This window comes from Eucalyptus grandis, chromosome 8 (assembly GCF_016545825.1).
Source record: "Eucalyptus grandis isolate ANBG69807.140 chromosome 8, ASM1654582v1, whole genome shotgun sequence".
Lineage (NCBI taxonomy): Eukaryota > Viridiplantae > Streptophyta > Magnoliopsida > Myrtales > Myrtaceae > Eucalyptus > Eucalyptus grandis.
The window spans coordinates 14276393-14347308 of record NC_052619.1 but is presented as its reverse complement, the minus strand read 5'-3'; the positions used below and the strand labels follow the sequence as shown (position 1 = coordinate 14347308).

Below are 70916 nucleotides of genomic sequence, written 5' to 3'. Positions count from 1 at the left end.
TTATTGTTTAAAAGAGATCAAGAGAGATATAAATGTGATCAATCGATCTAGAGTACTACATACTAAATCTACTCACAGTGTGATGCCCATTATGAGCTGCTATATATTCCTAATAGATGTATAGCAACAAGCTCTCAAAGTATACTGGTTGCACGGATTATTCACCGGTATGAACGTTGCAGAGAGGTAAAGAGGATCCTGTTTGGCCCACCATGTGCGAGTGGGAGATGATGGGCTTAAGGCCCGTCCACCCATGTTGGGCCTAAAAGCCCGACCTGCTAGATAAGGGCCCATATATGAAGAGGTGTTATGACTTTTGGGGGAACGTATTACGTTGAAGAGTTATTTCTCTTGGAGGAGACATATTTACGAGAGAAAAGAAAAGAGAGGAATGTACCTTTTCAACGGACGTCAGTCTCTCTCTCTCTCCCTAAAAAAAAAAGAAGAAAACAGAAAGAAACAGTACGCTTTGTTTTTTTCTCTCCCTAATAGCAACAGCACGCTCCTTGGTAGACCGGGATCAAATTCTTCCTCGAACTTCAACGTTGGTGTTTAATCTGTGGATAATAAGGTACGCTCGATTTCATGGTGTGTCTTTGATCGGTGATACATGTTTGTTTCTGGGCTCATCTTTCGCATTCGTTTTAGGGGTTTGATTTAGTGTCGAATCCATTTTAGGGAATCAGTAATTCCCAACAGGTCAAATGCAAGTTTCCATGAAAGTGTTCCTCAGCTATGTCGGAAATGGAATACCAATTTCCCTTGCATATGTACTCCATACGCCATACATTTTACCCACATACATACACAAATAGATCTATTATCCGCGTGTTCCTTATTGCATCTAATCCAATCACCACAGAATCATTTCAGTCCTTTCAAAAGCGAGATCATAAGTGCATTCCCATGCATAACATGACAAGAAATTGACGGTTCTGCCAACTTGAATCAAGCCAGACCTGCCTTAGAGCTTTTTGGCAAATTCAAAAACGGCTCATTTTTTCTCAAGGAAAGTACAAAGTGAACTCGAATAGGAGCGCTTGAGGGTTTTGAGTCTTGACAGTATTGCACTTAGATTTGGCTTAATGAGTCTATAGCAATGATATTACGTAATTTACATAGAAAATAATGTAATCGCTGAAAAAATCGTTTTACTCTAAAGCACCACTATTAATTTAGTAATCACACTATCTATTAATAATCCAAAATTGAAATTCTATTGACAATTTCTAAATCGTATCTTGACTAAAATAGTCATAAGTTAAATTCTACGACACTCCATCCATTTTTTCCATCTAATCTTGTTCAAAGTGGTCAGAGATGAAGTTATCACCTTCAGGAATGTTGATTATAATTTTAGGAACATAAGGTTGCAGTGGAGCTAGGGCCTTGACCCAATTATTTTTTCTAGGGATCCCTAACCCTGCCGTGCCGTTGCTCGGGGTGTTTCTCTAAGCTACGGTGGTTGTTTTTTTGTAGCGGTGGTCTCCCTCCTCCTTTGAGGAGTTTGTGGTCTGGTCGCCGGTTGTTCATGCTGTGCTTGTCTCTTGTTAGCTTGGCTTCCTTATCCCGGGTGCCTTGTGTTGTTGTTTTTACATCTCGGCATCTATCCACTCATTATGTTCTCTCATCTTGAGTGTATGTTTCGATATTGTGATCTTTTGTACATTGGCCGTTCCCCTATATATTTATTACCTTTTACCAAAAAAAAAACACACACACATTTTTATTCAAATTTCTATAAGGTTGTATCATTTGGGATATAATGCGTGTCAATTCTAAAGTTCATGGTTCTATCTCGCTCCCTCCATTTTTCTTCATATAGAAATTTGAAGAAACGAACGTTCCTATGCCAAGGTAGAGAGGGGTGTGTTATGTGAAAGTTTGGAATCTAGAGTATATTACAAATACTGATTTTTACGTTTGACACGTCATGTGTAGTGTGCATAATAAAAGAAATTTGGACGGATTTGGATAATTATAATACAATCAAAGTTCAAAGAGTATGGTGTAATAGTAAAAAGTTCTGGTCTAAAAGAATATTAACCCCAAAATTGCACGTTTTGTATCTCTTAAACTTGGTAAAAAAAGTTCCTTCAATAATGTGACTAGTTAGCTTGCTTTGTCTGAGATAGTTGAGTGCATCGCTGTCAATCATGATCATTCTTTTCTTCTTTTCCCCTCCTTGGTATTACTTCAATGTCACACTACATGATTAAAGAAGGTTTGCTTCTATTTTTTGCTCCAATTGTTGTACAAGTAAGAGCATTTTTTTTTCTTTTTTAGTTAAATGGTCAAGTGATGTTTTGGTCAACTTTCGCACATCTCGACTAGTCTACCATCTTAAGACGTTTGAGAGGCGCACGTCTCCACAGTAACCTAACCCATTTAGGATTTTACTCATGGAATGGAATGCCAGCAAGAGCATTTCTGGCATACATAGAGAATGCAAACAAAATGTGAATCTTTGATGGGAAAAAAAGAACGTAAAGGAAAAAAAAAAAACACGTCTCGAGCACGAATTATAGACAAGCTGGGTTGCAAAACATCCAAAACAAATCCACGAAATCATAGGTTGGCATGAAAGCTCGACAAGTCTGCCTAGGTGATCGACTTAAAGGTGATGAACAGCTAGCAAACTAGCAACGCGAAACCTTTCCTCTGACATGATTGGATCTAATCTGTGTTGATGGCGCCCATGAACTCACGTGAGATTGGGCCAAACCGGAAATTTTGGTTTGTTCAAACTTGGTTTGTCTAGGAAATTCAGAAAACGAAAAAGAATTTTGCAATCTAATGGGAATTCATGTCAATGTAAATATCATTTCCTTTTTGGTTGGGTTATTATTTTCATGATTTAAGGAACTAAAGGAAGGACTTTCTATCGCTCTATAGCTATATCGCCTTGACTACAATAAATCCACAATTTGAAACCTAAAATTTCACAGAGAGTAGATACTTCATTCCTACATCGATTTAGGTCAAGCTACTTCCTTTTCTATGACTTGACTCTAATAAAGTACTTTATTTGTTTGAATTTTTAGTCCTTCACGGGGAACCAAGTCTTTTTTCGTGCATAATGTATCTTAGACATAATAAAGTGGCTGGGTTTCGTGCATTTATCTCCCGATTTGGGGTTGTCAACGCTCTCACGTTTTAATCTTTTTGCTGGATGGCAACACAGTTTTCAGCCACGTGAAGATAGGTTATTTCTAGATACTTTGGTTTTGAATTTAAAATTAAGTCAGTCTGAAAAAGGAAACATCCTATCAATGAGTTTGACTCCTTACACGGTATAGAAGAATCCGTGCAACGATCCAACCCACGAGCAAGACCTTAACTTAAATAATTCTTCCTATAAAATAATTATTTTTTGCAAGCAACATGCGTCTACTTCAGCAAATTCCTCAACTTTCGTTTAAGTGGCTTATTATTCAAAGTCTAGAACGATTTTTTCAATGGACCCAATTCATGAGATCATCCTCGTCGATTGAACTTCCTTTCAGGACCCAATGGTGGTCCCAAAAGGAGGAACCAGTAGAAGTCGTTGCCCCTTCATCCCTTGACACTCAAGATGATGATGACGACATCATCATCATCATTATTCTTATTGTTGTCATTATTATTACAAATGTCTTACTATTTAGAGGTCATAAAACACTCTATGAACCTTATGAACAGTTTGCATGCGGTTTGGGAAATTCAAATATGTGATCTTTGATTCATGAGTTGAAAATTCTCTGAAATTGTTTCTTTAAGGGCACACAGGCCTGGTTATTAAGATCCTATAGAACACCCAAGAAACCCTATGAATTGATTTAATTCAGTCTTTGGCTTGTGCAGGATGCCATGAAATAAAGCAACTTGCATGTCATTGTTTGTATTTGAATAGGTGACTTCATATTTCTATGCCAAATATGTTACGTACGAAAAAAATTTCAGAAAAACCATTAAGCCAAGTTATGGAATAAATTTATATCTTAAGGTCACCCCATTGATACATTACCGTGATACAATTTAGGAGTATTCGGATCAAAACGGCCCGTTTCTTTTCATTTCCTTCCTTTCTACGCCTGATTTTCCTTATCTGCCCCTTCCCCTTCCTTCTCCGGTCACTGTTGAAACTCAAGGCAGTGATTGTTCTCCTGGACAGGGAGGCGGCCGGAGACACAAGGCGAGGGTGACTATCGGGGCAAGGGCGATGACCGTGTCGGGAGACAATGGCGCCATGGTTCGAGTGGCAACAGAGGAGCGCTTTCATCCGCGGTAGATCACGGGCTGATGATCATGTCGACAAAGCAGGGGTATTTTGGTCTTTTCGCGCCTCCTAACGGCATCACTAAATTTTATTTTCTTGGTTAAGACCAATGAACGACTCTATTGCGGCTCTTAAGCAGAAAGGAACCAAACTAAACACGACAAAGATCCAGTAGATCTATCAAAGTCCGCGGACAACCGTGTTACTCACCAGTTCACACCACCCTTATTCATTTCCGTACCCACATCAACCAACTCTCATTCTGTCCTCTTTCTCTACCGCCGCGTTATCGTGCAACATTTCGCGTCCATCCAGCATATAAACTCTCCAAACTCTGCTCATTCTCTCTCAGATCATACAACGCACAACAGCTTTTTGATCACTTTGCACGCATCCACACCTTCATCGCTCGCTCATACCTCTATCTGAGTATCAACTGAGGAAGCCCCGAAAAATGCCAAAGGCGAAAGAGTCAAGCGTCTCTCACCGGGCGTGGAAATTCCTGCGCCTCACCCTGTTCTGGGCGAGGCAAGGCAGGGCGTTCAAGCTGCAGCTCCGCCTGCTCGTGCCCAAGTTCCTCAAGACCATCGGCCACGCGGTGACCCCTCACAGCCATATCTGGTACGGCAAGCGGGAGCTCTCCTTTGAGAAGACTCCAGTTGTCCACGTGAAGATGCACCGCCCTGGGTCGATGCGGTTCATGTTCCCGTGCATCAAACCTAAAGTGGACTTTGATATGGAGTTCGATGATGAGGACAGTTATAGAGTTTATAATGGATATGATAGTACGAAGAAGAGCTTCTTCCTCGAAAATGCGGACGAGGAAGAGTCCTCCTATGATGACAACGGGAGGATCGAATTTGAGGAGGAAGAGCGTGGGATCGACTCAAGAGCGGAGGAGTTCATAGCCAAATTCTGTTGGAGTCAACACCTAATGCGTCTGAAGGAACTGAACAAGGAGTTGGAGAAATTCAAGGAGAAGACTCCAGTCAAAGCTCATCAAATCTCTTCTTCAAAAAGAAAAGGAAAGTAGCCCTTGGTTGCTTCAAAACCAAAAAGGAGAGCTCTTATTGTAGAAGATGAAGACGATGATGACCTTACCATTTCGGCCATAGCCTTGAAGAAGCTAAGTCGTATTGTTCCAGAGTCAATGGAACAACATGAGACAGAAGGAAAGGAAAGAGAAGGCCAAGAGGAAAGAGAAGGCCAAGAAAAAGAGAAAGAAGAAGAAGAAAGAGAAGAACAAGAGAAAGAAGCAGAAAGAGCAGTTGGCGAAAAAGAAGCAGAGGAGGAAAGACCTGAAGAAGAAAGAAGAAAAGAAGGAGAAACTGAGGAACACTCTTCTCCACCTGTAGGCATGGAAACAGGGGGAGATCAAGAGAAAGGAGGGAAGTCCTCATATCTCGATGCAAGTGAAGGAGTCAGTCACTCACCTGCAGACTCAGAGGATGTTTATGCCTCTCAATTTCCAGAAGAAGGTCATGAAGTTTCATCGCCAAACCTGCGAGATTATTCTGATATGCCATCATCTGCAGAACATGCTGAAGCTAGTACGCAGACTGATAGCTCAGCCGATTTTCACAGAATCATGGATATTCTCTTGGAAATGCGAGGTCAAATTTATGCCTTGGGATGCGAGGTTCAAAACCTACAAACTGCGGGTCAAGTTTCTTCATGCTCATTGAATGATAAAATCCAAGCCCTCTCTGTTCAGATTCAGGCCAATGCCAAGGGTGAGGAGATTGCACAACTGAAGGAAGACTCGAAAAGGCTGGAAGGCATCGTTCAGTCTATGGGAGATTTCCAGCTTGTCCGCGTTCCCAAGCCATCTTGACTTCATTCCATTTTCATCTCAACCTTTTTTTTTAATGCTGACAAAAAGGGGGAGAGATGCAAGATTTGAACAATTTGACTTTTAAATCGTGTGGTTTGACTGTGTGGTTATAGTTTGTTGGATTGTTTTGATCTGTTTGACTTTGTTTTTGTGTCTGGATGAGAACTGAACTAGACTTGGACTTGACTGCTTTTATTAACTATCATTGGTATCTTATGGATGGCTTTATCACTTATTAGACTAACCTATTTTCTGTGGTTGCAGATTCTAGTGTTATTCATTTAGCCATTTATCTCTATAAGATATGCATATGCGTTTGAGAAATGTTTTGCAGGTCAAAGTTGTCCAAATCTACAGGAAGGTTTTGTCACCATCAAAAAGGGGGAGATTGTTGGAGAAATCTTCTAGAAGTGTTTTGAAGCTGACAAAACGTTTCCATCAGTCTAGTTTGAAGGTTTGCAGACTCTACTATTTAAAGTCTGAAGACCTCCGGATAGCCGGACTCAAGACTCAAAGTCTATCCTCATTAACAGTCTCTAATTCGTTGAAGAAATGTTATCTAGAACTGGATGTTCCGTTAAGGATTCAACCTTATCAACTGGAGAAGATCTCGTGGCTGGAAAAGACATAACGGAATCCTTTAATTGATCGAGATTGACTCGATGATTGAATATTCGAATATTGCCTTAATATTCTTGGAAGGTTCTACTTATGGAAACCGAGATCCTGATTGTATAGGCGAACAGGATTGATGGGCTATCGACACGTTCCTTTAATAGCTCGAATAATCTTCCTAATTGATTCCGTCTAACGGGTAGATTGGAGGAATTCCTTTGGTAAGTGCCAACGGGTATGATGGCATAAAGAAGTATATAAGGAAGACGTTCTAAGGTGTTCGAGGTGTGCGCGATAGAAGAATTCCAAAGTCTGAATCTCCTTATTGTTTAGATAATTCCTTTGAGCGAAAAACATTGTATTCAAAAGAGAGTTTATATTTGTGAGAAACCTTGAGGAAGTGTGGTAGAACATCTACACTATGGAATCAAGGAAAAGCTGTGCTGTAACTACTCTTTTGTTCATAGTGAAATCCAGCCGGTAGGCTGTCAGTGCGGAAGAGTGGACGTAGGCTTGGAATAAGCCAAACCACTATAAACCCTGTGTTCAATTTTCTCTTCCTTACTTTCTTTACCTTGATCGTACTTCATCAATAGTGATCTTCCTTTCTATCATTTGCCAAGAATTGCTTCCGTATTTCGATAAATTGTCTGTGCACCTATTCACCCCCCTCTAGGTGCTTATACTAGCTATCTCAATTACAACAACTAGTCCGTCCAGATGAAGGTTCTTTTCAAATCCCAAAATTTGTGGAACCTGGTGGAGAACGGCTACATCGAAGTGGTCGATGCCGAAGCATTCGATGCTTTAAGAAAGACGGAGAAAGATTTATTGGTAGAAACTCGGAAGAAAGATCAGAAAGCATTATTTATGATCTTTCAAGCCGTGGAGGAGATGATATTTGAGAAAATATCGAGCGCGGAGACTGCGAAAGAAGTGTGGGATATATTGCAAAAATCCTACAAAGGCGATGATCGTGTTAGGCGGGTGCGGCTCCAAACACTTCGAGGAGATTTTGAGTCTTTACGCATGAATGACTCTGAATCTATCTCGGCTTACTTTGATCGTGTACAAACCATTGTTAACCAACTGAGGGTTAATGGTGAAGAACTCCAAGATGTACGGGTCGTAGAAAAAATCTTGAGGTCTTTGACTGAAAGGTTTGACTACGTGGTTGTGGCGATCGAAGAAGGCCAAGATATATCAACCATGACGTTGGAGCGGTTGATGGGTTCATTATGTTCGCATGAGCAAAGAATGAATCAGAAGTCCATCGGTTCGTATCTCAAGCAAGTTTTGCAGAGTCGGGTTGTTCAATCAAATCAAGGAGATTATCAAGGTGGACAAGGTCGTGGAGGTACCCAAGGTAGAGGTGAAAATTCAAATTTCACCAGAAGACATAAAACACATGACAAATCAAAAGTCAGGTGTTTCAAGTGCAATAAATTCGGACATTACAAATCCGAATGTCAAGAAGAGGTGACGGAACATGCACATATCGTCAATGATGACGAAGATGTGGTGCTAGCATGTACCGTGGATGATGCACGTACCCTCTCTAGAAATAAAAGAGGTTTCAAGAGCCAACGGAGAAATGATGTTGGCATTAGGAATGGCAAACGGTGGAAAAGTCATAGTGAATGGCAAAGGCGACCAATAGCGAGAAGCACTCAACCAAGGAGAGCAGACCGAGATTGTGACAAAGATAACAAAAGGTATAGCAAACGGTGCTACATTTGTGGCAAAGTAGGTCACTTTGCAGAGTTTTTTGGTTCAAGCAGGTAAAAGGAGATGCTACCACTTTTACCAAGAAGAAGAACCATAGTAATAAAGAATGGAGTCTCCAAGCGATTGTTGCAGCAAAGGAGCAAGAAGAGCCCGTAGCCACCGGTATCATCAAGGCAGATGATGTGATAGCCATTGAGACATCCCCAAAGAAGAGCAAGCCATGGGCAAGCTCGAAGAAGCAAGTAGCAGCTTCAACAAGCAGTCGTGAGAAGGAACTACAAGAGATGTTGAAAGAGAAGGATGAAATTCTGAAGCAAAAGGACAAGGAGCTCAAGCTCAAAGAAAGGGAGCAGGAGAAGCTCCGGTACGAGCTCAAGGAATTGCAAAGGCTCAAGAAATGTTGCCCAGAGAAAAAGATCCCCAGGGACAAAAACAAATGGAAGATTGTAGAGAAGAAGTTCCATGAGAAGGAAAAAGAGACTGATACGCAATCTGAAATGGCATTGATGAAATCCGAGCCTCGCAAAGCTCAGTTGGACGTCACAGTTGCCGAAGCAACTGAAGAAGATGAATATCAAATGCTATAAGAAGAAGAGTATTAGGTGTTGAGGGAGAGTGTTGGAGTCAACACCTAATATATAAAAAAAAAAGAAAAAAAAAAAAGAAGTCCATTATGCATGAAGTCTGGACGTGGGCAGCAAGTGTTCGCATGAAGAAACTACAAGCATCTTGGGCACACAATAAAATATTATTATACTTGCTGCCGGAGATCTCAAGAAGCACGAAGGAAGGTGAACTTGCGGCTGGCAACTTGTACGTGAAGGAAACGCAGCCCACAATTTTTGACTGCCAAGAAGAAAAGTTCAACTTCAACTCTTGCACGTTGAAGATAATGGCGGTGAAGTCCAGGCGGTGAAGATGCTTATAAATATAGGGTTACGTAAGTTTATTTAGAGTGAGAGAGAGAGAGAGTGAGATAGCTTTAGAGGCATATAGAAAGCTAGAAAGAGTGTTAAGCTTAGCAAAGCTTATGTGTGTACTCCATTAGGCCTTTACAAGGCATATTATATAATATAATCTCTCTTTGTGTGTGTACTCTCTCCCTCCAAGTCCTTTTGGTTCCTACAAATTCTACGAGCAAATGAAGCTCCAGAGGCAGACATCGTACCTTCAGTACAACGAGATGCTAAACCGAAGCACGAGTTAAATAGATAGTCATCCGGCATTGATAACGTTCAAACCACATTCCAATTTTCGTCAGTGAGTTCCTTTTGTGACGCAGAGTCACGGCACTTATGTATACAGTACGAGCTCTCCAGAGTTTCATTGATTCTTTTTTCAGTGCTTTTGTTTTGCGGTTAAAAATTGCAGTCACAACTGATACACAACTCATAAGTTGGTAAGAAGAGAGACCGAAGAAATTCTTGTCAAGTCATTGGCACATTCAGTCAGAGAACTAAATACTTGCTTCATCCAGCAGACTATGACCTGGACATTAGTGTTTCTATTCCAACAGTTGAAATTAATCATGGGAGAGGCAGATCCTTAAATTTGAAATATCGGAAAACAAGAATGAGGCATCAAATATATGTGTCCAGTAAAGTGTTCCTCAGCAATGTCGGAAAACTATTTTCCATAGCATATGTACTACATATGTCATACATTTTACCCACGTTTATATACAAATTGATTTATTATCCGTGTGTTCCTCATTGCATCCAATCCAATCACCACAAACTCAACTCAGTTCTATCAAAAGTGAGATCAGAAGTGCATTCCCATGCGTGGCATGACCAAGTATAGTAGGTTGGTTCAACCCGAATCAAGCCAGACCTGCCTTGGGCCTCTTTTGCAAAGTCAAGCACAGCACAATTTTCTGAAGGAAAGTACAAAGTGAACTCGCATAGAAGGGCCTGAGGGTTTTGAGTCTTCACAGTGTTGGACTAAGGTTTGGCTTAATGAGTCTATAGAGACGATGTTACATTTATACATAAAAAAAAAAAAAAAAGTAATTGGTGTGAGAATACTCAAAGTAGAAGTTATAATGAATAAATTTTTTAAAACAATTGGATTTCTAGATCCCCTAATCTTTCGAGTATTGGACTCTTAAATGTACATGCTTTCTATCATTCATTAACGAATTAAATACAAAAATAAAAAGTCCCAGGTCATCTTTTCCATATCAATGATCATGTGCACAGTAACGTCAGTTTCCCACCTGGCAGTAGAGTTGTGACTGAGTTTGGATTTAGGAATTGCGAGACTTGTTTGAGTTTCTTTTTAGAAAATTAAATAGGGTTTGGATTTTTTTATTCGTACAATGAAACTCGAAAGTAGCTGGTTACATCGCTCTAAAAAAATTAGTATTATTTTATTTCGCTGAAAAGTATCGACATAGCATGTTTTAAAGGATGAAAAGATAAACCAATTGACGAAGGATATGATGAGTCCTTTGCTGATTATTTGATAGGAAATGCGAACTAGCAAGAAAATTAAAAGTACGAAGACCAGAGGCAATCGCTACCAATCAAAGAAAGAGGTATTGGAATGTAAATATAACGGGAAGATGAAATCGAACAACTAGTGTTCATTGATTGATTGGGCATTTCTTTCTTCAAATTACAATCATCCCTTCTTCAAATTTCAATCCTAATATTTATAGCTACAAGGCGACGGTTAACAACAGTTACAAAGAAGACAAATAATATTCTACACCACTTCTAAAATTTAGCAAAATGTCTTAATAAAAGAATACTAAAACACTCACAACTTGACCGTCATGACCTCATCAATTGCCCCACGTCAACGAGTACTTTCACAACTTGCCACTCCTCCTCTTCATAGTTAAAACAGCTCATATTTCTCGGCCATTATCATTCATGGCTTTTGAGAATTATGGCTTCACAATTTGATGATCGTGCTGGCTTCACAGTTGAATGGGTGATTATGGTTGTACTCAAGACTGTTCGCTTCGTGTCTTGAACACTTTTCTAGTCCTCAACGTATCGATCTTTACTTCAGCTTCAATTCCTTCATCAACTAAACCAAATCTTGTTCCTTGACACTCGTGGCTCAAGACTCCGTATATTTTTTTGGCATCACCTATCGGTGACTTCTCATCACTTTTGTTGATTTCCCATAATTGCCAACCCAAAGGATTAAGTGAATTTTTCCTCATATTACTAGGTAAAGGTTAACGCATCATTAGGTTCTGAAAAGATATTTTGGAGTCTCTTAATGAAGAGTGACAAGTTTGAGACACCATCTAAAACTTGATCTTGAATTTCAATCGGACTTGGTTATATTCAGACTATTTAGGTTTGAGTTTAGGGCACGGTTATATAGCTATATCAAACTATTCCTACTATCATCCTTACTCCTCGACCAGCTGCCGCTATCGCCAGTTGCCACTATGTCACCAAAAGAAGTGATAGTTTTTCCACAAAGGCAAAGTTATAATAGTTGAAATTTGAAAGAAAAATAAAATTTTAATCTCTATGACAAAAAAATCCAAAAATGAAATTCTGTTTACAATCTCTAAATAGTATCTTCAATAAAATAGGCATAAGTTAGCTCCACGGCACTCCATCCATTTTTTCCATCTAATATGAAAAAATAAACACATTTCTATTCAAGGTTCAATAAGGTTGTATCATTTGAAATCTTTGGGATCTAATGCGAGTCAATTCTAAAGTTCAGGGCTTTCTCTCCCTCCACTTTTCTTCATATAAAAATTTGAAGAAACGGACGTTTCTATGTAAAGTTAAAGAGAGGTGTGTCATGCGAAAGTTTAGAGTCTAGAGAATATCAGTACCACTTCAGAATTTTGGCAGATTTGTGCTACTTATCCATAGTTTCTTTTTCATAATAAATCTTTATCTTTTACCTTTGAAAAGTCATGCGTATTGTACATGTTAAAAGAATGGACAGATTTGGACAACTATAATACAGTGAAATTTCAGTGAGCATGGTGTAGTAGAAAAAATTCTGGGCTATCCAGTATTTGTATTTGGCTTTGGCCCTTTTTCATGCCCCCCCAAAAAAAAAAAAAGCTGGGCTAAAGAATATTACCCCAAAATTTGGGGTGATTTAATCTAATTCTCCCAAAAAAAAAAAAAGATCCACGTTTTGTACCTCTTAAAACTTAGAGTGAAAATAACCTTCAATAATGTGATTAGTTAGCCTCGTATCCGTGGGATAGTTGAATGTATCAATATCAATCATGATATGTCTTCTCTTCTTTTTCCCCTCCTTGGTGTTACTTCATTTTCATTATACATGATTAAAGAAAGATTTGCTTCTATTTCTTCCTCCAATCATGGTTCAAGTATGAGCGCATCTTTTTCTTTTTTGTTCAAGTGGTCAAGTGATGTTTGGGCCAACTTTTACGTACTTTAATTTGTCCACATTCTCAAGACATTCTAGGGGCACGCCACCCCATGTCAGCTTGACCATTTAGGATTTTACTCCAGGAGTACCGTAAAAGCATTTTTGGCATATATAGATTTAAGGAAAACAAAATGCAAATTTTTGAACCTAGAGAAAAAAACACTTCTCGAGCACGAATTATAAACAGGCTGGCTTGCAAAACATCCAGACAAAATCCAGGAAATCATATGTTGGCATGAAAGTTCGACAAATCAGGCATTTTCTTCTTACGTGTGAATAAGGTGATCGACTTAAGGGTGATGAACAGATAGAAAATCAGCATCGCGAAGCCTTTCTTCTGACACGATTGGATGTAATCTGCGCTGGTGTCGCCCATGAACTCGCATGAGATTGGGCAAAACCGGGAATTTTGATTTTTTTTTTCAAATTTGGTATGTCTAGGAAATTTATAAAACCAAAAAGAACCTTGCAATCTAATGGCAATCCGTTTCTGATGTAAGTCATTTTCTGTGCATAACAGAAATTGGACATAATAAATTGGCCGGTTTCCGCGTATTTGTCTACTGATTTGGGGTTTGCCAATGTTCTCACGTTTTTGTCTTTCCGCTGGATTGCAACGCAGTTTTCGCTACATCAACTTGTAATCATATTCGTCAGAAAAAAGGAAACATCTTATCGATCATTTAAAATCCTCGCACGGTTTAGAAGAATCGATGCAACATTACAACCCACCACCAATCCTCTCTCTCTCTCTCTCTCTCTCTCTAATAATTCTTGGAAAGAGTGCCCAAAAAGTTATAAACATCTTGTATCTGTGTTAAATCGGTAATAAACTCTTTGATTGTGTCAATTTTTTTTGTCCTAAACATTTTAGTGATTTTCCAATAGAGTCCACCGAGCTAATTTTGATAAGAAATCGCTAATATGAACATCGGGCATTTTACGATACATACTAGCACTCACCTGAACAATTTTTATTTGATTTTTTTGGTTTTTTTAATTATCTTTCTGTTTTTTTTCCCCAATGCAAGCTAGCAAGGGTAGCAGGCCCTCACCCAGATCCAAGAGAGGGCTGTGATCCCTCACTTGGCCTGAACTAAGGCCTTGACGCTTCACTAGCCACAAGCCAGGGCCACAAGCCGAGAGAGAGAGAGAGAGAGAGAGAGATGTTTGCATTAGTGCTAATCGTGCCAATTCAGATAGTTGGCATCCATATCATATATTCTGGTCAATATCGATCAAATGAATTATATTGGCAAATCATCAAAATATTTAAGAATCAATTGAAAATTGAAAAATTCATGATTGAAATAACACAAATCAATAGGTTTTGGACTTCTTCTTTTTTTTTGGTAAAAATAGGTTTTGGACTTGTTGGGTACTTTTCCCAATAATTCTTAATCCCTGGTAAAAGATCAATATCATTTACAGCTAACAAGTGTTTCCTTAGGCAAGTCTTCAACTATGGTTTAAGTTTTACGGTTTTTTCTTTAAAAAAGAAAAAGAAACAAAGTTTGAGATAGAATTAAGACTAATTCTAAATTTTTTAAGGGAATTAAGCCTGTTTGGAGTTCATATACGTTCTGTTGTCCGAGACCAACGGTGGACCCAAAAGGTGGAACCGGTAGAAGCTGTCGCCCATTGATCTCTCAATGCTCAAGATTGTTATTACTATTATTATTATTCGTATTCTCATTGCGGCTATTGATGTTGTTAGTTTTGGTAAAACAGGGATACAAGCGCATATGTCTTACTATCCAAAGGTCATGAAGCATTTTGCAAGCCTAATGAAAAGTTTTTACGTGATCGCAGAAATTCAAACGTATGGCTTTCAGTTCATTAGTTGAAAATTCTCTGAAATATCTCCTTTAATAATTTAGGAGCACAAGGGGAACTATCAAAGATCCAGCAGGGGTTTTTTGGTCTTCTTACGCCTCCTAACTGAAACACTAAACGCTATTTTACTAAGATAAGTAAATTACTCTATTCCATTGCGGCTCTTCAGCAGAAAGGAACTTTCAAAGAGCCAGCAGATCTATCGAAGTCCGCGTACAACCGTGTTGCTTACCAGTTCACACCACCCGATTCATTCCCATCCCCACGTCAAACAGCTCTCTCTTTGTCCTCTTTCTCTATTGCCGCGTTATCGTGCGCCATTTCGCATCCAGTATTTAAGCTCTCCAAACTCTGCTCATTCTGTATCAGATCATACAACGCACAACAGCTTTTTTGATCACTTTGCACACAACCACTCCTTCATCGCTCACTCATACCTCTATCTGAGTATCAACTGAGGGAGCCCCAAAAAATGCCAAACGCAAGAGAGTCGAGCGTCTCTCGCTGGGCATGGAAACTTCTGCGCCTCGCGCTGCTCTCGGCGAGGCGAGGCGGGGCTTTCAAGCTGCAGCTCCGCCTGCTCGTGCCCAAGTTCCTCAAGACCATTGGCCATGTGGCGACCCCTCGCAGCCACATCTGGTACGGTGAGCGAGAGCTCTCATTCGAGAAGACTCCGGTTGTCCATGTGAAGATGCACCGCCCTGGGTCAATGCGGTTCATGTTCCCATGCATCAACCCTAAAGTCGATTTTGATATGGAGTTCGACGATGAGGAAGGCGAAAGAGCTCATAATGGAAATGATAGTAAGAAGAAGAGCTTCTTCCTCGAAAATGGAGACGGGGAAGAGTGCTTTTATGACGATGACAACTATGGGAGGATCGAATGTGAGGAAGAAGAGTGGGGGATCGACTCGAGAGCAGACGAGTTCATAGCCAAATTCTACGAGCAAATCAAGCTGCAGAGGCGGATGTCGTACCTTCAGTACAATGAGATGCTCAACCAAAGCCCGAGTTAAATAGATAATCCTCCAGCATCAATAACTTCCAAACCGCATTCCAATTTTCGTCGACGAATTTTCTTTTTTGTGACGCAGAGATGTGGCACTTATGTATAAAGCACGAGATCTCCAGAGTTTCATTGATTTGTTTCTTTCTCAGTTCTTTTGTTTTGCAAAAAATTGCAGTCACACACTGATATACCTCTCATAAGTTGGTAAGAAGAGAGAACGAAGAAAATCTAACCAAGTCATCGGCACATTCAGTCAGAGAACTAATTAGTCATCTGATTTGGCAGACATGACTTCGACATTAATAACTCCGTTTCTGTTCCAACAGTCGAAACTAATCATGCTACGACCGAACATGGAAGAGGCAGATCGTTATATATGAAATATGGGAAAACAAGGATGAGGGATCAAATGTAAGTCTCCAAGAAAGTGTTCCTCAGACGGAATACCATGTTCCCTTGCGTATGTACTTCATACGTCATACATTTTACCCTCATACATACACAAATTGATTTATTATCTGTGTGTTCCTCATTGCATCCAATCTAATCACCACAGACTCAACTCAGCCTTTCAAAAGTGAGATGAGAAGTGCATTTCCATGCACAACGTGACAAAGAATTGATGGTTCGGCCAATTCGAATCAAGCCAGACCTGCCTCGGCCCTTTCTGGCAAATCCATACGCAGCCCATTTTTGCTCGAGGAAAGTACAAAGTGAACTCGAATAGGAGCGCCTGAGGGTTTTGAGTCATAATAGTATTGGACTTAGATTTGGCTGAATGAATCTATGGCAATGATATTACTTAATTTATACATAGAAAAGAATGTAATCGCTGAAAAAAATTGTTTACTCTAAAGCACGCTATTATTTTAGTAATCTACTATCTATTAATAAATGAATGGATTTACTTATTAAAACTAAGAAAAGCCATAAAGTTAGGTTCTAGGAAGATTCTTTCGAGTCCCTCAAACTTGAGTGGACAAGTTTGAGACATCATCTAAAACTTCGTCTTGGATTTGAATTGAATTCGGTTATATTCACACTATTTAAGTTTGAGTTTAGGACAAGTTTATATAGCTATCTCAAACTATTCCTAAAATCATCCTTACTCCTTCAACCGCTGCCATTGCCAGTTGCCACTATGTCACGAAAAAAAAGTGACCATCTTTTTATGAAAGCAAAGTTATTACACTTGATATGCAAAGAAGAAAAAGTATATAATCCTTATAACCAAAAACTCCAAATATGAAATTTTGTTGACAATTTCTAAATCGTATCTTGAATAAAATAGTCATAAGTTAAATTCCACGGCACTCCATCCATTTTTTCCATCTAATATGAAGAAACACATATTTTTATTCAAAGTTCAATAAGATTGTATCATTTGAAATCTTTGGGATATAATGTGTGTCAATTCTAAAGTTCATGGCTCTATCTCCCTCCCTCCATTTTACTTCATATAAAAATTAAAGAAACGAACTTTCCTATGCAAAGGTAGAGAGGGGTGTGTCATGTGAAAGTTCAGAATCTAGAGTATTTACTTCCAAAGTTCAAGAGATTTGTGCTGCTTATGCTTAATTTCTTATCATTGCAAACCCTGATTTTTGCATTTGACAAGTCATGTGTAGTGTGCATAATAAAAGAAATTTTGACAGATTTGGATAATTATAATACAATGAAAGTTCAAAGAGTATGGTGTAATAGTAAAAAATTCTGGTCTAAAGGAATATTAACCCCAAAATTGCATGCTTTGTATCTCTTAAACTTGGTATAAAGTTCCTTCAATCATGTGACTAGTTAGTGTGCTATGTCTGGGATAGCTGAGTGCATCACTGTCAATCATGATAAGTCTTTTCTTCTTTTCCCCTCCTTGGTATTACTTCAATATCACACTACATGATTAAAGAAGGTTTGCTTCTATTTTTCGCTCCGATGGTTGTACAAGTACGAGCATTTTTTTCTTGTCTATTTAAGTGGTCAAGTGATGTTTGGGTCAACTTTTGCACACCTCCATTAGTCTACCATTTTAAAATGTTTGATAGGCATACAATTCCACAGTAACCACAGTAACCTGATCCATTTAGGATTTTACTCATGGAATGTCAGCGAGAGCATTTCTAGCATACATAGACGATGCAAATAAAATGCACATCTTTGATGGAAAAAAAGAACCTAGGGGGAAAAACATGTCTCGAGCACAAATTATAGACAAGCTGCGTTGCATTACATCCGAACGAAATCCAAGAAATCATAGGTTGGCACGAAAACTCGACAAATCAAGCATTTTCTTCTTACGTGTGAATAAGGTGATTGACTTAAGGGTGATGAACAGCTAGCAAACTAGCAACGCGAAGCCTTTCCTCTAACATGATTGGATGTAATCTATGTTGGTGGCGCCCGTGAACTCATATGAGATTGAGCCAAACCGGAAATTGTGGTTTTTTCAAACTTGGTTTATCTAGGAAATTCAGAAAACGAAAAAGGATCTTGCAATCTAATGGGAATCCATGTCAAATGCAAATGTCATTTCGTTTTTGGCTGGGTTCTTGTGGTCATGATTTGAGGGACTAAAGGAAGGACTTTCTATTGCTCTATAAGTGTACTGCCTTGACTATAAGAAATTCACATTTTGAAACCTAAAATTCCTAAAGTAGATACTTCATACCTACGTTGATTAAGGTTGAGCCACGTCCTTCTCTATAACTCATCTCTAATAAAGTACTTTATTTGTTCGATTTTTTAGTCCCTCACGGGGAACTAAGTCATTTTCTGTGCATAATGTATCTTAAGACATAATAAAGTGGCTGGGTTTCGTGCATTTGTCTCCTGATTTGGGCTTGTCAATGTCCTCACGTTTTAATCTTTTTGCTGGATGGCAACGCGGTTTTCAGCTACGCGAAGATAGCTTATTTCTAGGTACTTCGGTTTTGAATTTAAAATTAAGTCAGTCAGAAAAGGAAAGATCCTATCAATGAGTTAAACTCCTTACACGGTTTAGAAGAATCCATGCAACAGCCCAACCCACGACCAACCTCAACTTAAATAATTCTTCCTATAAAATATAAATATGCTTTACAAGCAACAAGCGTTTACTTCAGCGAAGTCGTCAACTTTTGTTTAAGTGGCTTCTTATTCAAAATCTAGAACAATAATTTCAATGTACACAATTCATGAGGTCGTCCTCCACCATTGAACTTCCTTCTAGGACCAATGGGGGACCCAAAAGGTGGAACCAGTAGAAGTCGTTGCTCCTTGATCTTTTGACGCTCAAGATCATCATCATCATCATCATTATAGATGTTTTACTATATTTACTAGAGGTCATGAAACACTCTATAAACCTTATGAACAGTTTGCATACAGTTTGGAAGATTCGAACTTATGACCTTCAATTCAAGAGCTGACAATTCTTTGAAGCCGTTTCTTTTATACGTTGTGGAGCATAAGGACATATAAGCCTGGTTACTAGAAGCTTATAGAACACCAACAAGCTCTATGAATTGATTTAATTCAGCCCTTTGGCTTGTGCAGTATGCCATGAAATAAAGCAACTTGCACGTAATTGTTGGGATTTGAATGAGTGACTTCAAATTTTTACACCAAATATTTTACTTACGAAAAATATTTCAGAAAAACCATAAAGTCTTCGAAGTTATGGAATAAATTTATATCTTAAGGTCACCCCATTGATACATTACCACAATATAATTCGGACTATACGGATCAAAACGGCCTCTTTCTTTCCATTTCCTTCCTTTCCACCTTTCCTCGATTTTCCTAATCTGCCCTCTCCCCTTCCTCTTCGGTCATTGCCAACGCTCAAGGCAGCGATCGTTTTCCTGGACAGGGAGGTGGCCGAAGACATAAGGCGAGGGCGACTATCAGGGCCAGGGCGACGACCGTGTAGGGAGGAAATGGCGGCATGGTTCAAGCAGCGACAGAGGAGCATCTCATCTGCGGTAGATCACAGGTTTATGATTGTGCATGTCGACAAAGCAGGGGTATTTTGGCCTTTTTAAGCTTCCTAACTGGACCACTTAATGCTATTTTCTCGATTAAGATAAACGAATGTCTCTATTGCGGCTCTTGAGCTGAAAAGAACTAAACACGACTAATATCCAGCAGTTTTGTCAAGTCCGCGTACAACGGGGTTGCTTGCCAGTTCAAACCACCCGATTCATTCTCGTTCCCACACGAAACAGCTCTCTCTTTGTCCTCTTTCCCTACCGCCGCGTTATCGTACAACGTTTCCCATCCGTCATCCAGTATATAAACTCTCCAAACTCTGCTCATTCTCTCTCAGATCATACCACGCACAACAGCTTCTTGATCACTCTGCACACATTCACACCTTCATCGCTCACTCATATCTCTATCTAAGAATCAACTAAAGGAACTCCGGAAAATGCCAAAGGCAAAAGAGTTCAAGCTGCAGCTCCGCCTGCTCGTGCCCAAGTTCCTCAAGACCATGGGTCATGCGGTGACCCCTCGCAGCCACATCTGGTATGGCGAGCGGGAGCTCTCATTCAAGAAGACACCGGTTGTTCAAGTGAAGATGTACCGCTCTGGGTTGATGCAGTTCATGTTCCCATGCATCAACCCTAAAGTCGATTTTGATATGGAGCTCGATGATGAGGAAGGCAATAGAGTTCATAATGGATATGATAGTAAGAAGAAGAGCTTCTGCCTCAAAAAAGGAGACAAGGAAGAGTTGTTGGGAAAATATGGCTTTGAATTGAGTAGAACAATGAAGACGGATATTTAAAGTACTCAAGTCAGACTTTGAAACGTGATATCACTTTCTTTAAGGATTTATTTGCCTCATAATGTTACTAATGGTCATCGGCAAATATCTTCCAAAATACAACAAAGTTTCAAAATGAGAATATTATATAGCTATTCTAGTATTTCTCCAGAGTCTCTCTAAGAAACAATTGAAAAAATGGCTGTAGTTTTTTCATAAAGAAGGCTCGAAAATGATCACTCTAGTTCTTCCGAAAATTGACAAGTCTATATATAAAACAATCTTTAAACACATGCAACTCTTCGTGAAAAATTGCCAAAAAATGAACAAACATGTCATTCTGAAAATTGCCTAGTTGAACAAAAGCGTCTGTTTATAAGAAGTTGCCAATTGCAACCCTTTTGGAAAAGTTGCAAACTGAACGAGCATCTTTCCAAAGGTTGTTTTGAAAAGACACAAACAAAAATTCGGAATAATTTATTTTTAAAATAAAATTTCGAATTTTTATTTTAAATAATTTCCTAAAATGCTCAATACAAAAGCAACCTTTGAATTGATTATAATTAATAACATAACAAAAAAAAATAACAAATGGATTAGTGCTAATTAAACCGCAGGTGCCAAATAATTGCTCAATTATTTGCGCACCAACATGCGGGTATGGTGGGGTCTAGCCCCACCCAATCATTTATTTAGATATACAAAGGAAACCCCACACTTATTAATTGACCTACTTCCTCCCACTTTTCTTACGTGGGATAAGGAAAACGCACTTAGTTTATTTTTACAAACAAACCTCTAACAAGAGTGCTTTTGCAACATGACGACTATGGGAGGATTGAATGTGAAGAGGAAGAGCAAGGGATCGACACGAGAGCAGAAGAGTTCATAGCAAAATTCTACGAGCAAATGAAGCTGCAGAGGCAGATGTCGTACCTTCAGTACAGTACAGTGAGATGCTCAACCGCAACGTGAGTTAAATACAAAATCCTCTGGCATCCATAACTTTCAAGCCACATTCCAATTTTCATCGACAATTTTTTTTTTTTTGGGTGACCCATAGCCGGGGCACTTATGTATATAGTGCAAGATCTCCAAAGTTCCATTGATTCTTTCTTCTGTGCTTTTGTTTTACACCTAAAGATTGCGGTCACACGCTGATATACAACTCATAAGTTGGTAAGAAAAGAGAACGAAGAAAATCTCACCAAGTCGTTGGCACATTCAGTCAGAGAACTAAACTGTCACCTGATTTGGTAGACATGACCTGGACATTAGTAACTCCGTTTCAGTTCCAACAGTTGAAACTAGTCATGCTACGACCGAACATGGAAGAGGCAGATCGTCATATTTGAAATATGGGAAAACAAGGACGAGGGATCAAATGCAATTGTCCAAGAAAGTGTTCCTCAGCTATGTCGGAAATGGAATTCCAATTTCCATTGCATGTGTGCTCCATAAGTCATACATTCTGCCCCACATACTTACACGAATAGATATATTATCCGCGTGTTCCTCATTGCATCCAATCCAATCACCATAGACTCAACTCAGTCCTTTTAAAAGTGAGATCAGAAGTGCATTTCCATACATAACATGACGAGGAATTGATGGTTCGGCCAACCCCAATCAAGCCAGACCTGCCTTGGACCTTTCTGGCAAATTCAAACACAGCCCATTTTCTCTCGAGGAAAGTACAAAGTGAACTCGAATAGGAGCGCTTGAGGGCTTTGAGTCTTGACAGTATTGGACTGAGATTTGGCTTAATGAGTCTATAGCAATGATATTACGTAATTTATACATAGAAAATAATGTAATCGCTGAAAAAAATTGTTTTACTCTAAAGCACACTATTGTTTTGGTAATCATAATATCTATTAATAAATGAATGGATTTACTTATTAAAACCAAGAAAAGACATAAATTATTTAGGTTCCAGGAACATTCTTTCAAGTCCCTCAAAATTGAGCGGACAAGTTTGAGACGTCATCTAAAACTTTGTCTTGGATTTGAATCGGATTCGGTTATATTTAGACTATTTAAGTTCAAGTTTAGGATAAGGTTATATAACTATCTATTGACACTTAAATTTTGATGACCCAATCATATATTTATTACACAAAAGTCAGGGATTAACCTTGACCCCTAAACAAAAATATAAGTTAATTGCATGCATGATAGGAGCATTATCATTTAATAACAAAAATATAAGTTTGATTTTCAAGGATCTCGTGCGAAATTCGGCAATGGACATTCGAAATTGCGGGCAAGGAGCCCACTCACGCTTGAATCTTAAAAAATTGGCTTGGGCAAAATCCAAGGGCTGACCAATGTTTCTGCTTGGGCATCTCCATTCTGCTTCTCCTTCCTGAATCGACACCGGCCGACAGTCTTTGCGATAACAAAGCTCTGGTTGGAATTTGATTAGCAATGAGGCTCGATTGTTGGTTGTTCGGCAGGAGTTAATGACAAGAGGAAAGGTCTGTGTTTAGTCAACTTCCCAGGTGAAGCAACGCACGTCTCTTCTCATGCCAGGGGAAGCTGCGTGCTTTTCTCCGTTTATCCTGTAAACCTTTTCTTGAGTTTGAGGCCCATCTGATCCGGAATCCGATCCCCTGGAGGCCGCATGGATCTCCGCCATTAATGTGATGGGCCTTGCATCAGTTGACCATTGTGATTGTAACTGCTCAATCCGAGCCATTCCCCTATAATAAATTGCAAATGATGTGAGATATTTTTTGGAACACCCATTGGTCAAAATTAAAGAATTTTGTCGAACTCTCTATGTCACACTCCAAATTGAACAAAAATAGGGGATGTCACGGCTGTCCTTTTATCTGAAGGATGTAATCTCAAATATAACGATTAACCTGCTATTAAGATATGTTGCGATAAAGCGAGCGATCGACCAATAATATAGACAGAAAAGAAAATAAATCGGACACCAGATTTATGTGGTTCATTCGTAAAGACCTACGTCCACAGGAAAAACAGCGGTGAATTTCACTATAGTTCAAACGATACAAGGAGATTCCACACTCAAGTCACTCAAATACTCTCTCGATGTTTCTCAATCCTCAATTTAACCCCAAACCCAAGTTTTTATAAATAAACAACTCACTTGAAAATAAACTCACGGCACAAAATTACCGCGCGTTCAAGCTTAAAACAAAAACGCTCTACGGTTTCGCATTCTTAATCAAAGCTTCACACGGGCGGCTTATGAATCCTCACGGCTCCGTAGGGTTTCTTCCTTCTCTCGTACGAGTGCAGCAACCGCCCGAAAGAAAACCTCTTTCGCAGCTCCCTTCTGCGATTTTTTTCGGCAATTCAATGCGCGCACGAAAAGAACGATTCTGTTCTTATATATATATATATGTGCCAAGGTCAAGGGCCCACTCGGTTTTGCTTCTTACGTGTGCAGACTCTTCTTTCCTTCTATGTGCACAGGCTTCGACGAATTTGCAGCAGCTTCACGCCACGAAGAAAATTCCTAAATCAATATTATAAGTGTGCCCAGAGTCAACAACTTTGACTCTGGGCCCACGTTCTGATTCCCTTTACAATAAGAATTCGTAACTGCAGGGAAGATGGGAAAAACTTCATTTTCCTTTTATTTCCTCCCTTTGTAATTCCTTTGCGAGTCCACCGAATTTCGCGTTTTAACAAACGCTCAAACTCTAGTCATAATTTCGACCAAAAAAAAAAAAAACTCTAGTCATAATTTAACAATCTCCACCTTGGCTCGATGTTTGAGCCAAGTCACAATCGCTTCACAAAAAAAAATTCAAATTATGCTACTACTTTCTCATATCTCCTGATGGGCTCAACTGTCACTGATATTATCTAAATCCAAGTCTCACTTAAACTTCACCATAACCGAGGACCTCATCAGAATACCAACTCCACATGCACATTTAACTGCTCTGCAAAGATTTTCCGACGGAACCTCCTTAACCGCAAATAAAGCAAAACCATTATTGCATCTATATCTATCAAGAGATCGAATACGTACCTTGTCAATATCAGCAGTTACAGCAACCGTTGGCTTTATAGGCTCTATCTCACTATGAGCACCATCTGTGTCGATTACTTTGCTAGCATTCATACTCACTACCTCAGGAGTTTTTTGTTGCAACTCCACCTCAAGCTGAACATCGTTCAGATCCGTATTAACACTACCACAAACACTCTTAACTAGAAGTATCGGAGACTTATCAAAGGTAACTTCTCTGCTGTCAATAGATGAATTTATATCCGGGCACCACAATTGATCGCCCCACTCACCTTGTGCACCTTGCCCTCCAATCAAGCTTACCATCACTCACTCGAAAATAACACGGGCAACCAAATATTCTAATAATAGAATAACCAGTAATGTTACCTGACCACACTTATTCAGGAGTCCACCATTCAATAGCAGTTGATGGGGATCTATTCATTAGGTAGCACGCCATACTTAGCACATCAATTAGGATTCTTCTAGCAATACCAACACTAGAGATAATTTTTCGGGCCATCTCTAGTAATGTTCTGCTCATCAATTATGCAAATCGTTGTGATTTACTGACACTAGTGCGATATTTCACTATACCATCTTTCATGCAGAATTTATTTACCAACTCTGAGCAGAACTCCATGCTATTGTCAGTCTGCACATGCTTGATCGATTTACCAGTCTCCGTCTCGATCAAAGCTCTTGATTACGAAATCCTGACACCAACATCAAACTTGTGTCTTGGCACAAACCTCCGGGTCTTTTTCGAGTAGTCCATAGACTCTCAAACAGATGTATCCAACGTCTCCAGGGCAAAACCTATCATTATCTCACCTTGAAATTTATACAAGCTATCGTGCTTGATTCATTTCATTATCAGAAAGGCACCTCGAACAACCTTCAGAACTCCACCTTTTGAAGAATACTTGCAACTAGCTGAATCTAGGGCATTCAAGGAAATTAAATTCTTTTTCAATTCTAGAACATGCCTCACTCTAATCAATGTCCTCATGATACCATCATGCATTCTGATTTTAACATCATCAACACCCACAACATTGCACTTAGCATTGTTCCCTAATTGGACTTTACCACTACCCATGCACTAATAAGTGATAAACCAATTTCTATTTGGTGTGACATGAAAAGAACAACCATAATCCATAATCCATTTATCAAACGATGAATAATCAATGACAGATAAGACATAATCAGCATTATCAGCTACAGTTGCAACATTATCTGCAGAATTAACTATAATTCCCTTACCCTTCTCATTCTTCAACTTAAGGCAATCACTTCTAAGATGTCCCATCTTGCCACAGCTCCAACAGACAACATTAGCAGTCCTAAACTGACTACACCTGTTTATATTAGTATTACTGTTACCTACACGTATTATAAATCTTCATCTATTTTCACCTACTAAAGCAGCAGATACAGGTTCGCCAAATTCTCTTCTACGAATGACCTCGCTCAGAATCAAATCTCAAACCCCATCAAACGTCAAACTTGCTAATCTAGAGGAATTACTAACAGCAGTAACAGTAGTATTTCAACTATTAGGCAATGAGGATAACAGAATCAAAGCACGTACCTCATCTTTAAAGTCAATCTCAACTGAACTCAATTGACTAACAATCACATTGAATTCATTGATATGATCTGCAACTGACACACATTCGCTCATCTTCAAATTAAACAAACATCGCATCAAACATACCTTGTTGATAGCAGAGGGCTTCCCGTACATATCTGATAAGGCTTGCATCAAATCAGCATTGGTCTTCTCCTTCAAAATGTTAAACGCGACGTTACGAGCCAACGTTAGCCGAATAACACCCATAGCTCGTCTATCCAGCAAATCCCAATCAGCTTGCTTCATCGTCTCTGGTTTCTCCCTAGATAAGGGCAAGTGCAGTTTCATCTGGTAAAGATAATCTTCAATCTGCATATTCCATAAACTAAAATCCTTCCCATCAAATCTGTTGATTCTCATTTTTACTTCTTATATCGCCATCGATTCGCTTCAATTTAGCCAAGACTGGCTCTGATACCACTTGTTGCGATAAAGCGAGCGATCAAACAATAATATAGATTGAAAAGAAAATAAATCGGACATCAAATTTATGTGGTTCAATCGTAAAGACCTACTCCACGGGAAGAGCAGTAGCGAATTTCACTATAAATCAAACGATACAAGGAGATTACATACTCAAGTCACTCAAACACTCTCTCGGTGTTTCTCAAGCCCCAATTTAACCCCAAACCTAAGTGTTTATAAATAAACAACTCACTTGAATATAAACTTATGGCAAAAAATTACCGCACGTTCAAGCTCGAAACAAAAATGCTCTACGGCTTTGCATTCTTAATTAAAGCTTCACACGGGCGGCTTATGAATCCTCACAGCTCCGTAGGGTTTCTTCCTTCTCTTGTACGAGTGCAGCAACTGCTCGAAAGAAAACCTCTTTCGCGGCTCCCTTCTGCGATTTTTTTCAGCAATTCAATGCGCGCACGAAAAGAACGATTCTGTTCTTATATATATGTGCCAAGGTCAAGGGCCCACCACATCAAGGGCCCACTCGGTTTTGCTTCTTATGCGTGCAAACTCTTCTTTCCTTCTACGTGCACAGGCTTCGACGAATTTGCAGCAGCTTCACGCCAAGGAGAAAATTCCTAAATTAATATTCTAAGTGTGCCCAAAGTCAACAACTTTGACTCTGGGCCCACGTTCTGATCCCCTTTACAATAGGAATTCGCAATTGCAGGGAAGATGGAAAAACTTCAATTTTCTTTTATTTCCTCCTTTTGTAATTCCTTCGCGAGTCCACCGAATTTCGCGTTTTAGCAAACGCTCAAACTCGAGTTATAATTTAACAAGATATATATTTTTCAAAATGTATGATAAACCAACATGTTAGTTACAATATTGGAATTTCTATAATCCATTGTAAAGAATATGTACATAACTCATCTCAATCATATACAACATAGAAATATACAACTAACTAAGCTTATACCCAAAAATCCTATATCAAAATGTCCTCATGATAACGTGAATGTTATCGCTCTATCTATTACTAGCCCAGGAACCTAAAAAACATTGAACACAAATAGCATGAGCAACCGCAACTCAATGAGTAGCATATTTCTTCTAAATAGATTGAGTATCCATTATGCACATATGAAGAGGAATGTTAGAAACTCATAATCCAAACCCAAGATATAATATACATATTAAATCAAATATGAGTTGTTTCACTTCAACAAAACTTTATACAATTTAGAAATGCTTGTTTAATCCACCATCACAATTTAAATATATATATATAGCCAAGTCCATTGATCAATCTCTATCAAATCACATGCCAATGATTTATTCCATTAACTAATTTATTGCTCAATATCTAACCATGGTCACGGCATAATGCCTCCCCATGGCAAAGTCTCCATTTATTATCAGCCAAAGGCTTGACCTTAGAAGGATATCTTAAAACCGAGATTTGAATTGATAAGCTTTGGAATTATATGGAAATGGTAGATTAGGATGTTATGGAGTAGTGGGGTTTGACGAATAAAGTCTGGCCAATTATATGAACTAAGGACTTGAATTCTTATCAAACACTACAAGATCTATTCGACTCGGCGAATTTGAACTTTTCCTCATCTTTTCCTTTCTTCTCTCTACATTTTCATCTTCTTTTTGACTAGATGATAGTCAACACCACAATATTACACCTTAAAAGGGGCAAGTTAACTTCATAAAGGGGGTAAAAATGGTCCTCCAACTAGCCAATAAAAGTTCAGGCAACTGCCTAATGACCTATGAAGCACAAACACGTTACATGTGCTTTCGTGTCGTGTCCGACAACACGCTCGGACACGTGTTGACCGCGTGTTAGATTTGTCGACACATGGTCGACTTTTGTCGACATGTTTCGACACGTGTCCCAAAGACAATGAAGGGTGGAGGCGAGGGCCAGGGAGCAGAGACGAGGCTGTGAGTGACTGCAACCCCGCAACGGCAAGAGATGGTGAGAGAAAGAGAAGAGACTGAGGCGAGGGCCGCCACTCTGTGATGCTGCGATGGATCGGCGACGAGGCTACAGCTGCGAGGAGGAAGGGCTAAAGGCGAGGCGGTGAACGATTGTGATGAGGACAGAGAGCAAGTAGAGATCAAGAGGAATAGGAGAGGAATGGGTCGTGCGGTGAGGAGGAGAAGAAGGATGCTGCTAGGGTTTTGAGAATGAAACTAAAAGAATAAAAAGGGATTTGGCGTGTTGGAGGGAGGCGGAAGTGACGGGTGGTGGGGATGGGAAAGAAAAGTGAAAGAAATTTGGGGGTGGAGGGAAAGATACAAGGGAAAATAGGGGGAAGTGACAGGAGGGAGAGGGAAGTGTCAGGTGGTGGGGGAGGGAAAGAAAAGTGAAAAAAAAAATGGGGGAGGGGGAGGGGGGGGGGGGGGGGGTGAGGTTTAGAGATGAGGGAAAAAAGGAGTTGGGTTAGAGGTGGGCTATTTATTTAAACGAAAAAATAATTAAATGAAATTAAAAAATGATTTAGAAAAATAAAAGTACTAGATGTTGAATGATTAGTATAAATTCAATGTAGATTCTTTTTTTTAATTAATTAATTTATAATTAAATCAATTTAAAAAGAAAAATATTTATTTAATATACGATGTGCCTCAACGCGTTTGAATTTTCTATTTTTAAGAAACATGTCGTGTGTCCGTGTCGTGTGTCTCGTGCTACTAAATTAATGGCAGGAGCTCAATCTCGTTCTTACATCTGTAGCACAAAAGTTAAAAAAAATAGCCCAAATCTTTAAACTTTAATATTTTTTCTCTGCTCTTTTTCGTAAATTTTTACTAATTGATCATGTACTGCTTGGACGTGTGGTATTTAGCTTTGTTCTTCTTTCATAATTTGAATGCATTTTGTCGTGAATTTATTTAAAGATTTAAAGATTTATGTTGCACAAAAAAGATTATGAGATTTTCAATGAATTATGATCGATAATCAATGGAAAGTTGTAATTAGCCTAAGTCAATAGCGAGTCCAATTTTGGGGATTTTTTATGTAGATGTCAGAATTCGCAGTCTTATTGGTGCATTGACTTGGAAATTAGTGGCCTTTTCCGATGGCTTCTCATTAGTTCATGGCAAAAGCCTGGGGCTCCAGATCAGCCTTGAGATTGCAGGGGTCTTCATTCTTCAGTGATCCCTCTTCTCCCTTTCTTCCGTCTTCTTAGCTCCCTCAGCAGATTCGCTGATTTTGTGAACTTGACTGCTAGAAGCAGTATGAAAGCTTTTGTGGTACTTTCCACGTGGCTTGTTCTCTTCTCTTGTAATGCCTTTCTTTCCAATTTACTAGATACCATAGCAACAAATCAGTCGATTCGAGACGGCGAGAACCTACTCTCTGCTGGTGGGACATTTGAGCTGGGGTTCTTCGGTGCGGGCGATCCCAAAAAGCGATATGTGGGAATATGGTACAAGAAAATAGACAATAGTGTGGGTTGCAAATAGAGTAGCACCCCTTCCGGGAGAAAATATTGGGTACGTGTTATGCTCCAGCGTGTCAAACAAGAAGGCGGTCGCAGCGCGACACGTGTCTCGCGGGACCCACGATTTCAGAGGCGCCCATTTTGAAAATTTTCTTGCACTATAGCTTCTGGAGAGAGGGGTTTTCTGTCGCGAGTTCTTTCTCTGCGCCTCTCTCTCTCTACTCTCTCTCCCCGACGAACGCTCTCTCTCTCTGCCCTCGCTTTTTCCAACCGGCGAGCCACCGTGAGCAACCGACGAACCCCCTCGAGCAACCGACGAACCCGGAGGATACCGGCGAGACGACCGCGAGCAACCGACCGGCGTGCGAACTCCCTCTCTCTCTGCCTCCCTCTTTCCGACCGACCGGCGTGCGACCTCCCCCTCTCTCTCTGCCCTCCGGCGTCCGACCTCCCTCTTTCCGACCGACCGGCGTGCGACCTCCCTCTCTTTCTCTCTGCCCTCCCTCTTTCCGACCGGCGAACCACCGCGCCACCCCTCCGGCTCCGGATCTGGCCCCGACTCGTCCGTCCCCTGCTCTTTCTCTCCCCTTGCCTCTCTGTCTGCCCTCCCTCTCTTCGCGGCGAACCAGCGCGTGACCGGCGAACCACCGCGCCCCCCCTTCGACCCTAGATCTGGAACGTTCGCGCCCGACCGCCTCACAGCCACCGGCCTGTTGATCTCCAGTTCCGCCCGCATCACGATCCCGCCAGTCGCTCGCCCGACCTCCTTCGTCGAGTCCCCAGCCCTCCTCTCCAACGTCCAGGTAATTTCGCTTTTCTCTCTTTTTCTCCTCCTTCGTCCACGCTTTGAAGGTTGGCCTAACCAGGAGTTGAAGTAAGCGATTCCGTGCTTGTGAGTTTGACAGCTTTGATGCATTTCCGAGTTCTAACTATCGACAATACTCGGAATTGCATTTTCACGGTGATCTATTGTCATCTTCGGTGTGTTGTTGTCGTTCGTGGCGAGTTGTTAAGCTCTCTCTCTTCTTTGTCTTTTCACTTGTGTTATTTGCTAGCATGCTTAAGTTGCTAAATAACGTAAGCTAGCAATAATGAAAATGTTGGAGGGCTCTGTGAATGTGTTAGCTCAGCAGACATGCCAAAAAATTATTGTGTTACTGCTGTGAATTAGAGTGCTGATAAAACAAGCAATGCTATTTCATTGTATATACACCACTGCTTCTCACCTATTTTACAGTACAAAGAGTCTTTTCATTTCAAGTCGTATGCAAGAACGTTGGTCAAATTTTAAAGGTTGCAATTGCAGAAGCACGTGTATTTATCTGTTTTTCATCATTTCAGGCTTCCTCTAAAGCTTATCTACGTATGCCAATGCGGATTCTACCTTTACAGTATTGCTGCTCTTGTTACCTGGGAAACTCGAAGGAAGGACTTCGCTGTCATGATGTCCCATCATGTAATCACGGTCTTCTTGATTGGCTACTCACACTTGACTAGGTATTTGTCTCATCTATACCCTCAAAGAGAATTACAGGCCGTGTCACATGAAACCAGCCATATCTAAAATGCACTTGCATTTTGTAAATGGCATAGAAACTAGTCATTGAAGATCAACTTTGTCCCATCTATACCTCTACAGTATTGAACTTTCTTTCCCATCTTATTGCTGGCACAATCTATTTTATGAAAACGCGTGTCTTTCTTATCACGAGACACTTTACTTGCTTGTGCAGTTTCTTTCGAGTTGGCGCAATTGTCCTGGCACTTCATGATGCGAGCGACGTGCTCTTAGAAGCTGCCAGAGTTTTCAAGTACTCTGAACATGAGCTTGGAGCGAGCGTTTTCTCCGGATTATTCGCCCTTTCACGGCTCGTGCTACATCTAATATACTTCCCATTCTGGGTCATCAGAACAACAGGGTGCGACCTCATGTAATTGATCTCAATTCATTTACTTCTACAGGTTTTAGGATACCTTGGGCTTACGGGGGATTGCTTTAAATATTCAACTCAATGTTGCTGATGTTCCTTCCACATTTATTGCTGGGTCTATGATCAGAAGGCAGCTAAAGAACCGAGGAGAAGTGGGCGAAGATATCCGGTAAGCCTTCAAGTCAACTTCCTTACATAGTGTGATACACGAAGTCATGGTGTCCAAAGAAACAGGCTGTGCCATATCGGTGTGTTTATAACCTCAATTGTGGAGTGTGAATTCACTACTGATCTCTTATATACTGGTGCAGATTCGGAGGATGACGATTAGATTGCAGATTGTGTCAAGCCAATTCAGTTTGACAAGCTTATTTGTAGATGCAGAGGTTGAGAATGTACCTTCGGTGAGGAACTCATTTTGAAGTACATACACAGTCAAACTAAGGACACTTTTCATGAGTTCTTGTGTATAAAATGAAAAACAGGCATTGTGTAAGTTTCCCTTTTGGCTCCATTGATAAAACTTCAGTTTATTTCTTTCTGGAATTAATGGCATATAGTGCCACCACCGGCATACTATTACGAAAGAAAATAATCATTGTTGAAGCGGCTACAATTTAGTTCTTTCAGGTTTTCTTGGAGCATGTAAGAGGTGACAAGAAAACTGTCAAAACTTTTGCCATGATAATCAAAGGTTATTTGAGCTTTAAAGAGGAGAAACCCAACATAGAAGACGGGAGGGAGAGTAGTTTCTCTGCTCACCATGTTCTGGGATAGATATTAGAGTTCATATTTTAAGCCTGATGCTTTCAGCCAGATGTAGCCCAATTTGAAGAAAACCCCCTGACCCAACCTTCAAAAACAGAGGAATTTTAACTCAGAAACAGAGAAAGCAGGAGATGAGATGTTGCACGGATGAAAAGTGAACAGAAGGAGGAATTTTAAATGGACAACCACTATACTGAAAATTATGATGTTCTAACTCTGTTATGACTGTTTTCATTGCGACATGCCTACAATTTCTACGCTGCAAAGTTGCTCACATTCAAGAAGTTTGTTTGGCACATTCTTCATCTTATTTTGCATCACCAATCTCAGTTCCTTATCCTTGGCTTAGAGCTTTTCTCCTTGGAGTATTCTTCATTTTGCCTTATCTGCTTGGCATTACTACCTTGGAATCTTTGATGCATTGCCTATTGCATAATGCTTCCTTCTTGTTTAATAAGATCAAGAGAAGCACACATGTATTGATTTTTTTCCCCAGTGAGTTTGGGTAGCGGAGAGCTTTGACACAAGTTTTTAATTCTGTTGCCAACATATATGCGGGAACTTTCTTTTGTGGAAGCAGATGATACTTCACTGGCGGGTATGATGTAATACATGATTTGTACTACTACTTTTTTCTATCTTTTGTAAGGCTTAATAGGCAAGACTTCATGCAATGATGTTGCAAATTTCCGTCTGATACAGGCTTCCTAGAAACCAGCATGATATAATATTCTGAATAAATGCTAAGAATCTCGTCCTACTTACTGTTAGGAAAGTGGCTGCCAATGCTCTAAATATAAGCTACTTAATGATGGACACTTTTAACTTGATTTATCATTCTTCATTTGGAAGAGTGAACTAGGCTAATATTTGGTCATTTTCTGTGGGACTCGAATGTAAGACATTTGCTTAACACAATTTCCTTTCTGGCAAGCTTTTGGTATTCAAGTATATAATGCAATAATTACAACATTAGATGTACTAAAGTGAAGCCATATCAAAAGTGCTTCTGATTTTCTGGATCATTTTCTCAGTCGATGACTTCTGATATGATGTGGACAGGTTTTGAAGAGTTATGGACTCATTGATGTGCAACAAGATGAAGCTTACGGTGATAGATTGATTCCTACATTTTCAAAGGCACAAATGTGATGTTAGATGGTTGTGTGCTTTTTGTTATCTTCTTGTACATAGACACAAGGTCATTATGAGTAATGAAGGTGACTCCTCTCAGCAATGATGTTGCACTCTCCACTAATTTCTCTTCCCCCCTTGCATGTTCAAAGGCTAGAGGGTTTTGTAGAATCAACAGCCAGTCGTTGTCTTTATTTATGTGGCACTTCAAAACAAGATGTTTAACCGTGGTTTATCTATGGCTCATGTATAGAAATGGTGTATACAATATTTTCTGCTTCGGATGCATGTGGATAGGCAATTGTTCATCCATGGTAGGAGCTTGCAATTTTCAGCCAAACTGGTTCTTCACTTGCAATTTTCAGCCAAATTGGCTCTTCACCTAGTGCGGATGACCCTTCATCAAGTTAGCATCAATATCCAAATCCTCACGTTTGATTTGCTCAAGCAGACTTATTTGGACATGACATAATTGGATGCATGTTGAATGGGAGTCGTAGTTCTAAATTCTTATTCAAATTGTTGAAGCTTTTTCGATAATGGTCCCTTAAGTGACGCTCGAAAATGGTTAAGCCCAGATAACCCACAAAAACACCAATCTTGTTCTTTAGTGTGCAGTTCATTTGCCCCATAGGCTACTTTTTGCAAAACCTAGCGTATACAGTGTTAGGGATTTTCAATCAAGCGTTCATAATTTGAATTTAAGAATCGCAAGAATTTGGTCAAAATTTTCAAAAGCTTCAACATCTTTTTAGCGGCATCGGACAATATGCAACAGCAAAATAAATTTAATGATATGTCAACATAAAGGTTCATTTTATTCATCCTACAAATAAAATAAACATACATTTACAAACAACCAAAACTCATGAACAACCCAAGCAACATCTTCAAGTTTACCAAATCTCATAACATATCAAGTTTTAAAGCTAAAATAACTATAAACAACACAATCAACATTTTCAATCTACAATTTTCTTTCGTCAGTTTTGCTGCTATGGCGCTGCCCACTTATCATCATGTCTACGTCCCTATCCAACGTGATATGATGGGACAAGAGATATGATGGGACGGAAGCTACAGCAGCAAGGAACGCTGACCTTGCTTCTTTTCCTCCAAACCCACCACCAATTCTCTTGGTTTTACAAACGACTTTTGAGAGTGGCAGACCGAGCACGTGAGCAACAAACAGTCTTCTGATGATCCTGGAATCCATTTTCCGCTTATAAAAGAACAAGGGTAACTAAAAAATGCATATAAATCTCTCATAATCAAACTTAGCAACTGAGTCCAAAGCAACAATTCTGTCCAAAACACTCATCATATAAACAGCCACACTAAGGAATGGCTAAATCCAATCCCACAGCAACCCATTTCAACATAAAGGAGAGCAAAAAGAATGTTGGTCAAAGGCCTCACTCACTTGAGTGGAGGAAAGCATGTGGACTTCATTTCCGCCATCCATTGTCCATATGAGGGTGCAATGTGTCTCCAAGTAAAAATGTTCCTGACCTGCCACTTGAACCTCCCCCTGTATGACTTCGTAACATTTGCCCGATCGAAAGCAGAGATCCACGTCACCTTTTCGCAAAGACCTCTCTGTGTTGGGATGAAAGCTTTTAGCTTTGATGGCATCTTCTATTGAAAAGAGAGCCAGAAGTTCTTCATTCTCCACATGAACCTTTCTCGCGGCTAGTTTCGCATTCTCATGTATCGGCAATAACTACCCCAATAACCTGCAACAAATATATGGAAAGATTGACTGCTATGATATGTACCAAGCCAACGCAAGTGAAAGATTCTGAAGTGAATACCTCCTCATCTGATATAACAACCCCCATCTCGTTTTTTCCTGAGATGTCTTTTGCAAGAAATATGCCGGCAAATCCAGGGGAAGATTTCGCTCCCCAAGCATCTACCGAAATTATACAGGCATGGGGTTTTTTGCTTAGCACTTACACGGCATTCAGACCGTCAGGTGGCAAGGGTGTGTCATCAGCATATTCCGCCTCAACTGTGACCTGAAGAAATAATAGCAGATAAGAATGTGAAACGGTTATTCTCAGCATATGGAAAAAAGCAACTAATAAGAAATAAAAATTTACAGATCACATCATGATGACATCTTCATCACACAACTATATAAAATGTAAGATGAAAAACCTTGTCGCACATTAAAACAATTGACACAAAAGTTTTTAGGCACATCAGTCAGGACCATGTGCAATATTAGCATACTAAATACATCAGAGAATTTGCAGCAGGATAATTCACAAAACAAAGAAACAAAGATGTCCTGCCTAGAAAACAAAAAATAATTGCAAAGGAAATAGAAAAAGGAAATAAGGAAGAGTTACAGATAGTCACTGAAGAATGCAAAACAGAATCCCCTGAGATCAAAAATGGCCATACTTCATGAGCTTGCTTAAACATTATCTGGTGACAAACTAATGTGAAGTTATAAAAAAATAAAAAATAATAATAGTTGGAATTTTGGGTTGAATAAGCATCAAGAACTGTCACCAGTTAAAGATTGGTCACGTCAATATGGGAAGCAAAGACTAACTGAACATTCTGGCTTTATTTAAATTTGTTGTAGCAAGCAAATAGAAGTCTAAAGTTTGTGCACTCAATTTTGGGAAACGGATGCAGCCATTTCATGCATTCTTACATGTGTATATCTCACGAATTCATACTATTGGATGAAAGGAAGGTGCAACCGAATACCTGATTTGATGGCAATCACAGAAACTAAAATTGGTTTTGAGGAAAGTAGCACTAAGTCCCATGATGCAAATGAAAATACACAATGTCAACGACGCAAAAAATGCAAGAGTCTCACTGCGTTAGATTCCCAGATGTAGTACAGATACCTGTAGCCTTGAGGAAAGGTGGATCTCAGGGGATCCCACGAAAGTCCCCTGCTTCACAATTTCGCAATCCTGACTTCCAACAGCAGATGGTCTTTCAAATGGTTTTATGGCAGATATATGTGACAATGGTATCTCTTCCCTGATGGATCTCATCTCATCCATCTCCTGAGAAACCCAGTAGAAAAACTTAAAAAAGAAACTAAGTGTCAGAGACTTTCGAAACTCAACCATCCCACCTGGACCATCTTCCTTGATGATTATGTCACTCCTCGAAACTTCCTGAGCTCCTTGCAAAAGCTCCTGATTCCAAGTCTTTCCAATCAAGTACTCTTTGGTTTGCCTTGCAGCAATAGATAAAGGAGCCACTCCACCATAAACGATTGATGCATCTGCAACAACCAGATCATCATCTTTTTTCTCAAGAAAAACACGCATTCCAGCATTTACAATGGCAATATCATCATCCCTCCTGTGAGTTTGCTTAAACTCTTTTACATACTCACATTAAAGTACTAGATTACAACAGCACTTTGTTAAGCACTCCCAAAGTTTCCATTTCAAGAGGTTCTCTTATTTCTCACCTAAGTAAGTCCTTTGCTAAACCCTAAACTTCTTTCACCAAGTACGGCATGACCTATTGAACACCCCACATAGTAGCAGCTCTCAAAGCTCTCTGGTCACACTAGTCTGTAGCAACAAGTGGTTAGTACTTTCACCTTCTTGCTTGCCCATAAAACGCCAATTAATATACACCTTACCCCCTTCTAAAATTTTCACCAGTTCAAATTGCTCCTGAGAAGCTTCACATGCAAAAATGACAACCTAGGGGTGTTAAGAGTTTAGCTTCCAAATAGGCATGGAAACAAATTATCGCAACTATGCAGAATGATGACCACGAAAAAAAGTAAAAACTTGCAATTTTGGGACCAAGTGAAAGCTTTGCCTAAGGTTAAAATTGGTAACCATGCGATAACAACATAACTAATGACTTTTCAGGCATCGCTGAACTCCTAAAATCCCTTCTGTCGCCCTGTCAAACAGAGAGAAAGAGAGAAAAGAGAAAGCAAGAAATTACTTGGACAAACCGGTGCCGGATTTGGAGTCGGAGGGGGGGCGTGGTGGTTTGCCGGTCACGCACTGGTTCGCCACGAAGAGAGGGAGGGCAGACAGAGAGGCAAGGGGAGAGCAAGAGCAGGGGACGGACGAATTGGGGCCAGATCTGGAGTTGGAGGGGTGGTGCGGTGGTTCGCTGGTTGGAAAGAGGGAGGGTAGAGAGAGAGAGAGGGAGGTCGCACGCCGGTCGGTCGGAAAGAGCCTCAAAGTCATATGAAGGGCACAAATTGAGTAGTGCCATGTCTACACTTCTGCATATATGAGAGAAAAAGCAGTGTTAGAAAGATGAAAGAGCAATGATCCAGGGAAAGACAGTTTACATGTTTGCAAGGGACGCCGAGTTTCTTGAGCTTAAGCATGCAGGAAACAAGTAACCTGTTGAAGTTGCCAATCTCAGACTCAAGCTTGGCAACATGGGCTTCGACCCCTCAGCCAATACCCTGCCAAAAAACTGCGGTATCCCAACCTTCGCTGCACAAAATAATGCAGGAAAAGACATGTCGTTAGGCCTGCAACTCGCGGTTGAATCGGCACGATTACAAACTTTTGCTTTGACAAAATGAAGATTTCTAGAGCACTGGTTGTCATTCACTCCAGCATAAAGTGAAAACAATACCAAGCCTCCTTTGAACCTACAGCTACACAGACATGGCAGGACATCACACCAAAGCCACAGAACCACTCGTCTTGAAGACTAAAAACTAATTGCATCAGAATCGACTCGTTGGACTACTCGCAGCCGCTTTAGCTAACATACACTATACACGGCACGGCAACAATGCACGGCGCAACCACCCCTGTCCATCGCCCAAAACACATTTCTCTCGTCACTGTGATTAAGCTCACTTACCCCTTATCACAAACAGACCCATCATAAGTTACTTAGCTCCAAACACGATATAATGCAAAAACCCATCTCAAAGCACATATTTCTCTACCTCATTCAGCTAACCAACACGAAGAAAAAACAAACCTTTTGCTCTCCAAATGCTTTTCTCAGCAGCTACCCGCACACGGAGCGGATTTGGAGAAGAACCTAGAAAATGCAGGAACCTATCGCAGAACGTCAGCGAGGAACCTATCGCAGAGCGCCTGGCTTGAATCAGCCCTCATCCCGCCACCAACAACTCCGCCGTCCTCGTCGTCCTTCATCAAGATGTTCTCGATCTCGTCGAACCACGAGAGCCCCGAGTTTGGAGACGACGACGACGTGTTCGTCGAGGAGCAAGCGCCGATGACGTCGCCCAATGAGGTCGCCGGCCTCAGGGAGGTCGCCGAAGAAGCCGTCGAGGTTGATGTAAGACATCACATCGTCCTCCATATGCAACTCCAGATCCACCATCAGAACACTAGGGAAAAAAAGGGAGGCCAGAGAGAGAGGGAGGTCGCGGTTCTCTCGCCAGTCCCGTGCAGTGGTTCGTCGATTGCTCGCGGTCCTCTCGCCGGTCCCGTGCGGTGGTTCGTTGGTCTGAAAGAGGGAAGGCAGAGAGAGAGGAAGGTCGCGGTCCTCTCGCCGGTCCCGTGCAGTGGTTCGCCGGTCAGAAAGAGGGAGGGCAGAGGGAGGGAGCTAGGTCTCGCGGTCCTCTCGCCGGTCCGGTGCGGCGGTTCGCCGGTCGGAAAGAGGGAGGGTGGAGAGAGAGGAGAGTTCGTCGGACAGAGAGAGCGAAGGTAGAGAGAGAGAGGCATGAAGAAAGAAAACCACGACTGAAACTTTTCAAATTGGCGCCTCTTTTTCTTTCCAAAACGTGGGTCCCACGAGGACACGTGTCGCGCTGCGACCGCCTTCTTGTTTGACACGCTGGAGCATAATACGTACCCAATATTTTCTCCCCCTTCCGGACGCATCAGGCACTTTGAGGGTTACTACCCGCGGAAGTCTCGTCCTTCTCGACGGAAATGGAAGTGATATCTGGTCGTTGAACTTGCCAATACCGGCACGTAGTCCAGTTGCGCAGCTCTTGGATTCAGGAAATCTGGTTGTGAGAGATGCAGAAGGCAGTGATCCCAATCATTTCCTGTGGCAGAGTTTTGACTATCCTACAGATACATTTCTAGCCGGTATGAAGATAGGATGGAATAGAAAATCAGGCTTCAATCGTTATATAACATCATGGAAGAGCAATGATGATCCTTCTCCGGGTAACTTCACGTTTCAACTTGATCCGAATGGCTACCCACAACTCCTATTGAAGCAGGGTTCTGACATCAAGTTCAGGACAGGATCATGGAATGGTCTTCGATGGAGTGGCACACCTAATTTAAAGCCAAACCCTACCTACAGGTATGAATTTGTGTTAAATGAGGAAGAGATGTACTACCACTACGAGCTCCTCGACAGTTCGGTCATTTTCAGGATGATAATGACGACCAATGGCATTGTACAGCGATCCACTTGGATTGACCGAACGCAGGTTTGGAAGCTTTACCTTACCGAGCCAATAGACCAATGTGACAACTATGCAACATGTGGTGCCTATGGTAGTTGTAGGGTCGATAATTCCCCAGTGTGTAGGTGCTTGAAAGGCTTTGTGCCCCGATTTTCTCAAGAATGGGATATTTTGGATTGGTCAAATGGGTGTGTGAGGAGAAATCCTTTGGATTGTGAAAAGGACATATTTGTGAAGTATTCTGGGTTAAAATTGCCGGATACTCGGTCTTCCTGGTTTAACAAGAGCATGAATCTTCAAGAATGCAAAGTAGTTTGCACGAAAAATTGTTCCTGTATGGCTTATTCGAACTTAGACATCCGAGATGGAGGAAGTGGCTGCTTGCTGTGGTTTGGCGAGCTGATTGACATAAGAGACTACAGCGACTACGGGCAGGACATCTACATCCGGATGGCTGCGTCAGAATCAGGTATTCATTTATTATAGACATGAATTTGCTAGATACTGAAGAGAAAAATGGACACACATCTTTGAGGGAGAGCTTAGAGAAGTGCAATATGAGTGATACCTAGTTCTTACTCCTGATCCTGTGTGCTCCTGCTTCTTCTCTTAGCTTTACTACCGTCACACCAAAAGAAGCATAAGCTGGTCATGGGCTTGGGAGTCTCTTTCGGGTCTGTTTTCCTCATTCTGGTTTTCACCATCTGTGTTCTACAATGCAAGAAGAAGAAAATGAAACTTCCCGAAGGTAAACCGTACTTTATGACACAGTGCTGTCAAATTTTGTATTCTGGTTCTCATCATTCCCAGTTTTTACATTAGTCATTTCGTCACATACAAGTAGGTATTTTACAAGACCTCCCATTACTTATTCTATTACTGAGCACAAGAATTTCTTGTCCCGTGTTCATGACATTAGTTCCCCCCTGTAGAAGTGAAGGTTTTTTTTTCAATTAGACTATCATTAGAGGGGATTCTGCATTCATGTCCCATTCAGCATTCATCCTCACCAAGCCCAACAGTTATAAGATTTTCTATTTATTTTATCTTACTATTCCACGTCACCAGTGAGAGGTCACTAAAAGATTCCATGATGAACTGACAAAGTCAGTCAGTCTCAACCAAATTGTTCAAGGCATTTGTGTGTCAGTGTCAGATGTGCGAAACAATGACAAACCACTAGCAATCGCGATCATATTATCCTACTATGTTCGCAATCCAATGCTTTCATATTTAGCAATTAGCATGCCTTTGTAGCATCATGATTGAAGGAAATCTGAATTAATGCAGAAGCCACTCAAGAGATATTTGCTAATCGATTTCCTATAATTTGTGCTCCAGCTAAAAGGGACAGTTTTGAATCAGGAGACAACTGTGAAAACCACAAGGAAGATCTTGAGTTGCCACTATTTGGCTTGTCTACAGTAGCTATTGCTACCAATTACTTTTCGACCGGCAATAAGATTGGAGAAGGCGGTTTTGGACCTGTCTATAAGGTACTAAAATTGTGCATGCTATTCTTGAGAAGGACATTGTTGCTATTTGAGGATTGTAAAGTACTGCCTCGCTGTTGCATTTGCAAAATTTGTTTAAGAAAATATTCCTGAATATGTTGATGAGAGGCTGAATAACTTGATCCCAAAATGTTTAGTTACTGTGAGTGGAATTGTACGGAGAAAAGATTAGGCAAGGAATTATTTTTCGCTAAACAAGTTTGACCATATGCAGGGTGTGTTGAGGAGTGGTCAAGAAATTGCGGTGAAGATGCTGTCAAGAAACTCAACACAAGGGCTGCATGAGTTTAAAAATGAAGTTCTATATGTTTCCAAGCTGCAGCACCGGAACCTAGTGAAGCTTCTAGGATGTTGCATTGAGGAAGAAAATCTTTTGATCTATGAATTCATGCCCAACGGGAGCTTGGACTTATTTCTCTTTGGTTTGGTTACTTTCTCAATTCCTTAGAAGCATGAATTTTGTCAAAGCTCCAAAATACTGTCACTAAAGTAGCAAATGACTAAATTGATGCCTTACTCCTTGTAAGTTAAAAAACCGTGCAGAGTTTACTAATGTGAAATGAACTTTTGACAGATCCAACGCAGAGGAAGCGACTGGACTGGTCAACTCGTTTCAACATCATCAATGGAATTGCTAGGGGGCTTCTTTACCTTCATCAAGATTCCAGACTCAGGATCATTCACAGAGATGTGAAAGCTAGCAATGTATTGTTAGATAATGAGATGAACCCTAAGATCTCTGATTTTGGCTTGGCTAAAAGCTTCACAGGGAATGAGACACGGGCAAACACTAACAGAGTGGTTGGAACATAGTAAGTACTTTTAATGCAGAAAGTGATCCTCTGTGCTCAATTCGCTTTCAAACTGATGGTTTCAATACATCAATTTCTGTAGTGGTTACATGTCTCCAGAGTATGCTCTTGATGGAGTTTTCTCAACAAAATCTGATGTCTTTAGCTATGGTGTATTGGTGCTCGAGATCATAAGCGGGAAGAGAAACAGAGGGTTTCGTCATCCAGACCACCATCATAATCTTCTAGGACACGTAAGTTCATAATACCATTCACCTTCACGCCGCAAGAATTGCTCCTAATGGTTGGTTTCAATGTGGTCAGGCTTGGAGACTATTCACAGAAGGCAGGTCCACGCAGTTGCTTGACAAGTTGGTTGAGAACTCATGCAGTACTTCTGAAGCATTGCGCTCTATTCATATTGGCCTATTGTGCGTGCAGCGATGCCCTGATGATAGGCCAAGTATGTCCACTGTGGTTATGATGCTGGGAAGCGACATCGAATTGCCTCTTCCAAAAGAGCCAGGCTTTTTCAATGAAAGGAATCTACTCCAAGAAAACACTTCACAAAGTCAACCAAACGAAATGACCATGACAGTGTTATCTGCTCGATAAAGAGTCATGGCCACGACTTGCATTGTTTCTCTTTCTGTGAACCTTACACTCCATGTGGAAAATCGAAGTAAAAGTTCTTCAATGTCCTCTAGCTATACTTCCGAAAATACCGCATCTCTCATTTGGCTGCAGCTTGAATGTACATGGAATGTCTTTTCTACAGATTCCGACATCCTCTTTTACAAATTTGTATTCGAAAGCCAAGAGTTCCCGTTCAAGGGCATCTTCCCCCGAAAACTCCGCATCGTTGGCCCAGAAAAGAAAATCTCGTCAACTCTATATCTTCCATAAGTTCAGCACTTAATCTCTACTTCAGAGAGCAGGTTTCTATCGGATTGAGTTACCTATCACCATGAAAATCACTTTCCTTCAAGAATGATGGCATGCACTCGGCACATAACCTCGTCTATGTCGATTTCATACCGAAATTTGGGTCACGGTGATCTTTGAACTAAACAGGGTCCTAGTTCACTCTAAATAGAAATAAGGGAATAGTCACCCGTTTCTTGGAAAGATAGGAAGTAGTTTGGGCTGGGGGCGTGCACGGCCAAGTTGGTCGTCTGCATGGCTAGAATCTTGAACTATGCCTGATTTTAAACTTGGAATTGGGAGCTCAGACACCTTGGCCCTAAAACTGGCGACCTCCAAGACCTGCCAAACTCACCAGTAGTGTGGGCTGGGGGCGTGCACGGCCAAGTTGGTCGTCTGCATGGCTAGAATATTGAACTATGCCTGATTTTAAACTTGGAATTGGGAGCTCAGACACCTTGGCCCTAAAACTGGCGACCTCAAAGACCTGCCAAACTCACCAGTAGTTTGGGCTGGGGGCGTGCACTGCCAAAGTTCAATAAGGTTGTATCATTTGAAATCTTTGGGATATAATGCATGTCAATTCTAAAGTTCATGGCTCTATTTTCCTCCCTCCATTTTTCTTCATATAAAAATTTGAAGAAACGAATATTCCGAGATACAGACACTTGGAGTGCCAAAACTTGGCACAAAGGGATACTTAGGTTGCACATGGTAACATTTCTGTTTTTTAGAATTTCTGTTCTTTTGTTCCCCAGAACAAAAAAAGAATAGAAACCCATTTGGTAATGCCAAGTTGTTTTTCTATTTGGGGGAATAGAAAGTTAGCCCAGGAATATATTTGGAGCAGAAACGAGAAACAAAAAAAAATTGCTTCTGTTCCCAGGAACAATTTCTAGAATTAAGTCAATTTTTTTTCTTTTATTCTTCTCTCTTGCCGTGGCCACCTTCAACCGCTCGGAGCTACCGCGACTACCGGCCGGTGCCACGTCGCCGCCGCCGCTGCCGTCGCCGCCGTTGATCGGTCGCCAGCCACCGATCGCCAGCCGGTCGCCGACCGCCGACAATTCATGAACAAGAATAAAAAAACTAATAAATACAAAAAAGAAACTATTGCGTTACCAAACGTATTTCTATTCTTTTTCTATTCCAAGAGTAAAAATTTTGTATAGTTACCAAACGGGTTCTTTTACTCGAAATTGTTCCCCGAAATAGAAATAGAAAAGAACTATTTCTTAAAAAAAAAAAAAAACTCTTCTCCAGTTAAGAAACGTTGTCATATGCACCCTTAAATGTCAAAAGTTTCGAAAAGGACACTTAGACTCTGCATGGTGACATTTATGTTCCTTAGGATTTTTGTTCTTTTGTTCCCCTGAACAAAAAAAGATCAGAAATCGGTTTGGTAAAACTTTTGTTCCTAGGAACAATTTCTCTATTTTTTTGTTCCCGGGAATAGATTTAGAACAGAAACGAGAAACAAAAAAAAAAGTTGCTTCTTGTTCATGAGAACAATTTCTAGAAATAAGTCAATTTTCATTTTTATTTTTCTTGTGTTCCTCTCTCTTCCGCGCCACCTCCAACTGCCTGGAACCACCGCCGCCGGCAGCCAACTGCCACCAATCATCAACACCGCCATCGACCGCCGGCTGTCGCTACCACCGACGGCCGACTACCGCCGCCACCAACCACCCTTGCCGATGGGCTATGCAGTGGCAGTCAGTGATGACGGTCGGCAGCTAGCGGTCGTGCAGTGACGGCAGTGGGCAACAGGCGGCGGTCGGTGATCTATAAGTAAGAATTAAAAACAAATAAATACAAAAAAAAAAAAAACCATTTCGTACCAAACGCATTTATATTCTTTTTCTATTTCAAGAATAGAAATTTTGTGTAGTTGCCAAACACCTTATTTTACTCAAAAATTGTTCCCCGGAGTAGAAATAAAAAAGAACTATTTCTAAAAGGAAACTGTTCCCCAGTCAAGAAACGTTACCATGCACACCCTTAAGTGCCAAAATCGGAGCAAAATTGATCACTTAAGTGCTAATTCGGCCAAAATCCGATCAAATTGTTAATGTGGCAATTTTCCGATGAGGTAAGTGCAAAACGGTGTCATTTTGCACGTTGATATAGCTAGAAAATGCAAAAACGATGACGTTTTGTCTCTGATGTAGTAAATAATTAATATAAAAATTAATTAAATTAAATTTATTTAAAATATTTTAAAAAATAAAAACGTAAATTTAAAAACTTAATTGAAAAAAAGGGTGCTGAAGGGAGGCTAAGGGTTGAGCCCTCGCCGCCATCGCTCCCTGTCACCGCTGGGAAGGGCGGCAACAGAGTGGGGAGGGTTGGCCGAGGTCGCGGCCCTTGGCCGACCGGCAGCAGGACCTACGAGCCTTCGCAGATCCGGGCGGCAAGGGTCGGCGACCCTCACTACAAGTCGGCCGGGGCCGGCGATCCGGCAAGGGTCACGGCTCTCGCCGCCGATCGGCCGAGGCGCCGACCCCAGCCAACCCTCCCCCTCCGTCACCAACCCTTCCCGACGGCGGCAACCGCCTCCCTTCGCCCCCCTTTTTTTATTAAGTTTTTTTAATTTTTAGTTTTAAAATTTTTGAATAAATTTAGTTTTAAATTTAATTTGATTAATTTTTATATTAATTTTTACCACATAGAGACAAAATGACGTCTTTTTTGCATTTTTCAGCCACGTTAGCGTGCAAAACAACGTCGTTTACACTCATCTCGTCAGAAAATTGCCACGTCAACAATTTGGCCGAATTTTGGCCGGATTGGCACTTAAATGATTCATTTTGCTTCGATTTTGGCATTCAAGTGTTCCTTTCGAAAATTTTGGCACTTAAGTATCTCTCTGTACCAAATTTTGGCACTTGAGCTATACTTTTGCCGAATATTCCTATGCAAAGGTAGAGAGGGTATGTCATGTCAAAGTTCGGAATCTAGAGTATATCACTTCCAAAGTTCAAGAGATTTGTGCTCCTTATTTTGAATTTCTTATCATTACAAATCCTGATTTTTACGTTTGACAAGTCATGTGTAGTGTGCATACAAAAGAAATTTGGACGGATTTGGATAGTTATAATACAATGAAAGTTCAAAGAGTACGGCGGAATAGTAAAAAATTCTGGTCTAAAAGAATATTAACCCCAAAATTGCATGTTTTGTATCTCTTAAACTTGGTATAAAGTTCCTTCAATCATTGACTAGTTAGCGTGCTATATCTGGGATAGCTGAGTGCATTATTGTCAATCATGATGAGTCTTTTCTTCTTTTCCCCTCCTTGGTATGACTTCAATGTCGCACTATATGATTAAAGAAGGTTTGCTTCTATTTTTTGCTCCAATCATTGTACAAGTAAGAGGATTTTTGTTCTTTTTTTTATTTAAGTGATCAAGTGATGTTAGGGTTAACTTTCCCGCACCTCAATTAGTCTACCATCTTAAGACATTTGAGAAGCGGACTCCTCCATAGTTACTTGACCTATTTAGGATTTTACTCATGGAATGCCAATAAGGGCATTTCTGGCATACATAGATGGTGCAAATAAAATGCACATCTTTGATGGCAAAAAAGAACCTAGGGATAAAAAAAAACACGTCTCGAGCGCGAATTATAGACAAGCTGGGTTGCAAAACATCCAAACAAAATCCAAGAAATCATAGGTTGGCATGAAAGCTCGACAAATCAGGCATTTTCTTCTTACGTGTGAATAAGTCGATCGACTTAAGGGTGATCAACATCTGGCAAACTAGCAACGCGAAGCCTTTTTTCTGACATGATTGGATGCAATCTGTGTTGGTGGCGCCCATGAACTCACACGAGATTGGGCCAAACCGGAAATTTTGCGTCTTTCAAACTCGGTTTGTCCAGGAAATTCAGAAAACGTCTTGCAATCTAATGGGAAGCCATGTCAGATGTAAATACCATTTCATTTTTGGTTGGGCTATAATGTTCATGATTGGAGGGACTAAAGAAAGGACTTTCTAAGAATCCTATACCTAAGAACCGAATTCCAGCTCTCTTTTCGCTGGAAGATTGGAGACGGGCAATCAACTTCCCTTTGGTTTGATCACTGACACATGAGAGGTCTACTTCATCTTATTTACTCGAATCTGATGATGATGAATTCGGGTTTATCCCAACATACAACGGTGGCTGATCTTTTCTCACCGGCAGGACAATCCTTCAGAGCAGTGGTTGAATCCTGGGAGTAGCCTCTCCCTATCCTCTCGAGGGCACCGGATCATTTTACTTGGATTGATAGCACTTCTAGTCTTTTCTCTGTAGCCTCAGCGTGGCATACTCTTAGAAGAAAGAAGGATAAGGTCAGCTGGGCATCTTTCATCTAGAACAAGGCTATCACCCCAAGATATCAATTTAATCTCTGGCTCATTATCAAGAATCGTCTTCCCACCCAAACCTTGCTTATGTTGCATGGCAAAATTGGGAATGAAGTTTGTGCTTTTTGAAAGCTAACGCCGAACTCCATCGACCATCTCTACTTTGGGTGTTGTATTACGGCCAGCATGGCTTTCTTTTGGGCAGCCAGATGCAATCTCCCAGCGGAATAGGACCTGGTCGGAGAACCTTCAATGGGCTATGAAGTTTATCTTTGCTAAGAACTTTTATCACTCCATTGCCCGCTTTTCTTTTGGTGCTCTTTACCACATTATCTGGAGATACATGAATGACGTCTTGTTCAGAAACCACCCTGTCACGGTCACCACCGTCAAAAATCATCTCATCAAAGTGGTCAAGGATAAAACTTTAACGTTCAGAAACGTCGATGATAATCATAGGAACAGAAGACTCCAGCATAGTTGGGGGTTAGACCATTACATTTTCTCTCCTTATTAAGAGCAGCCTTAGACGTCCGTGGAGTGGTTTGTAGACTACTTTTGGAAAGAGTCGGGTGCTGAACGGCAACACGTCTGCTGGTCATCTTCGGCGTTGGACCTATTTTGTGGTCTTTGTTTGTTCTTTCTGTTCTTCTTTGCTGGTTTGGTTAGTTTAGGATTTTTTTTTTACCCAATGTGGCTTTCTCCTTTCTCCTGTGTTCCTTTGCCTTATTTTGGCTATTCTTTGCTTTGTTCCCCGCTGTGGCGGTGCTTCTCTTGCTTCCGGTTCCCTTTCACTCACGCTGACTTATTGTCTTGCTGAGTGTAAATTTTGTGGCGCCAGATTTTGTAATATTGGTTCAAAGCTCTATATTTTATATATTCTTACCAAAAAAAAAAAAAAAAAAAAAAAAAGAAAGGACTTTCTATCGCTTTATAGCTATATCACCTTCAGATTTTGAAACCTAAAATTTCATAAAGAGTAGATACTTCATGCCTCCATCGATTAAGGTCAAGCTACTTCCTTCTCTATAACTTAACTCTAATAAAGTACTTTATTTGTTCGATTTTTTAGTCCCTCACGGGGAACCAAGTCATTTTTTGTGCATAATGTATCTTAGACATAATAAAGTGGCTGGGTTTCGTGCATTTGTCTCCGGATTTGGGGTTGTCAATGCTCTCACGTTTTAATCTTTTTGCTGGATGGCAACACAGTTTTCAGTACGTGATGATAGGTTATTTCTAGGTACTTTGGTTTTGAATTTAAAATTAAGTCCGTCAGAAAAAGGAAACATCCTATCAATGAGTTAAACTCCTTAGACGGTTTAGAAGAATCCATGCAACAATCCAACCCACGACCAACACCTCAACTTAAATAATTTTTCCTATAAAATATAATTATGCTTTACAAGCAACTCGCGTTTACTTCAGCAAAGTCCTCAACTTTCGTTTAAGTGGCTTATTATTCAAAGTCTAGAACGATTTTTCAATGGACCCAATTCATGAGGTTGTCCTCGTCGATCGAACTTCCTTCTAGGACCAATGGTGGGAGAATTACCAAAAAAGTCCTAAACCTATTGCAATTATGCCAATTCAGTCCTAAACTTTTTTTTGTCCAATTTAGTCCTAAACCTTTTATAATTGTGCCAATTCAGTCCATCCGACCAAAATTGGCAGGCCGGCGTTGACGTGGATACCGGTGGGTGACAGCCGGCCAGCAAGGTAATTTTTTAATATTTTTTAATATATATTTTTATTTTTTCGAACTTTTAAATATTTTTAATTCTTTTTTTTTTTTTGGCCTTCTTCTCCTTCTTTTGGCCGGCGTCCAACTAGAGGTGAGGGCCGGTGAGGCCGACCTCGCCGACCACCGGCGAGGCTCGCCCGCCGCCACCGGCGAGGCGGCCGTCGCTAGATCCGGCGAGGCTCGACCTCGCCATGGCCGGGCGAGACCGAGCCTCACTAGATCTGGCGAGGCCGAGCCTCGCCCGCCACCGGCGAGGGTGAGGCCCCGCGCGCTGCGTGGTGTAGTCGAGGAACCCGCGGAGGAGCTCGATCTCGTCCTCGTCGGTCCGCAGGCGTTGGAATAGGGTTTTGGCGACGGTCACGGCCGGGAGGGCCACTTGAGCTCGGAGGGGGAGATCGTGCCGACGATCGGGGACGGGGGAGGCGGCGAAGGTGGCGATGGCGACGGCAGCCTTGCTGACCACTGGGCAAGGTCGACCCTCGCCCTCGCCGCCAAAGGCGGCGAGGCGACCGTCGCCAGATCTCGGCGAGGCTCGGCCTCGCCCGCCATGGCGAGGTCAATCGTCGCTAGATCTAGGGACGATTGCCTTGTTGCCGGCCGGGCGAGGCTCGCCTCCACCGGTGGCCGGCGGGGTGAGCCTCGCCAGCCCTCACCTCGGCCGGCGTCCGGCCGAGGAAGGAGAAGAAGGAAAAAAATATTTAAAAATATTTAAAAATTTGAAAAATATTAAAAATTACCTCGCCGCCATTGTCCCCCGCCGGCGTCCCACGTCATAGGCCGGCCAATTTTGGCCGGATGGACTGAATTAACACAATTATAAAAGGTTTAGGACTAAATTGGACAAAAAAAAAAAGTTTAGGACTGAATTGGGACAATTGCAATAGGTTTAAGACTTTTTTGGTAATTCTCCCAACCAATGGTGGTCCCAAAAAGAGGAACCGGTAGAAGTCGTTGCCCCTCGTCGATCTCTTGACACTCAAGATGATGATGATGATGATTATTATTATTCTTATTATTATTATAGATGTCTTACTATTTAGAGGTCATGAAACACTTTGCAAACCTTTTTAACACTTTGCATACGATTTGGGAGATTCGAACATGTGACCTTCAATTCATGAGTTGAAAATTCTCTAAAGTTGTTTCTTTTATTCATCTAGGAGCATAAGGGCATATAGGTCTAGTCATTAAGATCCTATAGAACACCCAATAAACTCTATGAATGATTTAATTCAGTCCTTTGGCTTATGCTGATGCTGTGAAATAAAGTAGCTTGCACGTAATTTTTAGTATTTGAATAGTTGACTTCAAATTTCTACGCGAAATATGTTACGTACGAGAAAAATTTCAGAAAAACCATTAAGCCAAGTTATGGAATAAATTTATATCTTGAGGTCACCCTATTGATACATTACCGCGATACAATTTGGACACTTTGTGATCCATCTTTGCCTGATTTTCGTAATCTGCCCTTTCACCTTCCTCTTCAGTCATTGTCGACGCTCAAGGCAGCGATTGTTCTCCTGGACAGGGAGGCGGCTGGAGACATAAGGCGAGGGCAACTATCAGGGCAAGGGCGACGATCGTGTCGAGAGCCAATGGCGGCACGGTTCGAGCGGCAACAGAGGAGTGTCGCATCTGCGGTGGATCACAGGCTTATGACGGTGCATGCCAACAAAGCAGGGGTATTTTGGTCTTTTTCCACCTCCTAACCGGAACACTAAACGCTATTCCCTTTCTTGATTAAGATAAACGAATGGCTCTATTGCGGCTGTCAAGTAGAAAGGAACTAAACTAAACACGACAAATATCCAGCAGATCTATTAAAGTCCGCGTACAACCGTGTTGCTCACCAGTTCACACCACCCTTATTCATTCCCGTACCCACATCAAGCAGCTCTCTTTCTGTCCTCCTTCTCTACTGCCGCGCTATCGTGCGACATTTCGCATCCAGTATATAAACCCTCCTAACTCTGCTCATTCTCTCTCACATCATACAACGCACAACAGCTTTTTTGATCACTTTGCACGCATCCACACCTTCATCGCTCATCATACCTCTATCTGAGTATCAACTGAGGGAGCCACGAAAAATGCCTGAGGCAAAAGAGTCGAGCGTCTCTCACTGGGTGGCCCCCAGCGGGCGGCGGCCCTTGGCCCGGCCGGGCGAGGGCCGCCGACCCTCACCGGATCTGGGCGAGGGCCACGAGCCCCCCCAGATCCAGCGGCGAGGGCTTGCGGCCCTCACCCAGATCCGGCGAGGGCTGCGACCCTCCCCCCGCCGCCGTCGACCCTTCCTCGGAAGCAGCGGCGGCTGAGGGCTGTTCCCTCAACTGCCTCCCCCGTTCCCTTTTTTTTTTTTTTTAATTATTATTTTTTTAATATTTTAAAAAATTTTAGTTTTAAAATTATTATTTTTTTAATATTTCAACTAAATTTAATTTAAATTTTTTTTTTACCACGTCAGCCCAAAACGACGCCGTTTTTGTATTATTTGGCCACGTCGGCGTGCAAAACGGCATCATTTTGGGCTCAATTCGCCAGAAAAATGCAACGTCGACGTTTTTGCCGGATTTTGGCCGGATTATCACTCAAATGATCCCTTTTACTCCAATTTTGGCACTTAAGTGTACCTTTCGTAAGTTATGGCACTTAAGTATCCATTTGGACAAAGTTAAGGCACTCTAGGGGTCCGCACGTCAATAATCCTCCAGCATTGACAACTTTCATACCACATTCCAATTTCCACCGATGGGTTATTTTCGTGACGCAGAGTCATGGCACTAATGTATACAGCATGAGATCTCTAGAGTTCCATTGATTTTTTTTTTCCAGTGCTCTGGCATTGCAGTTAAAAATTTGTAGTCACGCACGAATTAGTTCCCTGATATACAACTCCTAACTTAGTAAAGGAGACAGAGCGAGCCATTAATAATCACCTGACTTGGCAGACATGACTTGGAATTTAATAAATCTGTTGCTGTTCCAACACTAGAAATTAATCATGCTGCGATCTAACACGGAAGAGCCAGATCATTGAATTCGAAACATGGAAAAATAAGAATGAGGTCCAAACGTACGTGTCCATTAAAGTGTTCCTCAGCCATGTCGGAGCGTATATATTCCATGTATCATCCATTTTACCCTAACACAGAAACAGATTGAATTATTATCCGTGTGTTCCTCATTGCATCCAATCCGATCCCCACAACTTAGTCCTCTCAAAAGTGAGGCCAGAAATGCATTTTCATGCATTACATGACAAAGTTTTGATGGTTGGGCCAACCCCAATAAAGCCAGACCTGCCTTGGGCCTTTTTTTTTTTTTTTTTTTCCAAAATTAGGGCTTGAGGGTTTTGAGGCATTCGTAGGTTTGCGTTCTGGCAAGGTTAATAGGTCTCTTCATACGAAAAATGCGATTGATAAGTTCCTTTTTCTCTATGTTTGGTTTAGCTCTCTTGATAAAAATTAATGAAAGATTTGCTCTTCCATTGGTTGTATTGGCTGACTTAGACAACGAGCCAATGCAATTTGTAAACAGATTACTGTGCCACGACAATGAAGAAGGGTAGCCCAGACGATCTCCTTGTCCGGGTTTCTCACTTGGTTTGCTTATGTATAATTCATTATTAATTGATATTAAAGAAAAAGGTAAACGCATTGCCTGTGATGAAAGTGAGAGGAAACATTAGTGGGTCAAAGAAGAAGATGAATGGCTGAAAATTTGACATATTATAAAGACTCGAGTAAGTCAAATGATATTCAAATTGAATTTGGAAAGTACTGGAGATTTACCAAGTGTATGTAGGGGTGATTAGGGAGGGAAAAAGTAATCACTTGTCCAGATGGATCAAGAGAAAGGAAATGAAATGACTAGGAGGGATTAATGCCCCCCCTCCCCCCTCTCAAAAGCAATCCATCTATATAATGAAAATTTTGGAGATTGATTTGGATGGATAGTATATAGAGTTTTTGTACTTTCATTTATGCTCATATATCATCTCCTTTTCTATTCACATAAAAGGATATTAAGGTTGTAGCAGATTCATGAAAGTAAACAAATCCGAAAACGGCATATGGTATGGTCGTGTGACCTACATAGGATGCAGGGATTGTAGCAAAAGATTCTACAAGAAACAAGTAACCCAATGAATATTATAATCACACCAAGATTATTTTCCTCGTATTAAGGGATGTGAAGCTGCTTAGTATCGTTGGCGGAAACTAATCGCTTTAAGGAGATTTGGTTAACCGCACCTCACCTACTGTCTAATTTCCTATAAATTTTATTACAATCAAACAGTTTTGTACTTTGGGTTGTGATTCAACATCTTTATATGTAAAGATTATACGACAAAAAATGTTTTTTTTACGAACAGCTACATAAACACATATTACATTTTGACCTTGTTGATTGAGAATAATATCTGTGGCTACTGCTGTTTTACCGGTCTGTCTGTCCCCAATAATTAATTCTTGTTGACCACGTCCTACAGGGATCATCGAATCAATAGCAATAAGTCCAATTTGAAGAGGTTCATATACGGAACATCTCAATTACCTGGAGCAAGAGATTCAATTAATCAAGATTCAAAAGCATAAATGTCACCTCAACCATCAATAGGTTTGGCTAGGGCATTTATAACTTGACCCAAATGAGCTAGCTTATTCGAAAAAAGCCTTGTTCTTTGGAAGATCTATCTTATTTCTGGTACTGCATGGTTCCACTCTACAACATTGGCTCGATCATTGCTATATTATTGTTATCATTTTCTCATATTTAATTTTTCAATTCCAACAGATAGAGTTATGTATTTTTTTCTATTTTCACTACGCGAATATTTTTTTCTTACAATATGTGAATTATTTCTCAACAATCTTAAGGCGATTAGTCGCATATTTTTTTACTGTTTGTTGTGTTTATCAGAAAATAGAGATGGCAGATAACAATCAAGTACCAAATGATGTCCGGAACATTTGTGGAGACATTCATATGATCGTTTCGACCACTGATGGTGGAGAGGTTCATACCTCAGGGCCTGGTGTTGTGGTAGTAAATGTTGTGGGCCTTCAGGCCGAGACTATTTGTGGAGGTACGGGTACAAGTCGCCTAACTGACATACCCGGGACTGTTTTTCAAAACAGTACATGTCAAATGGCATATGGTCTAATTTTTGGAGGGATGATTCAACAAGCTTTGTTTGGTTTGATGTTACCGCATTCAATAACACCAAATGAGAAACTACAAAAATTCACCAATGTGGGCTTTAAATAGTGGTAGCAAAAGATGTTCTTCTATTTGACCACGCTAAATCTGATCAAGTATTTATCGGACATGTGCCTGATAATTAGTCCAAATGAGCAAGATGTCACTACCCTTGGGCATTGGAGGCTTGGAAGCACAAGGACTTTCTATGCTGAAATTATATCCCTAATTGTTTGGTAAATTCCTTTTATAATGTTTATTGTAACATTGGAACTGCTAAACAATTATGGGAGTGCATGTAAAACTAAGGATGTAGGCACCAAGAAATTCATGGTTGCCAAATTTCCAGATTTCAAAATGGTGGATTCTAAATATGTTATGAATCAGGTTCAAGAATTGCAAACAATTTTAAATGACATCTTTGCTGAGGAATGTTACTTAGTGAGTCATTCCAAGTGGCAATTATGATTGAGAAGCTACATTCAAGCTGGTCAAACTTCAAAAATTAGTTGAAGTACAAATGGAAAGAAATGAGCCTTCAAGATCTCATTCCACATCTCAGAATTGAAGCGGACAACGGAAGGAATGCAAACCCTTCTATTGAACCAAAGGCCAACATTATTGTGCAGTCCTCAATTTCCAAGCAAAATAGGAAGAGAAAGATATCTTTTTTTAAAAAGAGACAAGCAGAGGAACGGTCCACAAAATTCCAAGGAATGTGTTTTATTTGCAATAAATCTGGCCATCGTACTAAGGATTGCAAGAAGCACCCAAATAAAGGTAAGGCGGTGGTGCAGCCAAGTAGCTGAATTTGAAACTACATGAAGATAATGAGAAACTAACTACTATGGTGGTGTCTGAGGTATTACTAGTGTCGAATAATAATGATTGGTGGAAGGACACGGGTGTCACAAGTCACATTTGTGTGGATAAAAACATGTTTTCCTTTTACGAGAAGGCTAAAGAAGAAGAAGAGAAGTTTTACATAGCTAACTCTACATTGGCAAAGATTGTTGGAAAAGGAAAAGTAACTTTGAAGTTCACCTCTAGCAAAGAAATTGCCCTGTTGAATGTGCTGCATTTACTGAAAATCTAGATGAATCTCATTTCCGGCCCTATACTTGTCAAGAAGGGTTTCAAAATTATTTTTGAATATGACAAATTTGTACTTGCTAAAGAGGGGATGTATGTGGAGAAAGGGTACTTATATAATGATCTATTCAAAGCCAACGTAGCTGTCATTGATATAAATTCGAAATTCGTGTACCTAAAGACTATTAATAAAGAGAAGTCTTCAGTAAAAACTGTTGTGTCTCTTTTTCTATGGCACGGTAGATTAGGACACGTAAACTACGGTACAATAAAAATGATAGCAAACTTAAGACTAATTCCAAGGTTTGACTTGGATGCCTATTACAAGTGTAAGACTTATGTTGAGGCTAAGTTTGCTAAGAAACCTTTCAAATCGGTCCAAAGAACAAGTAAACCATTACAACTAATCCATAGTGATTTATGTGATCTAAAGTTTCTAGAAAATAAAGGAGGAAAGAAGTACTTCATCACCTTTATGGATGATTGTACTGGATTTCGCTATGTTTATTTGTTAAATAGCAAAGATGAGGCTATGAGCATGTTTATCAAGTATAAAAATGACATCGATCATCAAGTTGATAAACAAATCAAAGTGCTTAGGTCTGACAGAGGAGGAGAATACAATTCTACCAATTTAAAGGAGTTATGTGCTAGTTTGGATATAATTCTTCAAACAACTGCACCTTATACTCCATAACAAAATGGAATTGCTAAATGGAAAAAAAAAAAAATTTAAAGGAAATGGCTAATGCCATGCTCATAAGTTCAGGTTTATCTCAAAACCTATGGGGGAGACAGTTCTAACCGTGAACTATATTCTCAATAAAATACCCCATAAAAAGATCTGCAAAACCCCATATGAGTTATGGAATGAAAGATTGACATCCTACAATTTTTTGAAGGTGTGGGAGTGCTTAGCTAATGTAGCAATTCCTTCTCCTAAACAAACTCGGTCGGGACCTAAAATGGTAGATTGCATTTTCATTGGTTATGCTCAAAATAACAACGCATACAGATCTTTGGTTATTAGATCTGATAATACAGAAATCCATATCAATACTATCATGGAATCAAGGGATGCCAAATTCCTTGAAGATATATATCCTGCAAAAATAAATCAAGGTGAATCATCTCGAAAGAGATTTAGAAAATCAAAATCTGAAAATCATGAAGTGGAGGCCAAAGAAGCGGAACTTCATAGGAGTAAGAGGTCATGGATTGAAAAATCTTTCGGACCTAACTTTCTGACATACATGTTAGAAGGTGAACCTCAAAATTTTCAAGAGGCAATGTCAACTCTAGATGCTCCTTACTAAAAAGAAGCTGTTGACAACAAAATTGATTATATCCTAAGTAATCACACTTGGGAATTGGTCGATCTTCCATAAGAAAATAAACCAATTTAATTAAATAAATATTCAAAAAGAAGCATAGAGCTTATGGTTTCATAAATAAGTATAAAGTACAACTTGTTGCCAAAAGGTTTAAAAAAAGAGGATTTAAACTACTTTGATACTTATTCGCCAGTAACAAGAATAACATCTGTTAGGATGTTGATTGCGATAACTTCACTATACAATTTGCAAGTACATCAAAAGATGTGAAAATTGCATTCTTGAATGGTGACCTTGACGAGGAGATTTATATGGAACAACTTGAAAGATCCAAGGTCAAAGGATAAGAATACGAAGTGTGCAGACTTGTTAAATCATTATATGGACTTAAAGAGGCTCCTAAACAATGGCATGAGAAGTTTGACCATGTGATGATCCAACATGGGTATAAAATTAATAAATGTGACAAATGTGTGTACACTAAATCCAGGTCATTTGGATGTGCACTCATTTTGTTTATATGTTGATGACTTGCTGATTCTTGGAGATTTGAGGTCATCAAAAACAGCAAAAATCTTTTCAGGAAGAATTTTGAGATGAAAAACTTAGGTGTTGCAAATGTTGTACTTGGCATCAAAATTCTAAGAAATTATGATGATCTAAGTTTAATACAATTTCATTACATTGAAAAGGTAATTGAGAGGTTTAAAAGGTTCGGCAAAAATGTGAATAATCCGTATCTTCTACACCTAACTTTGCGAAAGAATACTAGAGACAATATCAAACAGCTAGAGTACTCTCAAGTAATCGGTAGCATCATGTATATTATGAACTACACTAGACTAGATATTGCATACTCAGTGGGAAAAACTAAGTAGATATATCGGTAATCCTAGTCACGAGCATTGGGATGCTCTATTGAGAGTATTAGATTATCTAAAAAGAACCAAAAATTATGTTCTGCAATATGACAAATATCCTGCTCTTTTGGAAGGCTATTGTGATGCTCACTAGATTTAAAATTCTAATGAATCAAAATCAACTAGTAGATATGTGTTGAGATCCCATGGATTTCAAATTCTAATGAATCGAGATCCCATGGACTAGGTTCAATGGGATAATATAAATTTTCAATACTCTAGTGTGAACACTGTCCCCCACTCCTATGATGTAATAGTGACTCCTACAACATTTTAGGGATACGTTGTGTGTTTAATGATCCCTACAGCCTGCATTTCAAAATCCTAAAAAGGTAAGGTAGGATACCTTTGATAGGAATGCACCTATATGTGTGAAGCTAGCCAACTCTATGAAAATCTTTAAAGGCTAGATTTTCTAAAGCACACATGAATCCTGATAAGTTCAAGGCTAAAAGAATGAACAAACTGAGAACCAATCTTGATTCGGCGTGAGATCTCTTGTCTAGGTTTACATCAAATGGTGATTCAATGCTTATTCCATCAACTAGTTAAGTAAGTCCAATAGGCTTTCATTGAAGAATGTTCAAAGTGAAAGCTACCTATCTTGATGCAGTTTATCTCCGTATGCACACTTGGAATTCTTCAAGTCAAAAGCGTTAATGGACAATTTAATGGGCGCGTTCCTTCAGCAACCCTCGTGCATGAGTCGTGGAATAGTTTTATGGATGAATTAATTGATGCGTTAATGAACACATTTCTTCAACCTCCATACAGCAATTTTGCAACGCAATTATGGACGAATTAATGGATGGACGTGTTAAGGGATGAATTCCTTCATCTTCATCCAGCAAATATTCCTCACATTAAGGGGCGTGTTAATGATGAATTTCTAGGTGTCTCTTTACAACAGTTCTGATAATCATCAGCTTATGAAAATGACTCTTCCTTAATTCCTGGCAAATAAAATCATTCAAATATTAGAATTTAAAAAAAAAAAATACTCTTTCAAGTGTGCCAATTTCTAGAAGTATTCGACAAAGTCCCGTTTGTATAGTGTTAATATAAATGGGTTCGAGGTGTTGTGTCTTGGGAGGTATAGTCGTGAAGCTACTTAATACTATTAATAGGAACTAATCACCTTAAAGAGATTTGATTAGCCATACCTCATCTACCGTTTCATTTCGTATAACTTTTATCACAATCATACAGTTTTGTATTTTGAGTTGTGATTCAGCAACTTATAGGCAAAAAGTATACAAACATTGGCTTGATTATTATTATTATATTATTGTTATCATTTTCTCAAATTTAATATTTCAGTTCTAACAAACAGAGTTGCGTATTTTTTTATTATTAGTGTCAATACATGAATATTTTTTTATTGCAATATGTGAAAATTATTTCTCAACAAATAACTCACAAGCAAATCCTTTACGAGAGTTCTCAAGAAATCGTCACTTTAATCTCCTGAAGAACTCTCTCAAAACCCTTGTGCGGATCATGTAGCTTCGGCATTAACGACACAATAACCTAGTTTGAACTTGAGCCACATGGACCACGCAAAATCAACTAAAAACTCTCGGGTGAGAACGCTCCATGCACAACTCATCCCATCCAACTAATTTTAAGAATTGTATCAACCGATGAAAGTCCAAATCAAGTGTCGATGCGACGATTGAGAGATGCGTTTACTTGTTCACTGACAACTCCCCGCCACGACGCTTTCAGGCCAGGAAAGGTTGACATTTCAAGGAGAAAAACAAAAAAAGCAAAGGACTTCGACGAGAAGAGAGCACACGTGGAGGTCCACAGCGGTGTTTGCTATGAGGGAAGTGGTCGCACTAATGAAGGACAAGAACTTGACCTCTTGTAATGCACACATCGTACTAATGACCAATGAGTTCCAGTTCCACACGTCTCACGTTGATGGCCCCCGTCATCGTATCTTGCACGCGAGAATTAAGACCACCTATAATTGCAATCATAGAGGAGAGGAGGGCTTACTACTTTCTCCTGTGGTTATGATGATGAAAGGTCTCCGTAAATTCTTGCACAGCGCGCGACCACGTGTGCTAAATTTGTTCATTAAGTTACGTGGCATGTTCCTGTCAAGTGCTCTTCGGACCATTAATGGAAATAACCATTTACAGAGAGCCAAAACACTTTAAATAAGGATAAGAGCTCGAAAGATCATTTTGGGCGGTAACCAATGATAAGATAAGGAAAATAGATGAAATTGTTTTTGCACAAAGTAATGTTAGGCAAGGCTAATTCAATCTTCGATTATTTAAAGTTTTTTCTCGTGTCTTGGGATTTTAGTCATCACTAGATCTATGATTGACGTGGGTTAATAATCATCGTTTTGGTGGGCAACACGTGATCTCAATTCTACCTTACCGAAAAAAAAAACACGTGATCTCAATTCCGACACGCTAATCGAGCTTTAGCCACGACATTGGTATACTAATGAACCATATGTAGTAAGATTAACTCAAGCATATGCGACCCAAATTGCATCTACGTGTCAGGAAACTAACTGCACAAGAATTCGAGTCGCCGTTTCTACACGTTAATCAATTGAATCACCATATAATCACTTTATTAACGAGCAATCCAAAGATATGCTGTTTTATCGATGTATCTTGGGCCTGTTAGGATCTATTATGAGCGAATTTGTGATCAAAGTTGTTGGAGTTCTTCCAACATCAGTTGTAGAAGAAATTAGTGATTGTTTTATAAGTGTGAGAGAAAGTCTCACTCTTAAACTAGCCTTTGGGATGAGAGATACCAAAAACCACCCGACGCTAGTGTAAAGAATTGTTGGGTTTATCCCACGTCTTTATGGAATGGGTTAGTGATGAGTTTATAGGTATGAAGGAAAATTTTACCCTTTGAGCTAGCTTTCTCTTGTGGAATGATCTTTTTATAAGTGTGTGATGGAATACCTCACACTTTGAGTTAACTTTGAAGGTGAAAATCTCACCCTTTGAGCTAACTTTTGGGATGAAAAATGTCCAAAATCACGTAATAAAATTTTAGTAGGGTCAACACCCAAAAAGTAGTACTGTTATATATTTTTTGTGTCCTTAAAAATTATGATTATAGATCAAATTGCCGAATCGTAAAATAATTTCGTGCCATCATATAGTTTTGTATTGCTTAAGTTCACGAGTAAGAGATAAGCAGACTCAAACCGTTGATACTTGCCACAAGGTATTGTCAAACACTGCTAATACCCCATATACTGAGGAGCAAAAAGACAGATCCTCCCAACGAGGGGCTCGCCTTGCTATCCTTATTCGGACACAACAACGCAAGTTTAATCAGCGTGGAAATGGAGTACTAGATGATTTCCTTACTCTTTTCTTGTTGCCCGTCCATGTAGAATCAAGCTAACCAAATCATTTCCAACAACAAAAGTGTTGAAAACTGTCGTGAGTACAAAATTGAGATTCAAACTCAAGTCCACCACAATCCAATGTCATCGTTTTTGCCCAATAGATGTTAACAATTTGAGTCCTGTTCTGGGCAGATGATTATATCTTTTGAAGTTCTATCGTTATTCCTTTCAGCGATCCCTTATTTACTCTGCATGGTGATGTCACTTACGGTCATATTCATGTTCGGAATGAAAGGTGGGATGGTGGACGATTAGCTAGAGTAGAAAGTGCTATAGCGAAATCAACGGCGATAGAGGAGAAACCGATCGCATCCGGGAGGGGGCACCATTAAGCTAGGATAGACCAATCCCTTGTCTTTTCCTTAGTACCAAGTGAGTACGAAGCGTTACAATTCAATCCTTAAACGGAACTGACATCCTTTGTCGAGCTGTTCTTTTGATCGGTCCATTTCATGATTGAACACTCGTCGGTTGAGCTAACATAATTGTTGCTATTTGGAAGACTCATTGGCTGTTTCTAGGTTTCTTTGTGTGATTCACCGGCTGTTCCTTATGGAAGTGTGCTTATATATCAGCAAACTAGTAAAGATATATTTTAAGGGAAAAAGACAAAATTAAGTCAATGACAAAAAGGTCAAATTACAAAAATTATTTACTCATTTTGTATTATTAAATGGTGAATTAATGCTAAAAAGGGATTGATCAATAATAAAAATTCAAATATCATCTTAAATTTCGGTTAATCATCTTTTTATGAATAGATGACATCATTTCTTTTTATAATTTTACAAAATAATTTTATCGATCAATAATTTTTACATTAGTTAACTCTTTAAATACACATAACAATTAAACAATTTGTCATTTTACCTATTTTTTTTGTCAATGCTTTTTTCCTTTGCATTTAACTTTTGTTTTTTTTTCTTGAGATATCTTATTTAATTATATTAAAGTGGCTATGTTTAGCAAATATTAACGATTTTAATTGCATAATATCATTACATTATTAATATTTCTATTGTCCGTATTTTAGTTGATTTACTATGATTAAAGGCTCTAACGATAAAATTTTCGAGATATTGTATAAAGGTTAAAAGTTTGTGGACCTTGAAATTTAGGCGAGTTTTGATTTCCACGCTATTTCATTGCGCAAGTACTTTGTAGTGGTTCAACCCAAAAAAGGTTATAAAAAAAAAATGTACTTGTAGTGGATTTAATCATACACGTACCTTTTCATTTCACAATTCGAGCATTTTCTACTATCTATGGTAATATAATAAATATAGAGAGGTCCATCAAACGCTAATTTAACTGGTTATGATGTGGAGGTCTCTTAGCCGCTTCTTTCTTCGGCTTACTTACCCGTTCCGTCTATAGCATGGAGCCGCCGTTGTCTGCCCTGGTCGTCGGGTGCATGGTGTAATCTTTGTTAGGAAAAGCTACGAGTGTATTAGTGGACACTATGAAGTAACAAATTAAGGGAGCTTCTTTTTTTCTTTTTTCTTTTTTGGGCAATTTCTCAATGCATCGACTTTGTCATGTTATACGTAATCGATAGTTTGGAAGTCAAGCTATTTCATGTTGGATGTGCTTAACCAACGATCTTGAAATGCCCATTAACACAACCCTATTTTATGTCATGAAATTAGTACTCTCTATGCTCATCTCGGACCATTTCTATTGTGCTAATAATGTGCAAAAAAAGTGCATTACGCCTCCCCCCTCCAAACATATAAATTTTCCCACATCTTTTCACTTGATACTTTAGCAAGACCTATCTAAATCATTGCTGTACGGCTGGACCAACCTTGTACCCGAGAACACATGGACATTTCTAGACGCATCTCAGAAAATCGGGGTCTCGAAAATTTAGTCGGTCCGATTCCAAAACGAATCAATCCTCGGTCCGTTCATTAAAAGCCTTCGAAGTAGTTGAGATACGACGTTTTGCGTATGAAGTGCGACCAAGCGCTACACGACGTTTTTAGAGCGATGGATCGATTTCTCCGCGGATCATAAAACCACCATTCAATCATTCTTCTTTTCCTACTGTTTCTTTGGGAACGTGGACTGTCCGTGTTCGGAAAATGTCGCGAGTGCTGGCCATTGAATCTGCAGAGCTTGAAAGAGAGGCTATCACATTCGTTTCGAGTGTCATTACTACCGTCTGTTGGGGCCAAAAGGAGTCATAATCTTGATTGAATTTGAGAGAGAAGTATTAAAAAAATCTTAAATCTATGACATTGATATCAATTGAATCTTAAACTTTTCAATTTGAACAATTTAATCATAAATATTTTCACATTGATACCAATTCAGCCTATCCAACCATATTTGGCCGGCAAGCAAGACGATGTGGACGTCAGGCAACCAACGAATGCTAACGTATCAATTTTTAATTTTTAATTTATTTTTTTGAATTTTTTATTAATTTTTTCTGTCTTTATTTTCTTCCTCCTTGGATTTCTTACGATGGCTGACAAACCTCTAGTAAGGCTCGCCAATCATTGGGCAAGGGCTATCAAGCCCTCACCCAGCCTTGCCCTAGTCCGTGGGCAAGGCCATGACAAGGCTGGCCTTACCCAAATCTGGGTAAAGTCGCCTCGCCTGCAACCCTCACCTAGTGTCCGTCGAGCTACAAGAGGCTTGCCAGTCACTGCCCAAGAAAAAGGCCAAGAGAAAGAAGAGGAAAAAGAAAAAAAAATTAATAATAAAAAAACTCAAAAGATAAAATTTTATTTAAAAATTGCCACGTTGGCATTCGTCGGCTATCTAGTGTCCACATTAGTACCCACTAACCAAATTTGGCCTGATGGACTAAATTGATATCAATGAGAAAATGTTTTTGATTATATTAGTTTAATTGAAAGATTTAAGACTAAATTGGTACAAATACTATAAATTTATGACTTTTTTTTTTGTTACTTTTTCCTTGAAATTGACAGCAATCCATTTCCCCTTTCCTTCTATTTTTAGGGCGGTAATTACCTTTTTCTTGCATAAACCACCTCCCCCCATAATTTCAAGCTAGATTTTTTGAAATTTTGTGAAAAGAATGGAATATTTAGACGGAGCAAGGGATTTTAAGATTGGGAAGTAGCGCCGGTTGAGCTTCGCAATTAGTTAATGAGCACCACTTCATCAATGACCTATTACAACATAATCAAGAAGTGAACATGCTGCTAGACCAACCCCAAAAAAGAGCTTTAACAAAGTAAAAGAAACACATGCTAATTACCACTTCCTACGAACTTAGCTACAAGAGACATTGAAATGCACAAAAGAAAACATATCCACACGTAGGCCTTGATTCCCTCCCATTCTCTCCCACTTCACGCTGTCTTTTTTTTTTTTTTTTTTTTCCTGCTCTATGTGAGCTCGCCAATCTTTTATCCGAAAAATAATGGAGACCTAAGTTTAATGTCCTAATGGATTTGCCCCTACGAAAGCAGCCAAGCCACCATGGCATTTTGCTTCTCCCGGTCAACCTCCTCAAAACTTTGACTTCCCCACTCTCCCCCATCGGTCTCCCAAAGCCACGCCAGCATCTCCTGGCCATCCCTCTCCTCCGCCGTCTGATCGTGGCCATGCCCTTGAACAACATGGTTCTCCCAATCCCAATTCACACAGTCATCCTCAACACAAGAGAACCACTCGCCGCCCTCGCTCTTTCTCTCAAGCCCTGAGCCCACTGCCGCAGCCTCCTCATGATCTCCGCTTGTCTCGATGCTCACGTCCATGATCCCACTTGAGTCAAGAAGGGGGGCATAGTCCACGATGTCATTAAAGCTCAACGACAATTCCTCATCAATACCTTCCAATGGTCCTAGAATCGTCCCATCCTCTCTCCCCCCACTTGGGCTCAACATTAATGGATTACTCAGGTTGTTGGACGACAATGGCGAAGTCGTACCGCCCTCTCCGACGGAATAAGGAACAGAAGCAACATTAACAGTAGCCAGACTTTCTCTCTCCTTAGTTTCTCTATCCTCAGAACTGGCTTTGGTGGTGGACAATCTCTCTCTCTCTACCGGTTGTGTGGCAGGCGACGAAACCATGTCGAAATTAGCACTCGTTTCTTTATTTGGGTTTTTCTTCGGTCCGAGCAAGTTCTTGTTCTTCTTCATTGCCCACCTGCTGGTCCTCCCTTTCCTCTTCGGGGGGCTGACTTTGACGAGGTTCATCGCCATAGGCAGTGCCTCGTCAATGGATGGTCTTCGAAAAGTGTCGATCTTTCTGCTTAAGTGCGAGTTCCAATAATTCTTAATTTCGTTGTCCGTTCGTCCTGGCAAGTGACTGGCTATCAGAGACCACCTGCTCCCACCAAAAAAAGCCGACTTTTCGGTTGATACTTACATGCGAAAGAAGGCCACAAAAATGAAGAGAAAGAAAAAGTTGAAGATGAATGAAAAGTGGGAAAAACACGAAGTGATAAGGGTAATCTAGAGAAAGACTGGGCCCATCATACGTGAAACTTCAGCTTTAGCAAGCGCTGCCAGCTAGAAAAATCGCTTTCTTTCTCTTTCTTGGCTCATGTCATGCAAAAGCGCACGAAAACAAAAGCCCCACCGAAGTCATTTCCACGACAATCCCTGGGTCCTACGCATTTTTAATGGTCGATGTTTGCTCGTATTAGGAGAAGAGAAAGCGGCTCTTGCATGGCGTTTCGCTATCCATCGCTCGCGGGATTAAGGCCTTTCATACGTTCTTGAATGTTAATATATCCCACTCGCCGGACCTCCGTAATTAGAGGAACATCTTCGTTCTTCTTCCTTTTTCCTATCATTGGGCCAGGGAAGATGTGGGGGTATATGACAATGCTTCGGCCACGTCCCTCTTAGCTCTCGGCATTAATATAAATGTTGCGTAACTTTACTTGCTCTAAGTACTGTCAGAGCTAGACCGCGTGAATTAAGGCCTTTCATACGTTCTTGAATGTTAATATATCCCACTCGCCGGACCTCCGTAATTAGAGGAACATCTTCGTTCTTCTTCCGTTTTCCTATCATTGGGCCAGGGAAGATGTAGGGGTATATGACAATGCTTCGGCCACGTCCCTCTTAGCTCTCGGCATTAATATAAATGTTGCGTAACTTTACTTGCTCTAAGTACTGTCAGAGCTAGACCGCATTGTCACCAAACCTTCAAGACCTCTATTGCGCTTGAAACATGAAAAGAGTTCCTCACATGAAGCGGTCGTGACTGGTAGGTGCACTCTTCGGAAAGAGAAAGATGCTAACACGGTCGCATTAACTAGTTTTTCAAAACCCTAGGCATTGATTGTCCAATTAGTGCATTGTCACTTGCATGAATAGGACAGTTCAAAAGATAAATGTGAAAGAGAGCTTTTCTAGACTAGTTTCTCTAGTTGGAGAATGTTAATATTCCTGATTGACATAGAGGAATATATTATATATATATATATATATATATATATATATATATATATATATATATCTTATGTATGTATGTATGTATGTATGTATGTATGTATGTATGTATAATAATTATGGGTGCGTGTATCAAAACATCTTAATAGGTGTTATTAAATGCTAGTTCTACCCAACTTCACCAACATTCTAAAGTACTAACTAATAATGAATGTGAAATTACAGCGATCTTGATTGTGACACAAGATAATGACGATGTGATGAAAAGGGACTTTTGGGGTAAGCACTGGCATTTACGCTCCCTATTTTTCAGTAAATAGTTTATGTGATTGTATTTACTCAAACGGCCATTGATGTTAGCGCTGGCATTTACGCTCCCTTCTTCAGATAATACTAGGTGCCTCAGTAGAAAACACAGTAACACCTAATACTGTTTTTCTTGGGTACTTCTAGATCTTTTCCAAGGTAACACATTTCTCGCTATCCAAGGTAACAATAATGCATGCTTTATAATCAATTCATGAAACAGACAGATGCGGATGCATTCGAAGGAGAGAAAAGAAAAGACTAGTATAAACTAGAAAGAACGAGAGAGAGAGAGACAGAGACAGAGACAGAGACAGAGACAGAGGATTTGATGAGTACTTTCTTTTCATATATTTTTCGCTGTTTTATCTCCCTCTGTTTTAGGAACACGTTAGTGTCTTTTTGTGGTACCATTTGTTCAGCTGAAAACTAGCAATAAGACAGAGAAAAGCAAAACAAGCACAAACAAAAAAAGATTCTTAGGAAAGTAGTAAGGCAAAGAAAGAACAAGAAACCAACCTGTTACCCAGAGAAGCATGCAACTTGATGATGACGTTCTCCTCCTCAGTGGAGATGTTGCCTCTCCTCAGGTCTGTCCTTAAGTAGTTCACCCACCTCAGCCTGCAACTCTTCCCGCACCTCAGTAACCCTATGGCCATCCCAAAAAAAAAGGAAAAAGGAAAACGCAACCCGTCAATCGGACTCTCTAAGCTGGTTTCTCGTCATTATAGGTTTCATCGTGCATCAGGAGAAAACAGTGGAGTCAAGAATTCGACTACTAAAGAAGGAAAGTTAGCGTGCATATGTATAGTGAGGCTACTCTTTAAGTGAGTTTCTCTTCCCACCATGCTTTATTACATACAACCCACGAACAAGAGGCTCCGGAAGCGAGTTTCCCTTCGCGTCGTGTTCGTTCAAGAACAAAGAGAGCGAAATGCACCTGCATTCTTGGGCAAGGACCTCCAGTGACCCTCGCCGTTGGCCTTGATGTAGTTCAAGAGGATGGCGTCCTCCTCCGCCGTCCACCGCCCTCTCTTCAACCCCACCTTCTCGCAGCACGGCGCTCTTCCCATCCTCACTCACTCCCTCACCAGCTCGCTCGCTCGAATGCCGACTCGCTTTATTTTCCGAGTCGGTTGTGAGCGTCGCTACTAGTAGTGTAGCGAGATCGTGGCGGGTTTAGGAAGACGTCGTAGGCCGAGAAAGGACTCGAACTGGAGTCTGGAATAGTGAAAAGGGAACCGCGACTCGTTTTTATAAGGAGGGGCTCGCGGGGGGGTGGGCCCAGGTAGGGTGAGACTCGTCCGCGGCTGTGGATTGTGCCACGTATGAGCGACTGAATAGAGCAGTCGTGGCATCTCCACCGTCGAGAGGACACTGCCTGTGCCCTCTGTCTCCCACGTCGTACGCCCCTTCGTGCCCCACGAACACGAACGGACGGCCCCCTGCACTTCCCATTTGCATTCGCAAATCTTGCCTGCATGCTCGAGCGCGTCGAGGGTAATTTCCTTCTACTCCTTCCTTTTCTAAGTATGGAGATCCGTTGGTTTTTGGTTTTTCTTATTCCTCACCCCTTTCTAAGGTCAAGAGTGTCTTGCGCCACCGGTGTTTCCGAGAATCGACCGGACTAATGAACGGTAAGGGGTCATTTCGGATTGCCTCAGACCAAAATCAAATCGAAATGGGAAAGAAGAGTTCCCGGCACGAAGCATTGAAAGTCGGGTCACTGCACGACCGAGCCGGTCAGTCCACTATGACCTTCGAAACGATATTCGCCATCGAAGCTACGTAATCTTGCTCCCTTGCTCCAAATATCAAAGTTGACATATCAATCACCTCACAAAAATCTTAGATTTCTTCTAAGACTTCTTCTAAGTTACCATCCAAACTCTCTCTCTCTCTCAATTTTTACCAAAAACAATTATCTTCACCAAGAACATATGGCAGGTAAGGACGTGTGTGTACTCCGGATTTTATGCTAGTGACAGTCCTACCAATCGACGATGCATGGATGTCACTACGATCCAACCTTACCCGGCGTTGTCAATTACGTGAATTCGCATGAGGGAATCATCACCAATCACAAGTGAACGTGTTTCTGTGTCAAGGTTGTTGCACTTCTTATCTTGCACTTCATTGACGATTCTAACTTGATGGCACTTTCGTTTACTAAATAAAAAGAAGAAAGAAGGAATATCACTATCTCTATAGTCTGTGGATTTAATAGGATTCCACTCTTCTTTCCTTAAGCGAGCAGTGCATCTATGCTTTGCTTTCAATGTCCTCATCCACCCCTATTGAATTTCTAGTGGTACAACACCCATCGTCAAGAACGTTCTGGGCCCCAAACTCTTAAATGGTTTATAAGAGTATCTCATGCTCACTTTACCCCTTTAACCAAAGATAGTTTGAAGAGGATATCACATAAAACTATGATTTCTTGTGCCACGCCATCGCCACAGTTTAAGGGTGCTCCCATTCCGAACTCAACTTAAAGTTCAATGAAATTGGATAACTTATTCCAACTATAGACATCGATGACAACTCAAAACGTTGACAGAATGCAACCAATACGGTGATAATATATTAGTGAGATCCGCAACATTGCCCTATGAAATATGTTCGTCTCATTTGGAAGAGCGGAAAGTGGGAATGTTAGCAAAAATGATATAACTATAAGGTTCTATTTATTTGGCGAAAAAATGAATGATTTGGAAATATTATTCTTAAAAAGATCGTTTGTATAGCTTACAACAATGAATGAACATGCGAGATTTTATGGGATCATCGTCAACTGTTGTAAAAACTTAAGCTATTAGATGAAGGCGTGATTCGATATTTTAATATTTTATTACTTCTCCTCACTTTAAGTCTACCTAGTACTAAGCTGTCATAATACCATGTGAGATTTTATGGAATCATCGCCAATCGTTATAAAAGCTTTAAATGTTATATGAAAATATAGTTTAATACTTAAATATTCTATCAGAACGAAAATTAATTTTATCATTCATGAATATAGTTAGATATAAATTGTTGTTGATAATGAAGATATTTTTCATTAATTGATTATTTTAAGCGATATTCATGAAATACTAGGAGTGAGGAAAAGACAAGGAAGGGCGGAAGGGTTGTTGAATGGAGGGTGAAAAGGCAGGAAGGGGTGGAAGGGTGGACGAATGGAGGGTGAAAACTGAAGAGGCAGGAAGGGGTGGAAGGGCTTTTTCCGGAAATAGGATTCGACGCCAACACTTTCCGAGTTGTCGCGCTGCGTACCGGCAAAGTTTGGCCCCCCTTCTGACCCGAGAGTGTTTTCGATACGTCCGACGGAGAGAGAGATGGAGAGAGATACGTTTCATATGGGAAAGGGATTTTACATTGAATAAATTTAGATAGATGAGCACTTAATTGGACATAAAGTTCGCAGAAATATTCAGTGAGCGAAAGCATACGCCGGTGCGCAATATCTCCCGGGTGCTTCCACATGGATCCGCATATTCCTTAAATGCCCTATGTTGAGGTCTGCCTCAATTTAGTACAACGACCCGCGCGAGAAAGTTATGGCAGCCCCGATTAAAAGTTGATCGCATCTCTTGGAAACAATTAAAGATAGAGATCGACCAAAACTAAAGCGTTCGGGACTCAATCGGCCGTCCATTCAGGGAAAACAACTTCAAAACTTTGTATGGTAGTCATCTCAAGAATCAATTCGGGGGCATAACAGCTCGAACATCCGACATGTCTTCTTCAATAATCAACCAAGCTTTTGTTGCAGTCCATGAATTTAAATTGAGACCCCATCAATTCGACCG

General features: G+C 40.3%; 7 protein-coding genes and 1 long non-coding RNA gene across 11 annotated transcripts; 6 read left to right on the top strand and 2 right to left on the bottom strand.

Annotated features, from left to right (window-relative positions):
- Nucleotides 1-4712: 4712 nt before the first annotated feature.
- Nucleotides 4713-5803, top strand: LOC104416408. Its single transcript, XM_039299626.1, has 2 exons — nucleotides 4713-5158; nucleotides 5794-5803. Exons 1-2 carry the CDS (start codon nucleotides 4713-4715, stop codon nucleotides 5801-5803), a joined length of 456 nt encoding a protein of 151 aa, XP_039155560.1.
- Nucleotides 5804-15132: 9329 nt separating this feature from the next.
- Nucleotides 15133-15675, top strand: LOC104416411. Its single transcript, XM_010027812.2, has one exon. The coding sequence runs from the start codon at nucleotides 15133-15135 to the stop codon at nucleotides 15673-15675; it is 543 nt and encodes a 180-aa protein (XP_010026114.2).
- Nucleotides 15676-20073: 4398 nt separating this feature from the next.
- LOC104430754 lies at nucleotides 20074-20433 on the top strand. The gene has a single exon (XM_010043475.2). It carries the CDS (start codon nucleotides 20074-20076, stop codon nucleotides 20431-20433), a length of 360 nt encoding a protein of 119 aa, XP_010041777.2.
- A 10340-nt stretch (nucleotides 20434-30773) lies between these two features.
- LOC120287819 (LAG1 longevity assurance homolog 2-like) lies at nucleotides 30774-31894 on the top strand. Its single transcript, XM_039301231.1, has 3 exons — nucleotides 30774-30794; nucleotides 31262-31417; nucleotides 31654-31894. The coding sequence occupies exons 2-3, from the start codon at nucleotides 31362-31364 to the stop codon at nucleotides 31853-31855; spliced, it is 258 nt and encodes an 85-aa protein (XP_039157165.1). The 5' UTR covers nucleotides 30774-30794; nucleotides 31262-31361; the 3' UTR covers nucleotides 31856-31894.
- A 79-nt stretch (nucleotides 31895-31973) lies between these two features.
- LOC104428295 lies at nucleotides 31974-34023 on the top strand. Its single transcript, XR_005546091.1, has 2 exons — nucleotides 31974-33217; nucleotides 33682-34023. It is a non-coding gene; the product is annotated as an uncharacterized LOC104428295 (long non-coding RNA).
- Nucleotides 34024-34813: 790 nt separating this feature from the next.
- LOC104447384 (xanthine dehydrogenase 1-like) lies at nucleotides 34814-37998 on the bottom strand. 4 transcript variants are annotated; one of them, XR_005546090.1, is made up of 4 exons: nucleotides 37702-37998; nucleotides 36627-37015; nucleotides 35568-35774; nucleotides 34814-35489 (listed from the first exon to the last, which is right to left on the bottom strand). XR_005546090.1 is itself a non-coding variant. In XM_039301230.1 (3 exons), exons 1-3 carry the CDS (start codon nucleotides 37059-37061, stop codon nucleotides 35477-35479), a joined length of 510 nt encoding a protein of 169 aa, XP_039157164.1. In that variant the 5' UTR covers nucleotides 37062-37402; the 3' UTR covers nucleotides 34814-35476. The 4 variants fall into 4 exon arrangements, 1 of the variants encoding a protein (XP_039157164.1); XR_005546088.1 differs by lacking the exon at nucleotides 37702-37998 and having other exon boundaries at nucleotides 34814-34958; nucleotides 35177-35489; nucleotides 35713-35774; nucleotides 36627-37402; XR_005546089.1 differs by lacking the exon at nucleotides 37702-37998 and having other exon boundaries at nucleotides 36627-37402.
- Nucleotides 37999-39571: 1573 nt separating this feature from the next.
- Nucleotides 39572-43371, top strand: LOC104431257 (G-type lectin S-receptor-like serine/threonine-protein kinase At4g27290; the record flags this gene model as incomplete). Its single annotated transcript, XM_039299625.1, has 7 exons — nucleotides 39572-40595; nucleotides 40740-40874; nucleotides 41468-41622; nucleotides 41855-42062; nucleotides 42215-42452; nucleotides 42535-42685; nucleotides 42756-43371. Coding segments are annotated over 7 exons (2202 nt in total), but the record flags the coding sequence as incomplete, so codon positions are not given.
- Nucleotides 43372-64527: 21156 nt separating this feature from the next.
- On the bottom strand, nucleotides 64528-68313 carry LOC104456713 (transcription factor MYB11). The gene is made up of 3 exons (XM_010071568.3): nucleotides 68045-68313; nucleotides 67624-67753; nucleotides 64528-65722 (listed from the first exon to the last, which is right to left on the bottom strand). Exons 1-3 carry the CDS (start codon nucleotides 68175-68177, stop codon nucleotides 64849-64851), a joined length of 1137 nt encoding a protein of 378 aa, XP_010069870.1. The 5' UTR covers nucleotides 68178-68313; the 3' UTR covers nucleotides 64528-64848.
- Between the last annotated feature and the right edge of the window lie 2603 nt (nucleotides 68314-70916).

Excerpts from the sequence above, each read along its gene's own strand:
- LOC104416408 (XM_039299626.1), top strand. The coding sequence starts at position 4,713 with ATGCCAAAGGCGAAAGAGTCAAGCGTCTCTCACCGGGCGTGGAAATTC.
- LOC104430754 (XM_010043475.2), top strand. The coding sequence starts at position 20,074 with ATGCCAAAGGCAAAAGAGTTCAAGCTGCAGCTCCGCCTGCTCGTGCCC.
- LOC104447384 (XM_039301230.1), bottom strand. The coding sequence starts at position 37,061 with ATGCGTGTTTTTCTTGAGAAAAAAGATGATGATCTGGTTGTTGCAGAT. Across the intron at positions 35,775-36,626 it reads ACCTTTCCTCAAGGCTACAG|GTCACAGTTGAGGCGGAATA; the intron begins GTATCTGTACTA and ends TTATTTCTTCAG.
- LOC104416411 (XM_010027812.2), top strand. The coding sequence starts at position 15,133 with ATGCCAAACGCAAGAGAGTCGAGCGTCTCTCGCTGGGCATGGAAACTT.
- LOC120287819 (XM_039301231.1), top strand. The coding sequence starts at position 31,362 with ATGATGTCCCATCATGTAATCACGGTCTTCTTGATTGGCTACTCACAC. Across the intron at positions 31,418-31,653 it reads GGCTACTCACACTTGACTAG|TTTCTTTCGAGTTGGCGCAA; the intron begins GTATTTGTCTCA and ends TTGCTTGTGCAG.
- LOC104456713 (XM_010071568.3), bottom strand. The coding sequence starts at position 68,177 with ATGGGAAGAGCGCCGTGCTGCGAGAAGGTGGGGTTGAAGAGAGGGCGG. Across the intron at positions 67,754-68,044 it reads GTCCTTGCCCAAGAATGCAG|GGTTACTGAGGTGCGGGAAG; the intron begins GTGCATTTCGCT and ends GGATGGCCATAG. Across the intron at positions 65,723-67,623 it reads CATGCTTCTCTGGGTAACAG|GTGGTCTCTGATAGCCAGTC; the intron begins GTTGGTTTCTTG and ends TGGTGGGAGCAG.